Genomic DNA, 72,089 nt, shown 5'->3' with positions numbered 1-72,089 from the left:
TCTATCTCATGTCTGTCTATCTATCTCATGTCTATCTATCTCATGTCTATCTATCTCATGTTTGTCTGTCTGTCTATCTATCATGTCTATCTATCTATCAATCAAATTAGGTGGGTATAAGTGCATATCTATATATATATATATATATATTTATTTAATATATATATACACATACACACGCAAGCACACATGTACGTGCATATATATATATATATATATATATGTGTGTGTATACATACAGTACATATACACACACATACTGTATATACAGTATACATATATATATATACATACACAAATGTACGTGTGTATATATATATATATATATACAAACAGACACACACGTACATTTGTATATACAGTATATATATATATACTGTATAAACAGTATGCGTATGTGTATATGTACTGTATGTATACATACACGTAAATATATATATGCACGTACATGTGTGCTTGTGTGTGTGTATGTATATATATATATATAATGTACATGCATATATATATATATATATACACACACACGTGTGTATGTATAGATACACACACACAAGTATATATATATATATATATATATATATATGCACGTACTTGCATGTATGTGTGTGTATATATTTATATTTATGCACGTACGTGTGTTTATATATATATATATATATATATATATATATATATATGTGTGTGTGTACTATGTATGTACATATACATACACACACGTTGGTAAATAGTGATGGTACAGGAGCTTCAGGCACATTTAAGGGGACTGAAGCAGGTGTGGAATGATGTGTAAACATTCATCATGTTGATAGAATGTCAACATGGTCATAATGTTGAAGTTGTCCGTGTCGATATTCATGTGGACAGTGATGGAATGTTGACATATCATCCCTGCTGGCCCAGTCCTCACTGACCTGCTCTTGATGGCTGCAGTGACTCCAGCACGGCTTCCGGGTCCCAGCGGTCCTGACTTCTGCCCTGTCTTCCAGTGAGTATCCCCTCTAACCCTAATGCCTACCCCTAACTTATAGTGCCTTTCCCTAACCTCCTCCTCCCGCAGTCTAACTGTAACCTCCCCCTAGTGCCTAACCCTATCCTCCTCCCCCCGTAGCCTAACCCTAACCTTCCCCTAGTGCCTAACCCCCCCATGTAGCCTAACCCTAATGTTGACATTTTTATCACTGTCAACATATCACACCACACCTGCTTCGGTCCACTTAGATGTATGTATGTACACCCCCACATAAACATATATATAACAGTCAAATGGGCGGCACTCTGGACGGCTTGTATAAAACACACTAAAACTCAGTTTAAGTGATCAATGCTTCAGAACTTGTATTCATTCTTTCGTGGGGTTACTGAAAGGACGAATACAAGTTCTGAAATGTTGATAACTTAAATGGATTTTAATTGTTTTATACAAGCCGTCCAGAGTGCCGCCCATTCGACTGCTACATGGTTCCCTCCCTTCACAGGCAGAGGTAATTAGGAGGGCACCAGACGCCATAGCACTATCCTTTGCACAGGAGTGCTGGCCTACACATGCACAGTCAGCGGCATAGCAGGGCTAACTCCTGAGCGGCACCGTGACGTTAAGTGTGTGACGTCATAACGCACTGGTCATGACCCCACATTACCAGTCACACTGTTACGGCACTTGTCACACCCCCTGCAGCGGCATACAATAGGCCATCAAAAATTTCAGCTCCAGGCCCATGTGGACATTAATCTGGCACAGTAGTCGACTACTATTAGCGGTCAGCGCTGCCACTCATAAGTCTATTCTGCAGGTGTGGATACACCCAGAGCCTCCCACTATATCCCTCTTCAAAACAAAATAATTTTATTTTTATTCGTATGGCCTGGGTGGAGGTGGTGCAGGAAAAAGAGACTAAAACTGACATTTTTTTCGAGATGTGGGAAAGTTTTATTGCAACTCTTTCCACGAGTATTCAAAACCAAATTTGAGCCTCCTTGTGCCATACTTCCTGGTATCTTTTGCCAGAGATTGAAGGTGTCCCGCCGATCTCTGACCTGAGATGAGCGTGGGGGGGAAGGGGGGGGCGGGGAGGAGGAGGAACAATCAAGTTTCCTTTTCTTTTCATTTTCTTAAATCTCTATTACTATTTGTTATAGTTTATTTTGTTCAGTTGGGAAACTGATAATTTACTATGTATGTATTTTACTATTTCAGTAAACCTATTCTAATATTAAGCCTTATGTGATATCTGTTTGTAGATATGTATCCTGCTAAGACCCAGCAGGATGAGACTTTCTATGGGGCTATGCATGCTGGGAGGGAGTTCCTGTTTGTGCTCAGTTCAGTTACTGATGTTATTGTAAGTAAATGGTTATGCTGCACTCCTGAGTCCATGAGTCTTATCTGAAATACAACACATCTACATGGTGACAGAAGCGGGATACCATGGCTCAAGGACTCTGCCGCATCGACCCCCTCGTGTTTGATGAAACTATCGCTGACAAATTGGTTCAGGTGAGAATGGGCTGTGTACCGCATGGCTGGACTGTCCGAAAAATCAAAGCAGGTACAAGCATACACATTGCTTAGGGGTCTATTTACTGTCATTATTCAAACAAAGCCTGTGAGATGACAGTTGGGAGCTGATTGGCTAGCACCTTATCACTTTCTTATCACTTTTCACTCTGTCTCCTAACACTGCTTAGTAAATAGGCCCCTTAATCTGGCTGGTGCAGAGGCAGTCACTAAAGTAGACACATTCATATATGCAGAAGGGGAAAACAAAGAAGACCCAGATGTATTAATTGCAAAGTTTGATGAGATTTGTATGCCTGTAAAAAATTTCATAATGGACAGACACACATTCAACTCCACAAACCAGAACACTGGGGAAAATATACAGTCATACGTGTCCACCCTGAAACTATTGGCAAACAAATGTACCTTTGGAGCAATAACTGATGAGCTGATCAGAGACCATATCGTAAGTGTTACCTGTAGTGACGCAGTATGTGCACACTTACTATGAGAAAAGGATCTATCCTTAAACTCCGCCATTCATATCTGTATGCTCCACGAGAAATCAGAACAGGGCACAAAAGAGTTACGGAGGGAGGCTGAAATATGCAGTATACAGCACACACAAACGCAATACAGGCCAACTGTGGGGGACGCCATGCATTTGCGCGGGAGTTGTGTCCTGCCTTTAACAAACACTGCAACCGCTGCAATAAACTTAACCACTTTGCAAAGTGTTGCAGATCCAGACAAACCATGACACACAGTGAACCACAAGTAACACAGGTAGACAGACAGATGCATAAAGTCAACCACGTGGGCACGGAGTCAACAGCGCATACCGATGAGACAGTATATTGCGAAAGTGTTGATCTAATTGCAAACCAAAGAGAGATTTTCACTAACTTATGTGATAAAAAGAATGGCAATACATTGAAGATTAAAGGGTCTAGTTACTAAGCAGTGTTATGAGACAGAGTGAAAAGTGATAAGTCTGTGATAAGGTGCCAGCCAATCAGCTCCCAACAGTCATCTCACAGGCTGTGTTTGAAAAATGACAGTTGGGAGCTGATTGGCTGGCACCTTATCACAGACATCACTTTTCACTCTGTCTCATAACACTGCTTAGTAACTAGAACCCTAAAATTTACACTGGTGCCAAATGCTACGTGATGTCCAAAACTCTGCTACACAAAACCAGCCCGCAAGCAACAATAGATCACACAGTTGCATATGGGGGTCATATTATGAAGACTGTGGGCACCACCACCAACGAATATACTGTACGTGTGCACCATTGCTATTCCACATAGTAGATAGTGACGTTAGGCCATTGCTTGGACTGCCTGACAGCGTGCACCTTGGGTTGATACATTTGGGGCCTGAAGTACACATGATGCAACAAAACACCCCAGAGTTCCGCGACTTCAAGGATTTATTCACATGCGACACCATCAGCAAACTACCCGACTTATACTACATGCGTTTAGATGAATCTGTTATCCCTACAGTGTGTGCACCCCAGAGGGTTCCAATCGCCATGAAGAATAAGGTCCTAGCTGAGTTAGAGCGCATGACTGCGCTTGGTGTCATAGCCCCTATTGAAGAAGCGACCCAGTTTGTATCTGCAATGGTTGCTGCTATAAAAAAAGATGGGACTGTCAGGATTTGCATAGACCCTGTACACCTAAATAAAGCACTGCTAAGACCCCGCCACCCGTTGAGAACAGTAGAACAAGTCATTGCTGACATGCCAGAAGCCAAGATCTTCAGCACATTAGATGCCAAATGTGGGTTTTGGCAAATCCCACTAGACAAAGAATCATCACTCCTCACTGCTTTTATGACACCAGCTGGGAGATATGTCTTTCTACGCATGCCATACGGATTGACTGCAGGCAGTGAAGTGTTTCTACGGTGTATGGAACAATTGTTTGCTGGATACCCCTGTGAGATTATAGTCGACGACATCCTCGTCTGGGGCCGTACTATGCAAGAGCATGACGAGCATCTACGCCAGGTATTGTACAGAATACGTGCTATAAACTTAAAGCTCAACCCAGATAAGTGCAGATTCAGAGTGGCTGAAGTCCCATACGTGGGTCACCTCCTCACTAACCATGGTGTTAAACCCGACACTGACAAAACGACAGTCATCCAGCACATGCCTGTGCTGTGGACAAACTTAGCCTCCAGCGCTTCTTAGAGATGACTAACTACCTGTCAAAATTCATCCCCACTTACTGTGAGATCACTGCACCTCTGCGGCATCTTCTGCACCAAGATATGGAGTGGTGTTGGTTGGAACAGCACCAGGCCGCGGTGTCAAACCTTAAATGTACACTTACCAGCCCTCCTATTCTGCAATACTTCAATGTACACTTACTGGTGGTGATCTCAGCTGACGCCTCACAGCACGGGTTGGGTGCAGTTTGCCTCCAGAACAATGGACCAATTGCTTTTCATTACAGGTCTCTGACGGACACAGAATTGTGTTACGCGCAGATCGAAAAAGAGCTGTTGGTGTTTGCTTGCCACATGATTTCATCTACGGGCGGCCGGTCACCGTCGAAACTGACCACCAACCGCTCATTACCATCCTGCGAAAGCCCCTCCACAATGCATCTACCCGTATTCAAAGGATGATGCTCAAATTACAGAGGTACCACCTAGACGTCATCTACAACCGTGGCAAAGAAATGTTCGTAGCTGATGCCCTCTCTAGAGCGTTCCTACCCCATCCAGCTCTGCTGCAGGTTGATGATTACTATGATGTAATGACTGTGCAATTCCTGTCCTCTGCCCGAATGGAGGAGCTGCGTACAGAATCTTTGGCGGATGAGTTATGTCAATGCCTCTCTCAGGTTATCCTGCGAGGCTGGCCACAGTCTTCCAGAGAGCTACTGCAAGTCTTATGCCCATTCTTTGCCATGCGAGATGAGTTATCACTATCAGATGAGATTGTTTTGCGAGGTCAGAGATTTGTTATACCCTACACACTGCAAAAGTACTACACCAAGCAACTGCACCAAGGCCACCCTGGTCTGGAGGCCACGAAGCACAGGGCAAGGGAACTGCTCTATTGGTCTACCATGTTTCATGATCTAGAGAAGGAGGTCTCTGTTTGCGGCCCTTGTGCGGCCCTTCATGTACACCAACCTAAAGAGCCTCTGCATCCGGATGACATACCAGACCTTTCCTGGTCTGTCACTGCTGCTGATGTTTTTGTATGGAGGGGTAAGGAGTACCTAGTTCGCGTAGACTCTTACTCAGGATGGTTTGAAATCGATCACTTAACCACTGTTACCAGCACCACCATAATTACCAATCTCAAACAGCACTTTGCCAAACATGGAATACCTCAGAACTTATTACAGACAATGCCACACAGTTCACAAGCAATCAGTTCAAGCTGTTTGTTTGTACTTGGGATTTCACACACATCACCAGCAGTCCACTATATCCCCAATCCAAAGGACTTGCAGAAAGAGCTGTTCGTTCCGCCAAGCATCTGTTAGAGAAATGCGCACGAGATCAGACCGACGTTTGTCTGGCACTCCTTAACTTACGTAACATACCGCGAGATGGATTACCATCCCCTGCCCAACGGTTGTTATCACGTCGCACCAGAACCCAAATCCCAATTACCAAACAGCAATTACAGCCTCAATTACAGACACAAGTGCAGGCAGCACTGGCTGCTAAGCGTATGTCTAATAAAAAGAATTTTGACCGTATAGCACACGCTCTCCCTCAGTTAGTCCCAGTACAAGCTAGTCGACTACAGACTGCTCGAGGATATAACAAACTTGCTACTGTTCTAAAGGAAGCCGTCCGGCCCAACAGCTATGTTGTTCAAGCAGATGGAGCTGTGTATGAGCGTAATCGTCGCCACCTCCTGAGTGTACCTGAAGAGACTATTACTGCGCCCAATGTAACAGTGGACGGTACAAACCCCTCTCACATCACACCAAGCCCGGGTTGTCAGAACCTGTGGCTTCCTCAATTGATAATGAACCGCCATCTGACTCAACGGCACCAACAGATATCCCTTGCAATGACCAGGCTCCCATTCCGAACATGTATACCACCAAGTCAGGACGCGTATGCAGGCCCAATTCCCGATTCTGGGATTATGTCACATAACCTTCCACACCCATTCTCTCTCCTTTCGTTATTCTCTTTTTATTGTGTTACCTCTTCTCTATCATCTTTATGAAGGGAGGGATGTAGCTATGTATCCTGCTAGGACCCAGCAGGATGAGACTTTCCATGGGGCTATGCATGCTGGGAGGGAGTTCCTGTGTGTGCTCAGTTCAGTTACTGATGTTATTGTAAGTAAATGGTTATGCTGCACTCCTGAGTCCACGAGTCTTATCTGAAATACAACACATCTACACTGTTTTACTGGGTCTAACTGCTTCTGATCTCATACATGTAACTTTGCATTGTAATTTATGTTCAAGATTTTTGTGCATTGCTTCAATAAAAAAAAAAAATATTTATATATATTTATATATATATATATATATATATATATATATATATATAAAAAGAAGAAATGCAAGAAAATGAACAAAGTAATGGAAAGTTTTATAAGGCAACTAAGTGGATTTGTCGTGCACTATAGACAGATTGGCTCATTTAAATCGAGTAGTAAATGTATAGTTACTCTCCGTAAGTATGTGATTTGCAGGATGTAATTAGGTTATTTTGTATTTCTGTTAAGTTGCAAACTTATCTGTAATTTCTAATTGGTTCAGACTGTGGGGTCTATTTACTAAGCAGTGTTAGGAGACAGAGTGAAAAGTGATAAGAAGGTGATAAGGTGCCAGCCAATCAGCTCCCAACTGTCATTTTTCAAACACAGCCTGTGACATGACAGTTGGGAGCTGATTGGCTGGTACCTTATCACTTTCTTAACACTCTGTCTCCTAACACTGCTTAGTAAATAGACCCCTGTATCTTGTAGTTGTCTTTATACTGCATGTTCTCTAGCCTTATGTATTCCACTATGGATCCCTTCTGATGTCATATAATAATTATAATAATACAGGCTATGCTCCTCTATTGTTTATGTGCAGCAACATGTTAGTTTGTTTAGAAGGAAAACTAAAAAAGAGGTTTTCTGAAGCACAGTGGCCCTGATTCAGAGCCGGACGCTCTGACAGAGCGCTCGCTCTGAATCAGGCCCGTCCCTCCTCCTTTTTGGAGTGGCCTCATGGCCGCTCGCATAGCTGTGGGTGACCACCCACAGCTATAGCGAGTGGCCAAAATGACCATCGGGCTTGCGACGAGACCCTTGTGGTAGGGTCTCGCTGCCACAAGCCCTGGAGTGCTTTTGGCTCTATCAGAGCCAAAAGCACTCCCACTGACATCACTAGTGATGTCAGTGGGGCCGGCCCCAGACGGTAGGCGTTTCCATGGGAACGCATCCGTCTGGGCAGCCACGCCCCCGGCACGCCCACCAAAGGGGGCGTGCTGTCACTCACCATCGACAGCACGCCCCCTTTGGTGCGAGACCCATAACGATGGCTTGGCCGTCGTTATTCGGGTCTCGCCATGCGCACGACGCAGGCGTCTCCATCATGCGCACTTGGGCAACATCGACCCACTTGCGAGCGCTCAGCGCTCGGGAGCGGGTCTGAATCAGGCCCAGTGTTCTAGTTTCAGTGTGATTGATCTTCTATTATAATGTTCTTGATTTATATACTTGATTCCCATATGGTGTTTTTCTTTTTTCATTCTAGAATTGGTGTCATGCCTGCACATGTATTTTTTGTCCTTTGTAGTGTTTTGTTACAACCATTGTTTGCTGACACATATTATGATGTACTTCCTTATTTCCTGTACCTTTTACTGTATGCTATTGTTTTCTGTATGGTTGACATCTACTTCGGATTCAATAAAAAAGGGATTTAAAAATAATAATAATAATAATACAGACTTTGCTACAGGTGTCCTCTGTAGCTGTACAATAATACAGTGCGCTCTGTTCCACTAATGATATTATCGAAAAAGATTAAACAGCGTTTAGCTTTTGGATAAATCATGTGCTGGGTACATGATGTGAACTTTGATATAGTGACCAAGGTAACTGGTTACTGCCTTGCACGGACTAAAATAAGACGGTGACAAGTGCTGATCATCTGTGTCTCAGTTTATTTTACACCTACTGTACATAACTACAGATATTTCACAATGCAGCTACAGTATGTGACAAGTGAATAGAAGATTTTATTCAATTTGAATGTACAATAATTATTATTATGTGTTCCTAATGCACTTTTTACATTGCTTTGTAGAACGGGATGTACAGTTATGTCAATATTGTTGAAATGGCTCGGCATCTGCAGAGTGTCGACATGTTCGCAATGTCAATATGTTAAAAAGTTAACCTACTGTATGCAGGGCCGCAATCAGGGGGAGACTGCTGGGACTGGAGTCCCGGGCTCGGACACTCGGCAGAAAGGGAGGAACCCGTTCGCCCCTACCACCCATGCTACCACCTTCAATGAAAGGAGGAGGGCCTGCTCCAACCGGCACGCCTCTCTAACTACTAGAGGCTGATTGAATGACAGGGCCGCTCCCGTCTTCCCTCACCTCACCCGCCCCCTAGTTCAATAAAGTTTTTTTTTGTGTTGATGCGCGTGATGTCATGACATCATGCTGTGTCACTGGAAGGGAGTGGTCAGAGGAGCCGTAGCGTGTGAGGAGCAGTGCCAGCCAGCCCAGGAGAAGATGCCAGAAGGAGCTTTCTTCAAGGACATAAGGTAAGAGGGGCCCGGCCTATTTTGTCAGTCCCGGGCCCCACAATTTCTGATGGCAGCCCTAACTGTATGAATGTATGAAAGGTCAACGTTCTGCATGGTCCGGCAGCAAAGGGTTAGGGTTGGGCACTAGGGAGAGGGTTAGAGGTTAGTGATAATCACCACCAGAAGTGCCGCAGGGTCTGCCGGAAGTCATCATGATGTCACTGACAGATATGAAAGACACCACTGGAACTGCCAGACCCATTGTACCAGGTACTGTAAGTCACCACTAGACCACCAGGAACCTTTTGTCAACATTCTAATCATGTCAACATTACGATCATGTCGACATGATGAATGTCAATAAACTATATCACACCCTGTAGAACATATAGGGCTCTCTTTTAGTAGTATAATAGAATAAATATATATTTATGTTATTTGGATTATTGATTTTGGGTAAATAAATATGAATAGTGAAAAGTGCCCTAATACTTTTGTATGTATTCTGCTTCTTTTATTCTTAGACAGATGGTGCAGCTCCACATATAGGCCCTCATTCAGACCCACTCGCAAGCGGGCGCACGTACGTTAGGCGTACGTACAAAATTATTTAAATTCAATGGCTCGCTCGTATTTTCGTTCGCATCTAAAATTCCTCCCTAAACTCAGGCGACCCCTCCTCTAACTAACGAGCATGCGAAATAGCGAGCGTACATCCCCGAAATGGCTTGAAGGGAACGCAAGCACAAGTGAAACCGGAAGTGGCCTTGTCAGATGTCGATTACCTGCTCCTTTATTCTGCCTACCTCCCTCAATCGTATCATGCCAATCAATGTATCAATTAGCTTAATTTTTATTTTTTTTTCAACACAATGCAAGAAACTTTACTCTTGTCCGTGTTTGTGTTTACCCGCAGAATACGTACGGTTGGAACATTCGCTTTTATTGTTCAAAAAACATGTGAACCACAATTAAACAATTGTTCGATTGCTGTGTATCCCCGCATATTTTCCGGGGTTCATTTCTTTATTTAAATTTGCAAACGCATGTCACTGCATCAAGCCTATCATAACTCTCCAGAGATTTCTGGCCCTGTTGAACACATGACTCATACACTAACCAATAAAATTGCTCCTGTTAATTTCCAAAATACATTAGCCAATCAGAAATTTTTGGCACACTTTATCAAAAATGTTTTGTATGAAAAACTCCATTGCCATCATGAGAGCCTCCGCATTCACCAGGCGCGAGCTGCTGGTGCTTACGGAGGTGATGGATAGGCGGATCACCAGCCAGCCTCCACCCATCACCAACCGGCAGAAGCGCTCCGCGTATGCGGAGGCACGGTCCCGCCTGCGGTCGTTGGGTTCACGCCGCAACATCGGGCAGCTGGAGCGCAGGTGGTCAGACCTGCAACGGCGAACGCCCCGCTTGCTGGCATGCTTTCGCATGCAGATCCTTGAAAGTAAGTGTTATGTATTGTGGTTTTCATGTTTGTGTTTGTGGGGCAAACTGCGTGTGCATGTTTTCCTGTCTGTCCTATTAATTATTTGTCCTCATATCTGCGTGTGCATGTTTTCCTGTCTGTCCTATTAATTATTTGTCCTCATATCTGCGTGTGCATGTTTTCCTGTCTGTCCTATTAATTATTTGTCCTCATATCTGCGTGTGCATGTTTTCCTGTCTGTCCTATTAATTATTTGTCCTCATATCTGCGTGTGCATGTTTTCCTGTCTGTCCTATTAATTATTTGTCCTCATATCAGCGTGTGCTTGTTTTCCCTCTATTTCTGTTTTTTTCATTCTACTCCTTTTTGCATGTTTTTTGTTGCTGGTTTTTTTTTTTTAATTTGGGCCCCGGATTTGCCCAGAAACTAACCTCAATTTGTTTGACATATTTTAGGAGGACAGCCAAGACTACGCCGTCACCGTCCGGCCAGACGGCGTTCCCGGCCACTATCCCCAACCCCCAGCCAACACTCCACCCCAAATATTTCCCCTATACCCCACTCCTCCCCAGCCTTCCCAGACCCTCTCCCGGAACTGTCGGGCCTCCTTCCCCTCCGTCCCACTTCCCCCTCTCCTCCACCCACCCCTCTTCCAATTACCCCCTCCCCGGAGTCCATCATTACCCCTCCCCGTTCTTTGGGGAATGAAGGCTCCTCCGAGGAGGAACATGGAGGGACTTCCGGAGCTCCCGTTTTGGCTCCCGGTATGTTTTTCTTTCTCATTTTTTTTAACCACAAACTGTTTGTATGTAATCATGTGTCGTGCCTTTATTCGTGCTTGTTTGGTTTACTTTTGGTGATTTAGCAGTTTGCCTTTACCTCTTCCTGCTGATTTCAACATACACATATCACACCTGTGTGAATTTGTACATAGGCCTTGTATTTTTGGCAGCACCCCCTTTTTGTTTTGGTTTTTCTTTTTTCGGTTTAGGAGTGATTTCGTTGTGTTTTTGTTTTTTTAATGTGGATTCCCTATTGTTTTATTAATCCACACACTTTTCTCACCCACAGAGGAACAGAGGCGTCGACAAGAGGTGGACGATTGTGTTGGCCAGATGCGCCAACATGTCATTGGCATTCTTGTGGCCCTTGACCGGCTGTCTGGCATCCTTCGCCAGTAGTTTTTTTTGTTTATTTTCATTTTGTAAATAAATTTAGTAGTTCTAATATACGTTCTGGCTCATTCTTTTTTTCAAAAACAAAAATAGTTTTCCCTGACATAAGTAGACTGTTCCTGCAAGGATTTCCCTTTTTTAAAAGTTAGATTGTATTTTGTATTTGTATGTTAAACAGCCACAAGAAACACATAACAATAACAATGTCATTTCCCTTTTTGGGTGTAGTGTCAATTAGATATGTCGCCATTTTACAGGTTCCTAGTTGGTGTGCAAGCTGCTTAGGCCAATCTTCAAAATCCAAAGGTTTGGACAGGCTTCCTTTTGGTGTGGGTTGGGAACCTGCAAACATATTTCAGTTTACATCAACTGGTGTCAGTACTGGATTACCCCTTAGTCAAATGTAAGGTGTGTTAACCTGGTTACACTTGCTGTTAACGTCCAAAAAAAGGAAGACCATTTCACTCTCCAAACATTTATTCACAACATAAATGAGAAATCAAAGTGGTCAGTCCCAAAAAAAAAAAACAGTGATAATCTCAAATACAACACATACAAATGAAATATTTAATTAAAAAAAACAATCAAGAACTGGTTGACGAAGGACCATGCCAACATGATTCCACAAACATGGCGTTGCGATATGGGTTCCAGAATATATGGACAAAATCATCAGATCCAGGTTTGGTAAGGGTAGCAGGAAGTAGTGAGCGTTGGAGTGGCATTATGTGAACAAACAGAAGATGGTGAAAAAAAAAAAAATAAATTAGATGTTCGCAAACAAACACAAACACATTAGGTATAAACACTGTAGTTTGGGTCAAACTTACCTAAAAAATCTGGCCACCACATCATCGCGTATGGCCCCCCCACATACTGACCTCCGACCAACCTCGGGGGGGCCATCCTCAGGTAAGGCATCCTCTGGCTGCATTGGGACACCACTCCTTATGGCGATGTTGTGAAATATCCCACACAGGACCACAATTTTCGACACCATATCCGGCAAATACATGAGCTCGCCACCAGAGCGGTGGAGGCATCTGAATCGGCCTTTTAAAAGGCCGATACAGCGCTCCACCACTTGCCTGGTGGCTGTAAGTGCGGAATTATACTCACTTTGTGGGCCTGGTGTGGGAGCCAAATAAGGAGTGAGCAGCCAGGACATGCAAGGGTATCCACTGTCTCCTGTGAAAAATAAGAGACAACATCAGGAACACTGTGTATCAAGCTTAACATTGTTATGTACTAAAGGTCTCCACTTACCCAGAAGCCACGCATCACCAGCTTGTAGGTTGGTTAATTTCTGCCATATCCCTGATTGCCGGATGACGAAGGAGTCATGTGCACTTCCTGGTAACTTAGCATTCAGGGACAGGATCTGGAGGGAGGCATCACATACCACCATTACATTCAGGGAGTGATAGTGTTTCCTGTTTCTAAATATTGCCTCCAGCCGTGCTGGAGGCTGAAGTGGTATGTGAGTACCATCCACAACCCCTATGATGTGTGGGAAGCCAGCTATTTGGTAAAAATTGGCCTTGGCCACACTAAGGGCACCCATATCCAAAGGCATTTGAATAAAATGATGGAGGTGCTTGAAAAGTGCCTCCATCACTGCCCTCAGGATCCGGGAAAAGGAGGATTGGGAGATGCCCGCCACTATTCCCACCGTTGTTTGAAACGATCCTGAGGCACAGAAATGTAACACCGCCATAAATTGCGTCAGTGGTGGTATTGCTGTTGGACTGTCAATTTGCCGCTCAAGATCACTTTCTATTAATGAGAGAGTGTCTATGATGATTTTGGGAGGTAGACGGTAGCGTCTTAAAACCTCATCATCGGGCATTCCAAAAAGGATGACACGTGTTCGAAATATCTGGGGCCTTGCATGCCTACGATGCCTACGCCTGGGATGAGATTGAGGTTGGTCGGCTTCCGGGAGCATGGCCAGAACAATCCGCCCCAGATCAACCTGAAATTCAAAAATTTCAAAGTAAGGCTTTTGACCCACCCCAAAACTATATTAAAACAACTTAGCTTGATGATACCATCCATTGCTGCTTACATGCCGGGGTATTGTCATGATACGTCCAAACTGAAAATAAACAACAAAATTACTTGACACATTTCACTCTGTGCATTTTTGTTGATACATTTTGTGCTAGACCAAAGTTCAAATATGCCAAACACCCATTTAGCAAAACCGCAAAGTGACATTTAACACAGTACATCAAAACGGGTCGAAATGTTGGCTCAAAAAGCGAAAGCTAAACCATCCAAAAGTTAGAATGATTATTAAGCTGTTTAAAATGCGCTAATTAGTTCGCTAATACAAGTCACAAGAGTAACTACTAAAAATGCGCTAATTAGTTCGCTAATACAAGTCACAAGAGTAACTACTAAAAATGTGCTAATTAGTTCGCTAATACAAGTCACAAGAGTAACTACTAAAAATGTGCTAATTAGTTCGCTAATACAAGTCACAAGAGTAACTACTAAAAATGTGCTAATTAGTTCGCTAATACAAGTCACAAGAGTAACTACTAAAAATGCGCTAATTAGTTCGCTAATACAAGTCACAAGAGTAACTACTAAAAATGTGCTAATTAGTTCGCTAATACAAGTCACAAGAGTAACTACTAAAAATGCGCTAATTAGTTCGCTAATACAAGATAAAAAATGGACTTACCAAGAGCAAATATCTAAGATGCAAAATCAAAAGGTCTTTGGGGTCGAAAATAAACAAAATCTAAAATAGAATAAATTAGGTATCCAAAAATTACAAAATATACGAAACACAATGAAACAACAATTGAACAAAAGTTAGACTTCACAAAACTTACCAAATCAACAAACGAGGTCCCAAAAATATAAACCAACAAAGATAACGGACAAAAAAACGCAAATCTAACCAACAAACTAATCTCCAACCTCCAACTCCTTTCTATGCAATCAATAAACTCCAGCCAAGATAACCTCCAACAATCCAAAAACGCCACCTCGACTTGAGACACACCAAGCCATAAATAGTGTTTCGTTTCCCGCACAAATTAAGGAGGGATCATAGGGCCGCACAATCAATGATGCGGCCGCAAAATAAGGACGCATGTATAAATACGTCACGAAAACACATTCAAATTCTGGTGTATTTCTTGTTTGGACCTCAGACATGGCGACAGACCAGGGAAAAAATGCACAAGAGTCAGGCGGTAAGTCTTTCATGCATTTTCTATCAACGATTAATTTGAAACATAAGATTAGGCAAGTTGTGATTTTGTGAATTCTGTAAATTTACACAAATAGGTGAGGAGGATGACATGGAAGAGGCTGCTGGGCCCAGTATTCCGGCCAAAGCGGGCAAAAAAAAAAGGCAGCCACATTTCACAAGAAAGGAGATGGAGGTTTTGATCCAGAAGTGTGTGGACATCCTGCCACAGGCAGACAGGAATATGAGTCTAAGCCAGAAGTGGAGAATGTGGGAAGAGGTAGCCGTTGCTGTCAATAGAGTGGGTGATTATGTCCGTCTAGCCCGGGATGTCAAACGGCGGTAAGTAAACCCTTGCCCCCCCTAAAAACAAACCTCATTTTAAACCAAAGGATAATGGCTTCCATTTTTCCCCACAGATGGGGCGACTTCAAATATCGCCTAAAGCAAAAACTCGCGGACAGGGCTAGGCATGCAAGGGGGACAGGTGGGGGTCCCACCCCTGTGTCATTGGAGTTGACGGATTTAGAAGAGCTGGCACAGGGGTGTGTGCAGCCTGTGGAGGTGTTTGGCGTGTCCAACATGGATACGGACATGCCAGACTTTGCGGCTCCTCATGTTGGCCCAGGTAAGTATTGTGATGTCACCAACTCTGAAATGCTATTGTGCCAATATGTAGATTCTAATGTGACTCTTTTCTCATTTTTCCAACAGAGACACAGGCGGATGAGTCTGCTCCAGAGGGAAGCCTTGGCCGCAGAACTTCTGCTGGCTCTGCAGGGGAGGAACCAGTACATCCGGCTGAGGACCCTGCAGAAGCCAGTCCAGGGCGTGCCCCCTCGCAGGCAGTGGGCCTCATCACAGAACTCAATTTCAAATCGGATTTCCATACGGAGATTCTGCAGAGGATGGACGCCAGTCTGATACGGGTGGCTGAGGCCCTGGAGCAAAATGCTGCGGCCAACGTGACCATTGGTCAGGCCCTGGCGGAAAATACCAGGGCCAACATCCGCATCGCCGATGCCCTGGAGCAGCTCGTTCGCCAGCACATGGTGGAGCCGACCTCCCTTCCTGCCGGAACATCAGGATCCTCCACCTCTGGCACAACATCAGCCAATCCTCCAAATGTGCCTAGCCCTGTGCCTAGTCCAGAGGCCACAACATCTGCCTCTGGACAGGCCAGCCCGATGGCATCCCGGACCCGGTCTGGCGCCCACCCTCCCCCATCCAAACGGGCGAAAAAACGGTGACAGCAATGGCGACTTTTCCCACACTCCTTCTGTGCTTGGCTCATATTCCTTTCTGGTCAAAACTTCCCTCTCCTTTCTTGTGAAATGTTTTTAAGTTATTTTTGTACGTTTATGTTATCAGTTATTGATTATTTTTGATCAAAAGTATCTTTGGCAGAAAAAAAAATAAATAAATATTATGCCAATTGGTTTGTGTTTAAACAATAAATTTATGAAAAAAATCTGACATTGTATTGTGACATTATTGTACAAATGGGTTACATTTAATCCTGGCCCTAAAGGCAAAAAAGGACACAAAAAAACATTTCATTTGTATACAAAAAAGGCCTCTTGAAGGAACGTTTAAAAAAACACATAACGATGCAAATTCCACATTAAAAAAAAAAAGGGGAGCTAATTAAAACATGATGACATTATTGTCACAATAGGCCATAAACAACAAATTGAGGCCAAAAAAACCCCCCAAAAATGTACGCCAATTGATTGTGTAATCCTGACATTAGCAGGTATGATTTCCACCTGCGTACGGTTTTGTGCTATCCCAATAAACTGCTTTCCAAACACATACCAAGCCGGTTTTCAATACAACACTAATTGCTTTTGTGACCACCCGCGATTAATCGCTGCAACATCATGGAGTCCCGGGACGGAGGAGAAGGCCATCGCCAATGTGGTCGAGTAATCCAGACCCTAAACTGTGCGAGCATTTTGAAGGGAAAGAGGATGTTCCAGTGACGTATGTGACGGTCCGAACACATTTGACGTTCGCATCTGCTAATGTATGTACGCCCCAAAAACGCCTCGCCACGCCTGCGTTTTTCCATCTCCACCCCCGTCAACACCCAAAAACGCCCTGTTCTGTCAATCACATTTGACATGTCACTTCCTGTACGCTATTTTAGGAACGAGAGAAAAAAAGCTCGCAATCTGCCGTACGCACATGCGCAGTGTAACACCGACGCATGCGCGGTTAGTCAACATCGGAACGCAACGAGCGTACTGCTGTTTGCGAGTGGCTCTGAATGAGGGCCATAGTTATTAATATATATTGTGCAGCTTCTGAGGTTTATAGAAAAAACAATATTTGTGTTTTATTATAGATTTTGTGTGAGTATAAATGTATTTTGCTGATTGTTTTTAGTGTCCTTATTGTATGAAGTTTTTTTTTTAAATCTATCTGTATCTATCTAGAGTGGAGAGTCCAGTAATTACTCTCCAATGGGTTTAGAATAGATGCAGGAGACTACAGACAGCACAGGAAACAGCCTTATCTTTCCACCTTTTTCATTAGTACCAGTGGCTGTCAGTGACAGGCTGGTTCCAGTTTGGAAAGCAGGGAGGTAAAATGCCCCAGGTGTAGGAGTCACATCCTACTGCGCAGTCTAAACAAGACACAGCTTCTTCATTGTGGAGTGGGAATGAAGTAGTTTAGGAATCAAGGTGACCAGATGTGACATCAGTTTATTTTGTGGTCATATTACTTATTTAAGGGCTCAGTAGCTGTCATTTGTCTTCAATTTAACATGTACATGGCTGGTAGAGCTAGCAACACCTACTTTATCATGCTGTATTATACAATACACCTTATATTTATTTAAAATGATAGTACTATTTAAAATATACATACGTTTGTCATAATTGTATCACATGACATGAACTTGCCTCTAAGAGACCTCCCCCCGCCAGATCGTGGACTAACCCCCTCCGCCCCCAGCACCTCCAGGACATACACTATTCACTGCCCTGGTCACACAAGTGAGTAGTCTTTGTCTCGGAGGTGGGGAGAGTAGTCCATTACCCGGCGGGGGGAGGAGTGGGGGGGGGGTCCTGTTGCAGCACACCCTGTGCTGTCTCCTGCGGATGCCAGTGCTTATTACATGCTTTACTCAATGTTGAGGGGTGCAATGCAGACTAAAGTCGGGTACACACAGTTATATTCTGTTCATCTGGTAAATATTCTGACTCCACAGAGCGATTTTTGGATCAGTGTGCAGTGCACCCATACAATCTGAACAATTTCTAGCTCAGTGTGTGCTATCTTCAGATGTCTTTAACGGGCTCGGGAGGTGTGGAACGAGAAAGTGCGTGCATCATGTCAGATTTCGTCCTTCCGATCTGACCATTGCAGGAGTCATTTATTGGTTAACAATCCTGCATACACACTATACAATTATCAGGCTGATCAGCAAATTATCGGCTCAAGAGTAGTAGAACGACTTGAGTGTTTCAAAAGTTGTATGAGCTGATCTATAGGTGTGGGTCCGAGTCACTTCGTAATCCTGTTTGGGTTCAGACAGGGATACATAGTAGAGTACAGGTGACTTGACAGATTTTGAGATGGAGATCCTGTAGAGATAAAAGCAGTATGAGGTCCAACCAGGATGGTATTAGCCTGGTTTCTTTGAGTCACCAGGTACATTGTGGGTTGATAACCACTACACCAACCCTGCTGCCCAGATACTTTTACCTGTTTATTAGCTGTAGTTGAGGTTGACGAGAAAGAGTAGCGTGAGTTGGAACTTACTTAAGGGCAGTGCAGTTGTGTGAGTACTACACCCAGTATTTGTGTAGACCAAACCTCTACAAGCAGATGAGACAACACAGGACCGGCTCCAGGTCTACTAGCACCCTGTGCAAGAGATGTTGGAGCGCCCCCCCAAGGATCCCTTTCAGTAGATGTACCCTCACGTCAACGTCATCAGTTACTGTCCAACATCATTAGTTACTATCCACATGGACATAGAGAAGGAATATAAACCTGTGATGAGCGTAGCCAGCCACCGTGCCCAAAGCATGGCAAGCAAACAAATTTCTTCTTTTGGTGGCCTTTATGGGCATAGAACCACACTTCCACCCTTACTCCACATCACTTCCAGATACATCTACTGAAGGGGATGTATACACTACTGCCCCCCCCCTCCTTATTACACACATAGATTTACTAAAACAGAAAAGTGGTGATGTTGCCTATAGCAACCAATCAGATTCTAGCTATCATTTCTCTATGGCATTCATTCACTAAATGTCTGTTTTGGAAGCTTTAGTAAATATACCCCACAGTCTCAGAGTCAGACTGTCTCTATTAAGACTTCATTCAGTGCCAGTTTTCTGACAGACTCCTCCTGGCTGGTCCCTCTCCAGCCTCCAGCAGCAGCTTAGGTCTAAGTTAGCTATCTGTCAGGCAGGACTAGTAGTAGTAGAGGTCAGGCGCTAGTGACTTATGTCAGGCTGTGAGCTGCAGTACTCACCAAGTCACCGGTGGTCCATCCAGTCTGACTGTCTCTGTTCTCAACTCGGTCCTGGGGTCCTCCACCACATTCCTCCGCTCCGCTGGTCCCGCTGCCGCAGACCACTACTGCCACTAGCAGACCACAGCAGGCAGCCTGTAATGTCTGTTACCGCTGGAGTCAGAGACTGCACGGACAGGGATGGCTTGTAATGTCATGCCCGGCCATCCCAGTGCTGCCCAATACTAGCTGGCTTATAGTATGGGGTGGCCACGGGTGGATGTGCCCTCAAGGAAGTGGGGCAGGCAGCGGGGGCAGGAGCAGCAGGCCAGCAGGGATTTTTCAGACAGAGACAGGCAGTGACAGTTAGTTAAGGGCCAGTCAGAGAGGGAAAATGGCGGCAGAAAATCAGCGCACCCACTGTGGGTGGTGCCCATGTGTGGCCACTCAGTGCCTAGAGTCGACCCTGAGTCACCTAAGATATACATGTATAATATACATGTTAGCAATACAGCAACACCACATACAGCATAATCTATATAATAAGCAAGGAAGTGTATGTCCTTTATGCACAGCCAGAGTTTAGTACCTAGCTCTACCAAATTTGGCATGGTGGTGTAATTTTACCAGGATTAGGTTTTTGCCTAGGTTTGAACTTTGTTAGGGCCACACACTGTCACACAATCCCATAAAACTGGGACACTCTTAAGTAACGCAGGCTCTGGGGCTGAGCGGATGGCTTCATACACACACTGTCACACTCTGGCATGCTTATGAGCAGCTCAGCACTTGATACATTCCACTCTGTACATGCAGACTATGACAGACAGCATAATCAATCCACAATATTTTATCTTGACAAAGCGCGAAGTCCCAGCATTTTCCCCCTGATGGCAGCACTGCTAGACTTGGGGACATATTCAATTCGGGGTGAGAATAGCAAAAATCCCGCACCCGCTGGGTTTTCCTGCAGGTGCGGGATTTTTGCTATTTAATTAGGAGCGGGGTTTCAGATATTTTGAGCGGCACCCCCAGAGCATGACCAGTTTTTCCTAAAATCCACAATTTTAGGAAAAATGGTCGGGAAATTCTCTGGGACCCCTCCTAATGACTAATGAAGCAATTGGAAGTTTCCAATTAGCTTAATTAGTCAGTAATACTCACCTTCCGATGTGCTGTCCTCTGCATCCAGCGGCGGGACCCGGTCTCCTGCAGCAGCGGTGAGTATGTAGTGTGTGTATGAGTGAGTGTGTGTGAATGAGTGTGTGTGTCCAGTGTGAATATGCCCCCCCGTACTGGGTGCTGGGAGAACTACATCTCCCAGCAGCCCTTGTATCCTCCCCAGTGAGAAGATGGAGGGGAGGCCATTGGGAGACGCAGAGACCACTGGGCAGGTAAGTGTAATTTTTTTTCTTTTTTTTTACGTGGCACAGGGTTTTCAGAACTCTATATTAATTGGATACCACGGGTAACGGGAGCACGCATACCTGAGGCAATCCAAAATTGGGCACAAAGTTTTTCCCTCACTAAACCTCGTGCCCAATTGAATATGCCCCTAGGTCTTCAATGTTGGTCTGCAGGGTGATTTCAGGGGGTGATTTAGCTGCGGATGCAGAGCAGGGATTACGGAGATTCACGATTATCGTGAATCTGCGCATGCGCCTAACCCGCACTGCGCATACACAGTACGGGTCTGCGATCCCGCACGCAGTCTGGCAGCAGACTGCCAGTATTTGACAGTCTGCTGCCATTTCTGAGCAGGGAGGGGCAGCGACGGCCTCCATTTAGGAGGGGGAGTGCAAAGACCAGGATCTCTGTCGATCTCTTTTACTCATCTGGGACGGGCAGCTTGCGTGACCCCATGGTTACTAAGCTGGCCGAAGGGATCACTGATGATCCGATTCTGCTTCTTTGGATGCAGCTCGGATCAGTAATGCATGCAGAAGGTGTAACACCTCCTGCTGCATTAGGATATTACAGCTATCACAGCTGCTAACATATTAGCAGCTGCGATAGCAGCTGAATCACCCTCTCTGGTCTGTGATTTTTGAAACTCAATTTTGGAAGCTATACTGATTCTATTCTGTAAGTCAGTCTGCTCCTGATATACCCCATTCCAAACGGTATGAGAATACGCCTGCCTGCACTGTCATTTACTCCTAATGTGCATACTGTAGTTATCGAGGTTATAGGCGAGGACAATGTAAAAAAATGAATGCTGCAGATACACTTCAGTATTCAACCCGGGCAACGCCGGATATCCCAGCCAGTGGAAATTATTACTATAGGAGTGTGCACAGCAATACAACATAGCAGCACAATGGTTGGTCAGATTCCAGGGACACAAGGTGAAACAAGCAGTGGAGTCACTTGGATTTTTGCCACCCAGTGCACTACTGTGGACCCCAAAGGAGTGCACACAAAAGGGGGCATGGCATCATGTCTGCTTTGCCGCACCCCCTGGTATGTGATGTTTTGGGGGCATGACTGTGTGTCACGCTCTGCTCTCGTCTCTCTGGAGGCTTGCCCAGCGCTCCCTGAGCTGCCGGGCAGCCCAACAGCTTCTCCCAACTCTTGGCACAGTGTGAATGACGCTCACATGTCCACGTCATCCATCACCGCTGCCCGGTGACAAGCAGACAGTGCCAAGGAGAAGCAGAGGGTGGCAGGAAGAGCGTGACAAGCAGATGCTTACTGGGACAAGCAGTGGGTTACAGGGAGAGGGTGACGGAGAGGCAGAGGGTGATTGGGAGAGGCAGTGGGTGACGGAGAAGCAATGGATGAGAGGGAAAGGGTGACATGGGGAGGGTAACAGGGAGAGGCGGTGGGTGACAGAAAGAAGCAGAGTGTGACAGAGAGAAGCAGTGGGTGATGGAGAGCAGGTGAAAGGGAGAGTGTGAAAGATAGAGGGTAACATGGAGAGGGTGAGGGTGATTGGGAGAGGCAGTGGGTGATGGGCAGATGGTGACAGGGAGAAGCAGTGTGTGGCAGGGAGAGGCGGAAGGTGATGGAGAGTGGGTGAAAGAGATGGTAATAGGGAGAGAGAGGCTGAGGGTGACGTGGAGAGGGAATGGCTAAAAATGAGAGGGTGATGGGGAAAGGCAGTGGGTGAAGGGTAGGGGCAGAGGGTATGTAAGGTCTCTGTAGGAGGGAGTAAAGGGGGTAATTTGGTTGAAAGGGTTCACTGAGACATGAAGGGAAAGTATCAGTGGGGGAGACAGGAAGAAGAAAAAACAAGGAGAGAGAGAGAAATCAGGGGTATACTGTTAGTTTGGAACTGACACAGCAGGGGCAAAGCTAGAGCCCAATGAGTAATGGAGGAGACCCCGACCCGAATTCCTGACTGTAGCTGATCTCGGAGCACAGACCAAACTCTTCTCTTTAGGTTTTCGCATCAGGGCCGGTGACTAGGTAGTGATGTTGGATCCCCAGGAACAGTAGTGTCAGAGAGGAAGGGGAGGGGGGGCAGACCGCCTCCTTCTTTGTTTTGGCCCGTGGCCGGCCACAGTGTACTGTAATGAGTCAGTCATTATTAGTACTGCTGTCAGTGCTGCTGCTGCACCACCAGAAGTTCCGCCACTGAGCCTGCCTTTGTGATGGACCATGCAGTGATCTTGCGGTGACTGGGCCCATACATGCCTGCACCCTGCTGATCACTGCAGCAGCAGAGCAGGCAGCGTTACAGCTAGGTATTGTCTGTGGGACCCCCAGAGGTCTACTAGAACCTCAGGGCCTGGTTCAGCTGTGCCCCTAGTCCCCCCCTGTCGCTGAGACTGAGGACCTCATTCAGAGTCGGTCGAAGCGGCCGCACGGTCGTATGGGAAAAGGGGCCGGATATTCAAATGATTCCCTCGCAAGTTGCGCCCCTAAGTTCGGATCGGTAGTTGGCCGACCAAGGGGAGGAAGTGGTCGGAAGACTAAAAAATACTCCCCCTTCTCGTACGCATTGCATGTCATCTCCGGGCATATAAGGATTAATCGAGACCATCGGGAACCATCGGAACTGGTCGTAGAGCTTAAGGTTGACCATACCCTCTCTTAAGCTGTACGATCATGTCAGTGTAAAAACCTCCCATGTCACATGTGCCATGACGCTACTTTGTTAATTATGCACTCCCATAATCCGTATGCACTCCCATAACATGCCGTTCGCATAATGAGGCACGCCTGCGTTCGGATCTCCACTCCCCCGTTTTCAAGCACCTTCCCCTGTTACCCCCCACAAATGCCTCCATCTGTCACTCAAACTACCGACCTGGCTGTGTTCAAGGAGAGAGAAATTTCTGATGGTAGCGGCTAGTTTGCGCACGCGCATTACGAACTTTACGCATGCGCAGTATAGCGAACATCGGTGGCGTACAACCGTGCAGCCACTTCGACCGACTCTGAATGAGGTCCAGACTGTGTAGGAGTATACAATGAGGTTATCGGTGACATGCAATGTTAGGGCCACACCGTTTGAGAAGATGAGAGTGTTTGTACTGCAAAGAAAGTTTATGCAACATGATTTGTGCTGTCTGGCGTTACTATAGAGACTGTACATAAATACATCTGTCATTTAATCATCCACTTAATTTGACTTGGCACCTAATGGCAGCCAATACTAAGTGTGCACTGATCCGCCTGATGATACCTCCAACTGCACAGACACCTGTTTGTAACATTTCGCCTACAGGACCCAGATGTGGGAAAAATTTAGCTCAGCCAGGTTATTATTATTATTATTAATAATATTATTATGTTTTCAATATGATCATATAATTTTGGAGAGTGTAATTGTTCTATGTACTAGGGGGCATCCAAATGTCGTGTCCTGACCATGAATAACAGAGAAATTTAAGTTCAAATGACATTTATTTTTCGACATAGTCCCCATTTACTTCAATACACTTCTCCCATCGATGCTCCAAACGCTTGCTTCCATTCAGGAAAAAGTTCTCTGTAGCAGTCATGACATCGTCATCAGATGCAAAAGTCTTCCCACAAATGTGTTCCTTCAGCGTGAGTGTGAATATCAGTAGCGTCATCTTCATTTGCAGATATTTATTGACGGCTCAAATTTCAGTTTTCTCTATTTTTCAGTATTCTCCATTTTTCACCTTTTAGTGATGTTGTTCCCAACTTTTAGTTATATTGTTCTGTTTATTATTCATTATCTGCAAAAATAAAAGAATTGTGCTGTAATTTTCCACAATGTTCTACTAAGACCTCTAGTACATACATTCAGAAAATCAATATGGGGTGACATCTTCAGTACTACGTCAGGACAGGGACTTTTGAATCCACCCTCGTATATCTAAAATGCATAGCTTTTAATGTATATATGTAACAGTGACACTAGAAAGTGTGTTTACAGATTGAATTCACATTCATTTATTTCTTGTGAAAATGACTTTAGCACACACTAGAGGGCAGGCTTACACCACTCCAAGTATTTGCAGTGAACAATTTGCTTTATATATGCCATAGCTGTTTGCTCTCTAATCCCAAGGCAATCATGATAAATGGTGGGGCCCCTAGCATACTGGGCCTGGCCAGTAGAAATCTTTCCTCAATTCTTCTCTTCTACAAACATAAAAACAAACAGCATATAGATATGTCCTCATACATTGTGACTCAAGTCGCTCCAAACAGGCCTCCTTGCCGCAGCATGTAGAATTTGCAAATAAGCCAGTGGGTAGGTGCACTAAAATGTGAGTGGGTCCATGCCATGCAGTAGCGCAGTGGTTCTCAAACTCGGTCCTCAGGACCCCACACAGGTCACGTTTTCCAGATTACCCAGCAGGTGCACAGGTGTGTTCATAAGTCGATAACACATTTTCTACTTCAGGGTTCATAGGGTATCCACAGGATACCTTGGGGTATAGGTGTGACGTCAGTCGCTGGGCACCATAGAGTTAAGCTTTTCAGCCTCCCAGGATGCACTAGGGTCCCCCTCCTATACCCCGCCCCCGAGCCAAGGCACCTCAGTTTAGTTTGGTGCCCGGCCGGCGTCGGGTGCACCTGTCGGAGTGGGGGCTAGAAGAGCCCCTGAAGCTTTCTTCAGTGCAGCTTTGGCTGCACATCTGGATGTACAGCATAGACAGTCAGTCCTGACGTCCATGCTGTCTTCCCTACACCCCCGCCGGTACCAGAACGCCGGTACCGATCCGGGGATGCTGGTGAGCATCTGGGGTCACAGCTAGCGGTGACCCCAGATGTTCCGGACCATGGCCGGATCCAAGGGGGACAAAGGTAAGCAGCGGGGTCCCGCGGTGGGTCCCCGCTGGTCACATGGTCCTAAGTCCCCAGGCAGGGGGCTCCCTGGGGACTGGCTGCAGCATGGCGCCAGGCGACCAACCTGCGCTTTCCACTACCCCCTGGGACAGCGGACCGCAGCAGAGCGGTAGCGCTGCGACGTCCCAGGGGTTAAATGCATGCCAGGGGAGCGCGCCTTCCCTGTCTCACAGCCGGCACCTCCCCCGCTGCACACAGCCCTCTCTGCACGCTGCCGACTGGTCCTGTGGCAGCGCTCCTCCCCCAGGCCAGCCTCCTCTCTGCTCCTCGGCGGCCATCTTCTCCAGAACGCATGGTGAACGCTGCTGGAAGCACTGGACGGAAGCATCGTGGTCTGGGTACCCCCGCATACCTCTCCTCCGCTGTGGTCAGGTCTGTGTATGCAGCGCTTTGTCCTACCAGGCCCTGTGTCTGCGTAGTTGAGTGATCAGCGCTGTTAGTGCAGGAATTGATTTTCTTTGCATTGTATGTGACTGTGCTAGCGCTGCTGCCTGTAACTTTTCTCTAAACTGTCAGCTTTATTACTGTCCCTGTTCTTTCTGCTAAGCCCTTGCGGTGCGGTGCTGCAGGGTGGTCTCTCGCCTATTTAAGTTATAATTGGTGAGAGAGGTCACATACGTGGTGCCATCATGTCCGAAAGTGATTTTCCCCTCCGGCTACAGTGTACTACGTGTAAAGTACCGTTAGCGGAGGGGGAGGGTAGCGCGGAGGGCCTTTGCCGGCAGTGTTTGTCCATGGCGCGGCCTCTTACGGTTACAGCACCGGTACAGGAGCCGCCCTGGGCTTGTTTCGCTCAGGCGCTTACAGCCTTAGTGGGCCAGTTAGCTCCGCAGCCCGCGTTTACACCGATGGGTTTATCCCAGCAGTCAGTGGTGTCGTCACCCATGCAGGGTTTCCCACGACAATTGGTGGTACCCCACAGTCTCCCTATTTCCCCGCTCCCGGTTTCTCAGGAGCCAGCGTGGGTTAACTCCCTGACGAGTTCTGTACAGCACTTGTCGGATGTGTTGCAAGGGGAGTCTGTGATGCGGCCGCATAAACGGCCGGTGGCGTCTCTGTCGGCTCCTTATGAGGATGACGAGGGGACGTCTGATGATGGGGAGATTCTGGATCCTTACGATCAGGAACCTCTCCATACTAAGGACGCTGATGCTAAGTCCAAAGTATATATTCCTGGACTTATTCGGGCGGTCCGCACAGCCTTGGTGATTGAGGACGAAGTTTCCCCAGCGGCAAAATCTAAGTATGCCTTTTTCAAGGATGTGAAGGGCGATGCCACAGTCTTTCCTCTTTCGGGTCAGTTGGTGGACCATTTAGAGGAGGCATGGAAACAGCCTGGCAAAAGATACCAGCCGCAGAGACGCCTGGTGGTGGCTTATCCGTTCGCGGATAATTATTTTGCAAAGTGGGAATCCCCTCCACAGGTGGATTCTCACGTGACCCGTCTTGTCCATAGTGCCACATTGCCGATGCCATCCATGTCCTCCCTTAAGGATGCTACGGACCGCAAGGTGGAGATCTGCCTGAAGTCCGCTTATTCCCTTGCGGGGGGGGGCAGCACAGCCGGCTATGGCCATTTGCTGGGTTGCCAGAGCGATGGAGCGCTGGGCGGATTCATTAGAGGCTTCTTTTGATTCCGACTGTCCGGCCGAACAGGCAGAGTTGATTGGCAATCTCCGTGATTCGGCCACCTACATCAACGAGGCAGCCCTAGACATTAGTACTCTGGTGTCTAGGATTTCTTCAGCAGCGGTAGCTGTTCGTCGCACCTTGTGGCTACGATCATGGAAGGCGGACGCAGATTCCAAAAGGGGTCTGGAGGCGTTGCCGTTTACCGGAGAAGTTCTCTTCGGTCCGGATCTGGATAAGATTGTGGCCACGCTGGCGGCAGCCAAATCGGCTTGTCTCCCGTCGGCCGCTGCTCCTTCTGGTTCTGGACCATCATCCTTTCGGTCATCTAGGGCCCAGGGCAGGCCCAAACCACATTCGTTTCCTCGACAGGCTGGCCCTAAGAAATCGGCCAAGCCCCGGAAGCAGGCATGGAGTACCAGATGTCCGGCCCCCAAGCCAGGTGACAAGCCCGCGGCCTGACGGTCCGGGCCTCCCTTTGGGGGATCCCAGGGTGGGAGGCCGCCTGCTGCAGTTCGCCCAGTGTTGGTCGACCACTACGACAGACACTTGGGTTCTGGAGGTGGTTTCCCACGGATACACCCTCTCCTTCCGGCACAGACCCCCGGCTCGATTCTTCACCACGGGTCTACCATCAGACCGGAACAACGCTACGGAGCTGCGGAAGGTATTGCACACTATGCTCCAGGCTGGAGTTATAGTGCCTGTTCCATTCTCCCAGAGGGGCCAGGGTTTCTATTCAAATCTATTTTTGGTACAGAAACCCAATGGGTCATATCGTCCGATTCTCAACCTCAAAGCACTCAACAAGTCTTTGCGGGTCCCGAAGTTTCGGATGGAGACCCTACGGTCCATCATTCTGGTGCTGGAACCTGGGGACTACATGGTGTCATTGGACATACAGGATGCTTACCTGCATGTCCCTATTCTTTTGCGCCATCAACAGTTCCTCAGGTTTGCAATCCGCAGCGACCACTTCCAGTTTCGGGCGTTACCTTTTGGCCTGGCGACAGCACCACGTGTTTTCACCAAGGTGATGGCGGTCATGGCGGCTTCTCTGCGGCTGTAGGGAGTCCGCATGTTGCCGTACTTGGACGACCTGTTATTGGTGGCAGGATCTCCAAAGCTCCTGTTACGCCACTTGGACCTGACCATTGCACTGCTGCAATGGCACGGCTGGCTAATCAACTGGCAGAAGTCCATTCTAATCCCGTCTCGGAGGATTCTGCATCTTGGAGCCTTATTGGACTCGGGACAGCAAAGGATCTTCGTGACGGAGGACAAGATCTCTGCTTTACAGTCAAGGGTGCGCAGTTGTCTGCACAGCCGCCGGGTGTCCCTACACTCGGCGATGAGGTTACTGGGCTCCATGGTGTCGGTGTTCGACATGGTGGAATACGCCCAGTTTCACTCCAGACCTCTGCAGCACCTGATCCTGTCCAAGTGGAACGGGCTGCCTCAGTCTCTGAAGTCCCAGACGATTGTGATCACCCCGGAGGTTCGCCTGTCCCTTGCGTGGTGGTTACAGACGACCCACCTCAACAAGGGACATCTGTTCTGGGTTCCAAATTGGGTCCTGTTGACAACGGACGCCAGTCTTCGGGGCTGGGGAGCAGTTTCCGGTCCACACTTGTTCCAGGGCAGGTGGACGCAGACAGAAGCGGAGCTTCCAATAAATATCTTGGAACTCCGTGCGGTCTTCAATGCTCTCCAGCAGGCACAGCGGTTTCTCCAGGGTCACCCGGTGCAGGTCCAGTCGGACAACGCTACCACCGTGGCCTACATAAACAGGCAAGGAGGAACTCGCAGTCGGGCGGCTCTCGTAGAGGTCTCTCGGATCCTGGTTTGGGCGGAGCGCAATCTTCCGGGCATATCAGCGGTCTTCATCCCGGGAGTGCTAAATTGGGGGCGGACTTTCTAAGTCGCCAGGACGTTCATCCGGGGGAATGGTCCCTGCACCCGGACGTTTTTCAACTGCTGGTGGACAGGTGGGGTCTTCCAGAGATCGACCTCATGGCGTCCCGGCACAACAACAAGTTGCCGATGTACGGGTCTCGCACAAGAGACGAAGGGGCGTCTCTGGTGGATGCTCTGTCCGTCCGGTGGACGTTCCGGTTCGCATACCTGTTCCTTCCGGTCTCCCTTCTTCCACGGGCAATCCAGAAATTCAAACAGGAAGGAGGGACGCTCCTGTTGATAGCTCCCGCGTGGCCCAGACGGCACTGGTTCTCAGACCTTCAGGGTCTGTCCGTGGACAGTCCTCTGCGGTTGCCGCTACGACCGGACCTTCTGTCTCAGGGTCCTTGCCTTCACCCGGACCTGACTCGGCTGTCTTTGACGGCGTGGCTGTTGAGACGGCCATGCTGAGATCCCGGGGGTTTTCCAGCTCTGTGGTGCGTACCATGTTACGAGCTCGGAAACCGTCTTCCGCGAGGATATACCATCGCGTGTGGCATACGTTCTTCCAGTGGTGTCGACCGAGAGGTTATGCACCGCGGGAGTTTCGTCTGTCTCGGATTCTCGCCTTCCTGCAAGCGGGACTAGATCATGGGCTTCGCCTTGCTTCTTAGAAGGTACAGGTTTCGGCCCTATCTGTCTGGTTTCACCGTAGGATTGCTACAATCCCAGATGTGCGCACCTTTATGCAAGGTGTTCTCCGCATTCAGCCGCCCTTTGTTCCACCTGTGGCGCCTTGGGATTTGGCTGTGGTCCTGAGGGCTCTCCAAGGACCGCCGTTTGAACCACTGGGCTCAGTGGATCTTAAATGACTAACAGCTAAGACTGTTTTCCTTCTGGCCATTGCTTCGGCCAGACGTGTTTCTGAGTTAGGGGCTCTTTCTTGTAGACCCCCTTTCTTGGTTTTTCATGGGAACAGGGCAGTGCTCCGCACTCGGCCCGAGTTTCTTCCCAAAATTGTTTCCCAGTTTCATGTTAACGAGGAAATCGTTGTTCCGGCCTTTAACTCACCGGGTCTTTCCGTGGGTGAGGCCTCTTTGGATGTTGTGCGGGCCTTAAGGACTTATGTTGACCGCACTTCTTCGTTTAGGAAGTCGGACGCTTTGTTTGTCCTCTATGGCTTCCGTAAAAAGGGTTGGCCTGCTTCAAAGCAAACTTTGGCAGCCTGGATCCGTATGGCTATTTCTGAAGCTTATCTTCATGAAGGCCTACCGGTCCCTCCTTCTCTGAAGGCTCATTCCACTAGGCCTGTGGGTCCTTCGTGGGCAGCTCGACGTGGTGCCTCGGCAGTTCAGATCTGCAAGGCTGCTGCGTGGTCCTCTGTCCATACCTTCATGAGGTATTACAGGTTTGACACCTTCGCCTCTCAGGATGCTTCCTTCGGGCGGCGGATTCTCCTTTCTACACAGGAGCGTCCCCACCCTTAAAGGATACTGCTTTGGGACATCCCCAAGGTATCCTGTGGATACCCTATGGACCCTGAAGTAGAAAATATGAGATATGGTAAGAACTTACCCTTGATATCTCTATTTCTACGAAGTCCATAGGGTTCCACAGGACTCCCGCCCTGTCGCACCTGTGCTGCAGATGGGCTTTGCTCTGGTCACCGGTTTTCCGTCTCCCTCTGGTGAGAATGTGATTCTTGTATGTGTCCAGATCTTTTTTCTCTCTCTTCCTTCTCCTCCTCCGGCCTATGGCTTGATAACTAACTGAGGTGCCTTGGCTCGGGGGCGGGGTATAGGAGGGGGACCCTAGTGCATCCTGGGAGGCTGAAAAGCTTAACTCTATGGTGCCCAGCGACTGACGTCACACCTATACCCCAAGGTATCCTGTGGAACCCTATGGACTTCGTAGAAATAGAGATAACAAGGGTAAGTTCTTACCATATCTCATATTTTAAAAGATCCACAGGTGGAGATAATTATTTCACTTGTGATTCTGTGAGGAGACTTGGAAAACATGCACTGTTTGGGGTCCTGAGGACCGAGTTTGAGAACCTGTGCAGTAGCGTATTAGGCTATTTGACGCAGACACTGTGTAGTTTAGGAAAGGCAACATCTGGTGGACACAAAGTTGTATTACACTTTCACGCGACTGTACATTAAACTGCCACTGAATACGCCATGATGCATCCAGGCATGGCGTATTACATGCAGCAAGTTAGCCACACTTCTTCTTCTTTTCTTCCTACTTTCTTCTTATATTCCTTCTTTCTGTACTTGCTTCTAGCAGAACCGCAGCATAAATGACACCTCAAAGGTCTTTCTGCAAGTAACCAATCGGAGTGGCTTTGCTATGACTGGCAGGAGCATGAGAAAGCTGCTATACAGTAGTTGGCTACTTCCATACAGTATGAATGGATTCAGTTCAGTTAGGTCGTGCATTGTCTTATTGTTTTTTTATTACTATTATTATTAACCACAGGACTAACAGAAAAAAAAGAATAAGAAAAACAAGGAGGAAGAAGATTTATAAAGAATTAGGTGCAGGGCTGCCATCAGAAATTGTGGGGCCCAGGACTGACAATATCGGCAGGCCCCCCCCCCTCTTCCCCCGCTACATTATTGCTACCAAAAAAATTTGGGCAAAAAAATATTAAGCCTGTCCTGTGTCCAGCCAGCCCCCCTTATGTGCGTACGGTCAGCCTCTCTTATGTGCGTCCGGCCAGCCCCCCTTATGTGTCTAGCCTGCCCCCCTTATGTGTCCAGCCAGACCCCCTTCTGTGTGTCAAGCCAGGCCCCTTATGTGTCCACCTACCTTCCCTCCCCTCCCTCATACATGTGCAGTCGTTGCCGGACGGACCTGGTCTGTTAGAGCCACGGTGGGTCCTAGCAGAGGTGTAGCTAGGTGCAATGGTGCCTGGAGCAAGGGTATGTTTCGGCGTCCCCCATTCCCTGTACTGAATTGGAAGTGTGGCCAACATATAGGGGCATGTTACATTTGCAGTGTCAAATTCCCCCACAAGAGTCTTTCACAAATGTGAAAGATTCTTCCAATGTTGCCAGGATCTAACTTGCAAGAATAGTAGTTATTGCTATTGCTGTCTCTTCGAGTTTTCTTTAGCACGTAGAGGGGGTATTTAAATGAAAATAATCAACACGATATGGACAGGTAACAAAACACGGCATGGCTCCCCCCAAATTAGATACATATTGCACCACCCATGCAGCGTGGATGGTGTAATGGTTAGCATTACTGCCTCACTACACTGAAGTCTTGAATTCGATTACCACCACGACACTAACTGTGTGGAGTTTGCATGTTCTCCCAGTGCTTGTTCTCTGGGTACTCCAGTTTCCTCCCACAAATAAAAAATATACTAGTAGGTTAATTAGATCTTGACAAAAAATAAATGTATGTGCGTAAATATGGTAAGGAATATAAGCTCCACAGGAACAGGGACCGATGTGCATGGTCAAATATGTAAGGCACTGTGGAATATGTGTGCTCTAAATAAATAACTGATATATAGTAGCAGACAATGAATCTGGCACTCCACTGGACCCTGCAGGAAAACAGCATCCCCATTATAAAGAAGGCGTAAAGGCGGCACTAACAGACTGTAACAGGGTGAAGCTGTGTTTTATTAGTCAACGTTTCCTCAAGATTTGAGGAAGGGGAGCCCGTGCCCGCAACATTGACTTCACTCACACACACATTTTTTATGACTGATATTTGTGGAAGCACCCCCCAAACACCCCCGCCAACCCATTCACTTATTGTAGCAGATCCACATCCCTTACATTTATTATTAATCCCATCAGTCAGTGACCTGTTGATTATATATTAGTGGCACACTGATATATAATCAACAGGACACTAGCTGATGGGTGTAATAATAAATATAAGGGATGTGGACCTGCTACAATCAGTGAGGGGGTGACAGGCACTGACAATGACTTTCCTCATCCCTCACTGATTGAAACAGGTCCCCATCCTTTATATTTATTATAGCACCCAACAGTGACCACCCCCATAAATTATAAAGCCATATAAGCACTGTGTGCAAACATACTTTTTTTTTTTTTCTATGTTGGTGCGGTTGTCCCGGCGGCTCCTCTCTACAGAATCCTCCAGTCTCCGCCTATCTGACATCATCCGCACGTACGTGTGACGTCACGAAGTCACATGCACGACTCTGGTCGGGACTGGAGCGCACAGGGAGGAAGCTTCGGCTCAGGCTGCCACTGACAGCTGCGAGCCACAGGTGGCCAGGTGATCAGGTGGTAGGTGCCGCCGGCTCAGTCTTATCTACTGGAGCCAGCAGCAGCAGTGCTGCTGCGCTCTATAAATTTTTTTTAGAAACTACAGGGATAGGAGCGGGCCCCCCCCCTTTCACCTAAGTGTCCGGGCCCGACAGTCCCTCCCTGATGGCGGCCTTGATTAGGTGAGTAATAAAGGGAATGAGGGATTGGGTCTTGATTTCAAATAAAGAACATTTAATAAAGTGCTCGTATTTCATACTTTACTATGGGGAACCACATGTCCCATGCTAGCATTTGTAGTTTGACATGTACCAGTTAGGTGTGGAAGCCATGGATGTGTGGGCATTTTGCACCAACATACCCCAAGAAGTTAATGGCTGGCAGGGTATCCACATACTGTTTTTTTCCTAGTGATGTTCAGTGCTTCCATTCTTGTGAACCCACTTTTCTGACCAGGCTGGAGCCCCCAACCTGTGACTTTCTCTAATAAAGTGGGACTAGGGTAACCAGTCATACTCTGATGTTTGTTGTGGCTATTTGTGGCGGGTAAGGGGGGGGGGGCTTGGACTGCACACACTAATTTTAAACATAGTAGGAGGTGCTGCTATGCTGAGACTTGTAGTACAATACAGAGGACATAGAATGCAGGCACACACCTAGGTACTAAGAACAATGATAGACAAAAAGATCCTGATTAACATGGAGTATAAGTGAGTGTGCGCCTGCATTCTATGCCCCCTGTATTTGTGGGGGTGCCTGCATTAACTACTACCTGTACAAGCTAGGAACACTGATGCTTGTTTCACATAGGCAGTGCTATCAATCGCCCTGCACACATGACGTCAAGATGATGCCAAAGGGGACGGGGCCACCTTCACCGGGAAGTACAGCAGTGTCCTAAGCGCCATCAGGTTGCTCCGAGTTTCTGTAGTTACAGGTGGCAGGGTGCATGGCATGCTCGGAGCAGCGAAAGGACGATCTGGTGGGCACTGCCACAGTGTTACTGCCTGTAGGGTACCGTTTACGGTACCCTGCTAGCCAGAAGCAAGGGCCATGGGGCAGCGATGACGCCACCTACTGAGCCCTGCGCTCTCTGCAGTTGCACACCCCTAGTTACGGCACTGCATATAGGGGCTTTAATTTTACACATTTAAAACAGTTATCTTTATGAAGTTGGCATACTGTACCTATATTAGTTTGCATTCACATCAAGGTCTTTAAGCGCGTATTTATGCCACCACATTTTAGTACACCATTTTCAGTTGAATGTCTCTTAAGTGAGTACCATAGTAGGCCATACACTAGTACAACCAGCATAAGATGAGATTTCCCTTGAACTCTTCGGCAGCTCCCTGGCAGTCCCGGCCGCACGATTGACACATGATCAAATAGGATGCAAGACCAAGAAAGATGGATTCCTGCACTAGGAGGGACACAAATCTGTGCATCCTGTTGGGGACAATTGATTCGTGTAGATAGTATTCAAATATTATTCATGAAACAAATCCAATGGAAATTTCCTTTAAGTTCTTATGTCACCTAACTTTGAAATTGCTATCCTTTCCTCCCATATCAGATGATGTAATAGACATGTTATAATTTTCTTATAATGATTTGATTACTCTATTGTTATTCTTATCTGACTTACTGGAGATGGTAGACAGAATCGGCCGGCGGTTCGATTCCCGTCAGCGGCAGCCCGACATGAGCAGAGTTCCGAGCAGCGGAAGGCCGACAGCGCTGGAAATCCCGATCGTGGATAGGTGAGTATTTACTAACCTAACCTAACCCCCCTAACCCTCCTTAGGGGTGCCTAACCCTAACCTCCCCCCCAAGTGCCTAACCCTAATTCCCCCTCTAAGTGCCTAACCGTAACCACCCCCTTCCCCGCTGCCTAAACCTAAGTCCCCCCCGGGGGTGCCTAACCCTCCCTCCCCCTAGCCTAACCCTAACCCTCCCGGGGGGGTGCCTGACCCTAAGCCCTAAACCTATCCCTCCCCCCCCGCGGCTGTCCGCTCGTGGCGCCGGGGAAATGCGGGCGTCTACATCTAGTCGGGAAGCCGGCTGCCGGTATTTAGGCAGTCGGCTTCCCGATTGCATACCTGGTAGACTTTTATCCTTTTCCACTGTTTGTTGAAAAGTGATCAAAGAATTATTGGACGCGATCGCGTAACCATGGCCTCGCCCCTGCTACAAAATGCCGAGATCACTGAGCCATGATGATGCCATTCAGCATGAATTGCGTCATCAACCCTCACTGCGGAGGCCTGGGGGGGGGGTCCGGGTGTAGGAGGCCGGCTGGTAGACTTGCCTGCTTTTACGGACGATCTGGAGTGCCACCCAATTTTCAGGAGATATATGTATAAGATAGTTGTTTGTGCAAATTATAAAACTTTTTGTAAGAATATTACATCATTGCCCTTATAGTATTTATGTGGAGTTTCTGTGTTTTCATTTTTGATTCCATTTCTCACCTTGTTTATTGGCTGTGCTGCTTCTTTCTTCAGGTGTTTTTTTTTCCACATCTTCTCTTTCTTGCTAAGACCTATGTGATGTTCTTAGAGATTGGTCATTGAGAGGTTGTGATTTGGGAGAATGATTTGTATTTGATTTGTATCCCTGTTGCTTATGTGTCTTTGATACTTGGTGGCTTTGATGATGTTTTCTTGTGTACTTGTGGCACATATTTCTCTGGAGTTTATAAACTTTTTCTGATTGAATTTGGAGTATTCACTATAAAAATAATGATGATATACTGTACTGTAGGTCACAGATGTCTTCAGGTGAAACTAATGAAACAAGGCAGTTATCTAATAGGGGTCTTATTTTAAATTCTTAGTGAACATTGGGCCTGATTCAGCAGCGATCGCAATTGCGATTATGCACACAATTGGCTGATTGTTGCGTTCTTCGCATGTGTATGCATCGTAGTGCACGTGCGCGAACACTCCACTGCGATCGGGACTGCGATCGCAATGACTGCGCAGACCAATCGCAGTGTGATTGACAGGAATTGAACGTTTGGGGGTGGTGTAAGTGTGCATGAGGGTGCGATTGTACTCAGTGTTACCAATGGTTTCGCAGTCTTGCTGAGTATTACGGATGTGTGTAAGGTTAGATGGATATCCTTATGTTAGGCTGCGTATAGCATAACGATCACAGTCATTAGCATATCTTCGCAGTGAGACTGCGTGCATAATCGCAGTTGCTATCTATACTGAATCAGGCACCTTGTCATTTTGATGTCTGGATTGCCTATAATAGTTAGTGACTATTAGTCATATCTATTATATATTCTGCTGTTGTGTCCGTCTAGCGCAAGCACGGTGAAAGCTGGAGGTATGCCCCAACCCCCTCTCCTCACAGCTCTCACTGTCTGCCTGACGTCCGGATACAGCATCTCTTCCATCTCACAAGGGGATCAGGGTCACCCCTGAGTACAGCCCGGTTCTGCGCTTTACATCAGACAAGGAGCACGAGAGCAGACTCCCAGAGCCCCTTGAGAGGGTCAATAGGTACAGGAACTCAATAGGGCGCACAGATTTATGTCCCTCCTAGTGCAGGAATCCATCTTCCTATTTGATTGTGTGTCTATCACCAGGTGTTTTTGTCTGTACATATGATGTCTATAATAAGTCTGTTCTGTCCTCCTTATTGCATAGTATGATTGATTCATGTTTTAAAATTGAGAGCCTGTGAGATATATACTTTGCAAGACACTTCTCTGTGGGCTTGACCTCAAAATTTAAAGTGGCACTAATATTAAGGGCAAGTCTGGTGTGTTTTAAATTTATTATTAGTGCTGCTTTAAATTTTGAGGTCAAACCTGCTGCTTCATAAATATAATCCTCTGTGTAAAATGGGAAATGTGAGAAGCCTTTAAACACTAGTAAGGCTGTGACTTTTTTAATAAAAAAAAAGGACAGAGTGACCTCCCAAAATGCGTTGCTACCACCAACAGTGACTTCAACACTGGCAACACAGAAGTCAACAATGGCAAAACTTTCCAGACACTGCAGTGACTGAGGAAATACGTGTTGCACACATCAAAAGGGCAAATGGCATCCAAGTTCTATACCCCCCTACAGGTCGTGTAGTACCTTCCGGACATGAGTACTTTAAGTGACACCAATGGCAACATTTATTTTACAGCATGATCACTTTTTATTAGGAATAGGATTCATTGATTACTTCCTAATTATGGCATGACCTAAGTTGGAAATAGTATTATATTCATATAATTAGGAAGATCTCTATTTAATCTTGACTCATCCTAAATACAATCATGACTGTTATACTGTTGAAGCGGGATGGTGTGCTTTCTATAGGATTTCAATATTGCTTTTGGTGTCCTTGCTATGACATGATTATTTGAAGGAATCTTGGTTCCATTGTAACTTGTTTGGATCATAATAATATTGACTTGGTATTTTTATATTTTGGGTATTTTCACTTTAATTACTGTAGATTGGTTGTGTGTAAGCGGTTACCAACATGCCAAGCTGCTTTAATACACATAATTGGTAATTTAGGCACTGCAAATCATCCAGATCTGCACAGCTTTAATTTGCACATGTGCAATGAGCTTAAGAGTATTCCCTAGTGCAGTGTTGGCTAACCTTGACACTCCAGCTGTTGTGGAACTATATATCCCAGCATGCCCTGCCACAGTTTTAGCATGCCATAATAGCAAAACTGTAACAGTGCATGCTGGGTTATGTAGTTCCATAACAGCTGGAGTGTCAAGGTTAGCCAACACTGTCCTAGTGCATGCCCGCCTCCCAGGATCTGCCCCGGAAAATCAATTGCACCTAGCTGTGTGGATTTGCAGATATACTGTACCTGAATACGCACTCAGTAGAAATTTGGTGGTATTATGAGATCTATCATTGTGTCTATTTCGGCAAATAAAGCCCTGGTCTACTCAGTTTCTCTCATCAGTTGCCATCATTTCCATACACTGATCAATATGCTACCAGAGAAATATAATTGTACAAAAATAATCTCTACATGTAACCAAAGCAAGAGGAATGACATATGCAGGCTATTCCATACATTAAAGAAGGCCACTTTGGCACAATGACACATTCACTCTTGGTGTTCCCATAATAATGGTACACTGACACAAAGAAAGAAGAATAACTTTGAAACATTGAAGTAAAAATGGTAATTTTTATTCCTTTTGCCCCAGCTCCTTGCTTCCTTACATTAGGGGACCAAACCAATGACACACTGACACTTCCGATAATATCATAAGTTAATTATCATTAACTTAAAGAACCTTTCATAATCAGACAGCGATCATTCTCGCACATTATTGTAAAGTGCCAATATGATTGTCCTAGCATTATAGTCAGGGGCGCCGAGAGGGGGGGTGGAGGAGCGGGTACTGTTTACCCGGGCCTGGGCTTCCTGAGGGGCCCGGATCCGGCGCCGCCCCCCTCCCTTCTCTCTCCCACACAGCAGCCCAGCACACAGCTTGTGCTGAGCTGCAGTGGGAGACTGCTCGTAGCTGCTGAGCAGCTGCCACAGCAGTCTCCTATGCCTGTGGGGGGGAGCGTTCCCACTGGTCGCGCCCCCCCTGGCTTTGCGGTGCCGGGCTGAGGGGCTCACAGCGTCCCCCTCCCCGGCGCGCGGCCCTGCAAAAGTGTTTATTTTTTGGTTCAAGGGGGTGTGGTTACGCCTCCCCCAATTAGGCCATGCCCCCTCTGTAGCTGGGCCCGGGAGAACTCTCTACGCCCCTGATTATAGGCAGTGGTGTAATCAGGATGTTGGTCTACTAAATGATGAGCTTGGGCCTCTAATATCAACCCATATGTCAGAAGTAGCACATTAAGTAGTTCTTCTCAGATTTGTTCTGCACCAAGAGAGGTTACATGAGTGAGGCAAATAAAAATTTTAAATGTGCGCGGGCCCCGTGTTTTGGTTTTGGCAAAACCACCCTCAAGTGTTTTGGTTCGGATTAGGTTTTGGTTTTGGATTTCTTTAAAATTACTACAAATTTCAAAAAATCATGTTATTTGGACCTGTTTACATGAATCCAAAATCCAAGTTTTGGTTTTTAAATTCGAATTCCAAACTTGCGGCAAACCCCCAAAAGTGACCCAAGCCAGGACTCTGGCCCTGATTCAGAGCTGGACGCTCTGAAAGAGCGCTCGCTCTGAATCGGGGCGTTTTTTTTTTTTTTTGAGCGGCCACCTGGCCGCTCGCATAGCTTTGGGTGACCAGCCCCAGCTATTGCGAGCGACCATCGTGGTTGTGACAAGACCCTTGTGGTAGGGTCTCGTGGCTGCAAGCCCCAGAGAGCTTCTGGCCCTAATAGAGCCGGAAGCTCTCCCACTTACATCACTGGTGATGTCAGTGGGGCCGCCCACAAACGGGCGGCGTTCACATAGGAGGCCTCCGTTTGTGAAGCCACCCCCACGCCACGCCTCCAAAACGGTGCGAGCTGTCGATCAAAATCAACAGCCGCCCCCTTTTGGTGCGAGACCTGGAGCGACGGAGCGTCTGTCGCTAGCCGAGTCTCGCGCATGCGCACTTCGGAGCCGGCTCCGGCGTGAGCATGCACAGTGGCCTAACATCGACCCGCTCACGAGCGCATAGCGCTTGCGAGCGGGTCTGAATCAGGCCCTCTGTTCGACTCAGTACCCCAAGGTTTGGGCGCGTTCGGGTTTCAGAAAAACCGAACCTTGCATCTCTAATAAAAATGCAACAAAAATAAAACAAAATAAAACAGAATGCAATAAAAACAATAATCACATCAGGAAAGTAAATCTGAAATGTACTAATACTTTTATTGTCTGAAATGAAAGACCAGCAGGCAAAATTTGAAAATGAGCAACCATACAACAAGATAAACATCAAATTGTAATTTGCAAAATAATGAACAAAAGAAAAGGATAATTAGAATAAAGCATCCTGCCATACAGTATATAGAACAAATTTCCCCTTTAAGAAAATGGAGTTCAGATTAATAGTCTCATTCAGACCCGCTCGCAAGCGGGTCGATGTTAAGGCCCTGCTTACGCGCAGCAGCCGCACTGCGCTTGCGCAAGCCCCAGAGCGAGAGAGAAATTCTCTCGCTACAGGACTCACTACAAAAGGGGCGGCTGTCGATGGTGATCGAGAGCTCGCCCCCGTTTTGTAGGCGGGGTGGGGCGGGGGGATGGCTACACAAACGGAGGCATTCCCGACGGAACGCCTGCTGTTTGGGGGCGGCCCCATGGACATCACTCGTGATGTCAGTGGTGACCTTCCGGCTCTAATAGAGCCGAAAGCTCACTGGAGCTTGCGGTAGACGAGACCCTACCACAAGGGTCTCGTCGCAAGCCCCGATGGTTGCGATGGTCTTGACCATCGCGACCATCAACCTGGCCGCTCGCTAAAGCTGTGGGTGGTCAGAAGGCCGGCTCTGAACTTAGAAGCGGCCGCCCTCATTCAGAGCGAGCGAGCGCTCGCACTTTGCAAGCGGCTCTGAATGAGGTCCTAGGTGTATCTCTTAAGCGCATGTATGCGGGACATCATAAAAATTACCAAATGCTATAAAACAAAACTAATGACCAAGTAATTGGTTTAATATCACAATCTGGAATTCTTTGCTGGAAAACGTAACAAGAAATAGAACTGTATCTCATTCATTATGTTTCAGCTAATCCAGTGTTTTATCAGTTGCACTGATGTCCTGCTCGCACAATTTGCTGGTTCTCCAAACAGTCCAATACCTGCAAGTTCTGCTGACATGATTCCGTCAGGGACTTGTTATTGATGTCCCTCAACACTTCTTGTTTGATAAAGAAAACAAGTCTTGGGGCCTGCAGGAGGCTATTTGGATGTCTATGTATTTAAGCCACGAACTAATCACATTTCAACCTTGCAGCATGTTTTTTCCATATGTATACAGATTAAAAATGTCTGACTACCCTATGCAGAAATGTGTGATGACTATGTATAGAGTTTGCCAAAGTCCTCTTGCATAGTAGGAATTACTTGTGACCAAATTTTGTGGTTCTGTATGATTATATGTGAACTGTTCTGATCATTCAAGGTAAACATATTGGAGAAAACACATGTTAGAAATGTTGGGTTACCTTGATCATTTTCAAATGAAAGCACTGACTTTGGGCACGCTGACAGCAGGTAAATTGCCTCTTAATCAAGTCAGCAGGTAAATTGCCACTTAATCTGCAGCCTTATTTCTGTCACTAGATACCAGATGATGATGTTCACTGAAAAGACTGTTGCAAAATATGAGTGTAACTGTTTCTAACTCTTGCTTGCATGGGCGTAACTACCATTGGTATAAGGGGTGCAGTTGCTATGGGGCCCAGAGCTGGGGGGGGGGCATCTTCCATGCCAAAGTTACATGTGTTATATACATTTTTCACCATTGGGTAGTATTTAGGGGCCCTTATAATCTTTTGCAATGGGGCCTTCAAATACCTAGTTACACCCCTGCTTGCTTGTGTTGCTAACTTTATGTAACGTAGAGCAGCAGATTATATAAATACATGTTCTGTGTATGTGCTTATTAAAAATGATTAATTAGAACTAGAGTAGTGTGCTGACCCCCGTGTTTTGGTTTTTGCAAATCCACCCTCAAATGTTTTGGTTTGGATTCAGTTTTGGTTTGGATTGCTTTAAAATTTATAAAAAAAAACTGCTAATATTATGCAGTTTGGACCTGTTTACATGCAAACCAAAATCCGAGATTCGGTTTTTAAATCTGAGTTCCAAATTTACAGCAGACCCGAACCAGGACTCGGTTCTACTCAGAACCTCAAAAGTGATCTGACTCAATTAGACTCAGAAACCCTAAGTTCGAGTGTGTTCGTTTTTCAGGAGTACTGAACCGCACATCTCTAATTATAACAAGAAAGAAGCACTGTCAACCCCCTGAGAGGGAACATTTTTAGCCCCATCCCATCTATACATGTGAGGCTCCTTTAACGATAAAAAAAAAAAAAAAATCTTGAAGCTTTCTTTGTTATTGTGCTTTAATTTTATTCCATTTCTCTGTAAGGCAATATTGTAGAATATATTATTATTAACATTATTATAGATATATGTTCTTATTACAGGAACTGGAGTTGATGCTATTACAGTGAACTTAGGAACCAGACACAGTACAGAAGCAAATAATGCTACCTACATGTTGGTCCTTCCCTAAGAGTAGCATTTGGGAATGATACTGTACCTGATGTATGTATAAAGGACACACAGTAGCTGCTCAGTGTGTTACAGTATATCAGAATAGAACAGCTCAATCATTCAGTTCATGTTTATGTACATTGATTATCTATCTTTCTAGCTTTTAAATATAACAACTACGGTGTAATTATAGTTTTATTTATTACTTAATATGGTGCATCCTGAATATAAAAAAACAAACACATAAGCAATCAGATTGCTATCTAACAATATATCCAATATTTCCTATATACAAAAGCATTTTTTTTCATGGTATACTTGAGACTCCACAAAAGACATACAGTAAATACAGTTCATGTTACATGTCTTCTATGTATTTGGTAGACATGGATTTATAGAAGCGTAGGGGATATGCGAGGTACACATCCATTGGATCTTTATTTACAAGCAAAGTCCTATTTCAAAATGTAAAACTCCCCGATGCATGGAATTCCTCCACCTGTAAGACAAAATGTGACATGAAAATGATTCAACATCCTTAATAAGTCATAGTGTAAACTACCAACATGAATGTCCTGGCATTATGAGTGGTGTATTCATGCCAGGCTGTTTCCTGACTGACTTCCACTAACCTCTCTGCTGATGTGAGTCCTCTACTACAATCCCCAAACGCATGAGAATATATTTTCTATTTACATACTACCCTGTTTCGCTCCTAATTCTACACTCTTATAATTCTGTGGTGTACTACAATATATGATTGTTGTACCCATGTGTACCATTGATGCATTAATGGGCTACTACTTTGACACTATGGACACCTGTGAGCTTCCATATACCTAAGTCCTTGGATAACCACCTGCTTATGTGGGCTTTCACCAAGATCTTTTACATGTATCCAATTAAATGTACAAGGTATAATCAGTAGCAGCTCCAGGCATGGGCAAGCCGATCCATCGCCCGGAGCGCTACTGTTTCCGGAGGGCGCAGGAAATGCCCACCTCCCTCCCAGCGCTATAGTCCATATTTAAGCTCAGGGGGAGGGAGCGGAGGAGGGAAGGGGCGGCAACGCAGTCTAGCGCCGGCCCTGCATATAATGTATCCTACATACTGCACCGTAAGTGTACTTCCATTTTACCTTATTTATAAATTGATTATTAATACAGCACCAACATTTTCTGTAGTGCTGTACAGTGCAAATACATACTGTTTAGAGCATTAAGAGAATTACATCATTTTAACATTTATTCAACATCAGACAGTATAAATGATGACCCTGCTCAGAGAGCTTTCAATCTACAGGAAAAAATTATTGAAATGTGAAGTGAGGGAGAGTGTAAGCTGACAGAGCATATTGCAATTCATATTGTGGATTGAGAAATTCTGATAGATTAGGTGAGTGGAGGGAGTTGTTTGGAGTCAGTATATATGTTGGTCTGAAGAGATACGTTTTGTGGGAGTGTTACCCTTTTTGTGATAGGAAGACATTGCCAGCTCCACAGATAGCAATCTTGGGCCCTGATGCTGCCTTTGCCCCTCCCAGGCTATGCATGCAGCCTCAGTTTGTGTATACGTGTGGACCCCAGGCTGACTAAGCAGAATTGGCCAAAGGTAGTGCTACAAATGCAGCCTAGGAGGAATGTGAATATGCAAGTAATAACTGTGCCCAGGCTTTAATGTGACTTAGCCATCCCCTACAAATACTGAATTACTGATTTATCCCTGAAGAAGTCTACACCTAATGTATGAAACGCATTGTATATTCACAACCGATCACTGTAGAACAAAGATTCTACCACCCACAGTGAAGTAACAAAATTCTACCTTCATTTATTTTATATGGTTTTCTATTAGTCATCATCATTAATGAAGAAGTGAACCTTCCATTTGCTAGTTGTAAATGATACACCTCAGAGCAGACATATTCTCACTTACATCCAGACTGCATAGTTTGCAGTTGTATCAACACACCCTCACTGAACTATGCCTATGTAAGAACACCCCATCACACTTCAGTTCCACCTCTTCACTTGTAAGTGTACATGTGATCTAAAAGCCTCTCCATCTCTGGTCATCTCACCCTCTCCATCTCCATCTCTGGTCACCTCACCCTCTATCATCTGGTTGTCAATCCACCGGCCTCCTCATTATCATGTCAGCTCCATTAATCCTTCTCTGTCCATCTGAAACTGTACCCATTGTTGCCTACGACAGTCTATTAGTGCATTTGGTCTACAGTCTTTTTTCATTTCACAGAGTGTAAACTTTGTTATTCCTCAACAGTACTATGTTATTCTACTGTATTATTACAATCCTCTACCTGCGCTACACTGACGGCTTTCCATGTCTTCCCTACCTCTCTTACCCTGTTCCCTTTCTTCCCCATGCTCCTTGCCCGATATCCTTATACATTTCAACTATCCTTCAACCCTCCATCTTGCCACTTTGACTGTTTAGCCGCTGCTTCCTACGTTCCCCTGTAGGCCAATAAACGTAATGTTCCTTTAGCTGCAAATTCTCTTGTTACAAACTCCAGCTAAAATGTAAGCTCTCAACAGCAGGGTCCTCTCCCTTGTGTCTCATGTCCACTCTCTGTCATCCTTGTTTGTCCCCGTCATGTCTTATTGTGAATTGTTTCTGGATGCTATGTGATTATTATCTGTTATTTACATGCATACATTTAGAATTCTGCACAGCAGGCCTAGATTAATAATGGAGCAGGCAGACCTACAGCTCTATGCTAGCCCTCAGAAATATTCCTACAGTATGAGCAGCATTTGTCATTTATTAATGAAATTGAATGAAGCTGGGCTTGTACACCCTGGAGAACTTGCCCGTTCTACCATGTCCATAGTAATGTCAGTGGATTGTGCTTATTTTGATTACTGTCCTGATGAGGCAGGAGCTTGCCCTGATACTAATTAAAGTTTGGACTAATTTCTCACCATTTGTTTTCCTTACATTCCACAAAAACCATAGGGAATATAGGATGGAGATGTAGGGGGTAGAGGGAGATGCTATCTTTGCCCTCTCTGGCACTGGACATGCCCATATGGTACTGGTCACAACCCATCCACTTCTCACAATAAGCAGGTCCTTGATAATGTTCAGCCCCAGGCTCATGTGGTCCTTGCTCTCGCCCTGCGTTTGCCTGTTATTATTTTGACTGTTTTCATGTATGTCCCATTTGTATGAGTGTGTCAGGAACTATGGAATCTGCGGCTTCATTCAAATAAATGATGATGTGGATGCTGTATGGCCCACGGACCTATTTAAAATGGATTTAAATATTGTTTCTGCTTGGAAAATTATTCATTATTTGCATAATGTTCTTTGCCAACATCAGCCAGGTTTACAGTTGTTGATAATATATCAGATACTTGGCTCATGTACAAAGTGTGAAAAATGTATTTATCCTGAGTTTGTTACATTTCAATAATATAGCATTGTGTTCTATGGTTCCAGGGATATTATGAGATAAATTGCAGATGTTAAGTTAATGTAGGAGATACGTGTGATATAGCCTACATTTCAGCATTAATACATGAAGCGGTACTTAAATATTCCAAAGTAAAAGTGGAATATGGCTTTTCCTCATTTTTGAGGGGCAAAAAATCCCATTGATACATCAGCTCTTCTGACAGTTTACAAAGAATATTTTTGAAATAAAAGCAGCACTGTGTGTGTAAGGACAGCCACTGTACTGGGGGAGCATGTTCTTCTCCGAATCTTTGGTTGGATTTGTGGAAGGTTCACTAACAGTGGGTAAAGGCCTTAAACTCTTACATGCTAGATACTCTTTAAATCACCCCATCATGGACTGTTCTTAGCACACTTAAGAAGTGTCTATCTGGGCTCAAGTGGTGGACATCTTGCAATTTTTTCATCCAGGGTAACAGGGAATACAGTTTATAATCTAAGACAGCTGTATTCAACATGCGGCCCTCCAGCTGCTGTGGAACTACACATCTCAGCATGCCCTGCTACAGTTTTAGCATGCCCTAATAGCAAAACTGTCCTTAGGCCTTTAGTTCTTATGAGACTGAATTACCTCCTTGTCACGGGTTGGGTCTAAAATCCCAGCTGTCGGGATGCCACTGGTCAGAATACCGATAGCGGCATCACGACAGCCAGATTGCCGACACCCATAGGAAGTGACAGTAAGTATTTTTCTAACCCCTACCCTAACCCACCTTCCCTGGTGCCTAATCCTAACCTCCCCCCTAATGCCTAAACCTAACATCCCCCTCCCTGCACCCAAAACCCTCTCCCTGGTGCCTAAACCTAACCTCCCCCTAGTGCCTAAACCTAACCTCCCCCGCACCCTAATCCTAACCTCCCCCGCACCCTAATCCTAACACCCTCTCCCTGGTGCCTAAATCTAACCTCCCACCTAGTGCCTAAACCTAATATCCCCCTTCCCGCACCCTAATCCTAACACCCTCTCCCTGGTGCCTAAACCTAACCTCCCCCCAGTGCCTAAACCTAACCTCCCCCTCCCCACACTCTAATCCTAACCATGCTACCTAACCTCCCCCTAACACCCCAATACTTACCTTCGGGATGCCGGCAGTCGGGTTACTGGTGCTGGGATCCCGACATGTCGTGATTTCTGTGCCGGTATTCAGACCGTCAGCATCCCGCACACCGGGATGCCGACTACATCCCTTTGTCACACATCATCCCTTAACCTTAAGTCCACAGGTCTTTATAGAATTCATACGCCGACACCGATCAAAGCTGTTGATGTGACAGGGACTTGAACATGTTAAAAATCCCTGACTTGCCGATTTCAACTATTTTCAGTTCGGAATCAGGAAATTGAGAACATGTTGGATTTCTACGATCTCCCGGCAGAAGTGGAGCAGGGAATTGCCCTGATAGCAGCTAAATGTATGAGCCCCTTAAGGTGCTGCTTCTTTAATTGGTCATTTAAACTAATCTTAAAAATGATAAGGCTTCAGCTAATTTGTCAGATAGAGACTGCACACAATCGAACACATAACAGCTATAGGAAGGTGGATAGACTAAATTAATTGAAATCAAGTAACTCTGGGGCCTATTCATCATCGGGGGGGCGTATGGCCCCCAATGGATTAAGTAATCATCTTTTTACGAGGGATACTTAAGTATCCAGCTCACAGCAGGGGAAACTTTACACCGGAGCAATTCATTATTGCTCCAGTGCGGAGACAGCTGCTCCGGAAAGCAGCTGTCTCCGTGGTTGGTAGCACAGCTACAGAAGTAGCTGCGTTACTTACCTCTCCCCTGTCGGCATCGTTACGCATGCATGACTCGAGGTCACGCATGCACAAAGCCGCCGGGGAGGTAGTGAGAAGATGGTGGAGGTATCTACTCGAATCCCTTTTCGTATCCCCAGAACTGGGATCAGAGAACAAGTGGCATCTGAAGATGGCGCTTGTTCTTGCAAGCAAACTCTGAAAACTTTCAGTTTTCGGAATTGGCTGAATATCAGGTGGTCCATTTGGGACCCCTGATAAAGAATGGCCTGGTAACCTAAATATCCGGAATCTAGCGTTTCGCATAGTTACTGGGCCATTTATCGCATGATGAATAGGCCCTTCTATCTCTTCTACATTGCTCTTCCCAGAAAAAGCTTTAGAAGCACACTGAAGCCAAGTAAATATACCTCCCTGTACATCAGCCTATTTATCAATATAATGGTAAATGCCCCTGAAACCTAACTCTGCTATTTGTACAGATTTAGCAATGGGTTACAGAGCTATTTATCATTCCCCCTGTGCAGGACAGCTTCTCCAATAAGTAACTGTCATGGTCAATCCTAATACACAATCAGCGCTAATAGTAGCAGCAGAAGTTTATACTGCTGGGTGCCCACTGTGAGTGGTACAGGATCTGTCTTCCCATTCCGGGCACTCTTCCTATAGGTTCCCAAAGTTAAGCTCCAAAAACTTTTAATTTCTGGAGCTTGATAAATAGCAGAAGACATCTGTGTTATCTCCTACATTAGAGAACTGATAAGCCTTGTTACTAATTTAGTGATAATCTAGCAGAAGATGCTGTTTACGTATAATTACCAGGGCAAATAAATTGATAAATAGGACCCATATAAAGTATTGACATAATAAAGACGATGTTAAGGTCTAAAATGTTTACCAACATTTGTATCTACTCATCTATATTCCATAGTTCATGCACATGTAACAGATATACTTTGTACTGTACCTTGTATGGTGGCAGGGGACAACTCACACAACCAATGGTATCTTAAATGAATAAATGTCACTGCATTAAATAAATAAAAGGCCCCATATAACAACCTGGGGACTAAGGTAAGAGTATATAGCATTTTATGTTACAAATCTGACTTTCATAATGGTCATTTATCCCCCTTGTATAAATTGGTAGTGGATTATTGAGCAGTAGCCTAATGCCAAAATTACTCGGTCAAAGGCCTCACAATAGGAGACAGCACCACAAAATGGCCTTTTTTGCAAGATGACTGGCTGCTTTTTTATTGTCACCTTGTAATTCTCTTCAATGATTTGTTAAGGAATTTGATAGATGTTTGGACCTTAAGCAACATTAGTGACTCATGGTAAATCTGAATTTTTAAACGTTTCCTTGCTAGAGGGATAGATCTGTCACCTTGAAGATCGCTTCCCACTCCACTGGCAAAGCAGGGTAATAAAAACCTTCTGGTGCTGATCTTCTTAGGACAGAACAACTTTATTTAAACCCCATGTTTAGTCATTTTTAAAATGGATATCTGGTCCAGCCAGCAATATGTCTTTTACATAGTTCCCATTGAAGTTCCTAAAACATTCCTTCAATTATTGTGATTTACAGGCCTCAAATGATATAGAAAAACAATCCTAAATGGTGATGTACAGATGTGCCCACATACACCTATCCTCAAATCGTGCCAAATAGGGCAATTGGCATACCATGGACTTTGTGATTTAGCCTCGCCAAGCAGCCCCCCACAGCCTTTCACATAATATGCGCCTTATTGGCATCACTAATATGACAAAAGTACAATACACAGGTAGCCTGGATACTGGCACTGGCATTTCATGTACTTCTGAGTGCAACTCAATCGCCAATCTGGGGACAAAGGCAAAAGACTGAGTTATGATCCGGATGACTGCGCCACGCCTCACGCCATATATCGCTACGCTTAATCTTCAACCTTATACTAATTCCTTTGCGACAAAACTACCAATCTATTGTGCCTAGCACACTATAAGATACTATGTATGCGGCTATGATCCGAATGTCTGCGCCATGTCTCACGCCACATATCGTTATGCTTAATCTTCAACCTTATACTAATTCCTTTGCGACAAAACTACCAATCTATTGTGCCTAGCACACTATAAGATACTATGTATGTGGTTGTGATCCGAATGGTACGCAAAATTCAGGAAAAAAGTATGAAAGGACAGGAATCGCAACCCATGGCGGAGCATCTTAGTTGTGCCAAGCATCTTGCACCATATGGCACAAAATGTTAGGTGGATGAGGATATACCTGTGTGCAATTATTGAGACACATGCGTCTCCCAAACTTTATTATTTGATTGGATTGTAATATTATTAGACTATATTAGATTATTATTAGATAATATTAGGAAATTAGTTTAGTGAACTTTGTTTCATCTAAACCGCCCCAGCCCCCCCCAACCACCCCCCTTGCAGAAAGAATAAATAAATGAAAAAAATGTAAGGATATATTTGAGAGATAGACCTTTCACCCCATAGCAGATGCACCCCTTGCAACTATGGTAGTTACGCCCATGCTTATCATGATTTAAGCCATCAATGAGACCCAAATAGGAGCAATTACCTTTCCTAGCCTACTGTAGCCTCTACTATTAATAAAAATGAATTACATACAGTACATTTCACTCTCCATTCACAAACTCCCACCAACCCTAGTGCCAGATACTGTAATTCTGGACAGGGCTGCAGACACTGAGGGTTAAGAAGTGGTCAAACACTAGTGTGCCGCAAGTGGTTGTCAATTATTCCCGTGGAGGCCAATGTGTGTGTATTTTTTAATGTGGGATCCAATGTGTATGGTGTGCCTTGGCAATTTTAAAATTGTGTGTATTGTGCCTTGAGTTGAAAAAGGTTGAAAATCACTGTCCTAGAGTATTGAGATTATAATTGGATCAATTGCAGCTGCAGGCCCACTAGGTTCCGTATAGGCAACTTCTGTATTTTTACTAGAGATTTGCACAGACCCCGTGTTTTGGTTCTAATTCATCAATGTGTTTTGGTTTTGGCAAACCACCCGTAAGTGTTTTGGTTCAGATTCAATTTTGGATTCTCTTAAAATCGAATAAAAAAACTAATTGGTAAAAATAGCTTTAATTGTGTAATTTGGACCTGTTTTCATGCATCCAGGACTCAGTTCTACTCGCAACCCCAAAGTGATTCCGAACTGGGACTCAATTCGACTCGGAACCCCTAAGTTGTGTGTGTTGTTTTTTCAGGAAAGCCACACATCTCTAATTTTTACAGATGATTAAAATTTGCATTGGTCCTCTACAAACCTTTAACATCACTGTATGAAAAGCCCCTGCAATCTCCTTGTTATATGGCATACTCCTACAACAAGGTTACTTCCAGCAGTGTGAGAAGGAAAAGATATTCTGTTGGCGGACTGACAGAAGTTATTTCTATCACAGACTTTGGACACTATTTAAAGCACAGGAAAAAGGTTTCACAATACTTTATAGATGGAATACAGGCCCTTTGATTCCACTGAAATGGTTCTGATATATGCTGGTGATGTAACAAAGATAGTTGCCCTACTGTATGTTGCACATTTGGTGGAGTTGCCCAGTGATTTGGAAGCAGTGTATGTAAGAAAGAGCGATCAGGTGGTCTTCACGACATTGGGAACAGATTTGTTTGAAGAAATAGGAGACTGAAGAAAGAGACAACATACTGTACAAATAGAATGTGATTATTGTATTGCAACAGCTGCTACAATGGGCACTCGTTAGTAGTTAAACTAAGCTGCACCTTAAAAATGCAAATCAATAAATATTAATTAGCATTTTACCTAATTAGCTATGCTAAATTAAGCTTATTTGTCAGCTGAAAGAAGAGAAAGGCAAAAAAAGTGCCAAAATGTTTTGGGCTATATAAAACACACAATAACAAAATGTATTATGTTACAAAATATTTATCTATGCTTAAACTACCTGCCAGGTATAAGTGCATCTTAAAACTAACATACAGTCCCATCACCGCGTAGGTTAGTGCGATCCTCATACTGTTACTAGGATCGAAATACCACACAGTTCCCACTATCACAGGCACCATTACAGGTGTACATGCCAACATTAACAGCGAGTCACCTGTATAACACTTTTATCAGAACTACACAGCAATTTTGCAACAAAACATGCTTCTTATTAATGCTTCTGGTTAATGATGAAAAAGTCTTCAAAAATAATAGCTCAGTGGTTAAGTGAAATGAATAAGTTGTAATGAGTGTGATGGGCTTAGGACAGCCCATCACACATACTAGACATTAAGTAGGATGAATAAGAATCAATCCTACAGGATAAAGAAATAATTAGATATTCTATGTTATAGGCTTGAAGTGACAGTGAACATTGATTTCTTTTGTTAAATAGCACTAATATTAGTTAACCAGGGTTTAGTGATATGAATTCTACACTGCGAATAAGGTGGACCAAACCCTTCATTTTAGATTTAAAAAATTCTAACATTTTAATGGGCCAAGATAAATCTTGGACAAGCAGTAATTAACTGAGCTGATAAGTGAAACATATAAGGCAATCAGCGATATTAGTCATACAGCTGCACTATCATCCTGTGATAAATCCATTCTACCAGAGGAGAGCTAGGCAGTCTGTGGCTCTCCAACTTTTGTGGATCCACAAGGCATCCTGAAACTTGTAGTTCCACAGCTACTGCCAATCACCGGTTGCCTACCAGAGTCTCTGTACAGCAGACTCTTTATCTCTCCAACGCATCCACTTTAAGAACAAATTCAAAATAATACTTAATGTATTTCAAGAAAATTATGTTATCTACGCCACATAAATTATATAGGAAAGCAAGATACAGTTTTTAATTTGGTTTTACCTGTAGATTATAAGAAAATCTCTATGATATAGGAGCAGAATGTCTGGAAGAACCATGAACAGTGGTCTTTTGCAATCTTCATGGCTTTGGGGTTTTCTTGATCCGGTTGTTTGGGTTTTGATGGATCCGGCTTTTTGGTAGTGGCAGGTTTTTTGGTGGTTGGTTTCTTTGTTGGTGGAGGTTTCTTCTCTGGTTTGGATGTGTCATCCTGTTGGTTTCCACTAGGACTTACTTGCCTAAACTGGGAAGGAGCAGGAGCCTTTGGGCACATGCTGTGTCTAAACATCTGAGGGTCGCATGGGTTGCCAACTTTTCTGAGGTCCTGGCTGAGCTGGTTCCAGAAACCCTTTATATCTCTGTTGTACGCCCGGCAGTAGGACGGTTTCGATGCAAACTCACATAAATACGTTTTGCCTTGATTTTTACATTCGATTCTTACTCGGATCTCGTTTTGGCCACTGACGGTCATGACACAAGCATCTCTGTTTTTCGTTTGAAAGGGGATCTTCTCTTCAGTGCCAGGTTTCTGTGCCAAGGTTCCCACCAGGAAAGCCACCATTGTGACAATGACTGCTCCACACTTCATGGCCAAAAAAATCGGGTCGAAAACTCCTGTCTTGTCAAGTCGATGGAGCGGTGCTGGAGTTGAGCAGGTGTGCTGGGAGCGAGTGATAAATGTGCACTGATGTTGGAGCCTAAAAGTGTAATGTTTTCAGGGAAAAAAATGAAGCTTGTCCACAGCAAGAATGTGCCTGTAATGTATCGCTTAAAGCAGTATTTAATGACCCAATGTGATCTCACAGAGTGGTAACAAGACACATCTTGCTAAATTCTGTACATTGTCAAGTGGCTGAAAGTGTAATTAACAAATTATGTATTCTACTTTCTCCTATATTTACGAGGAATTCTAAGTAATCTGAAGTCTGGTTTTGCGTTTGTGTGCAGGTCATTTTGAATGCAAAAATAAATAAACAGTACTACCTTTTTTCTTGTCTGGCAGTATCCAAATATCTTTTATTATTAATGTTGCTATCTAGGGATTAGTTGTACTGTACAGCATATGTAGTGAAAATGTCAGTTTTTAATAATGCAGGAGACACTGGAAATTTATAATTGCATGCTTTCTGATTCTATAATAAATACAGAAGTTTGCAAAGCAGTTAAGGCAGCACATTTCCATAAGGTGCCATGAGTGCAGGGAGATTGCTATGTTTTTAAAAGTACTAAGGGGTATATTTACTAAAGCGCGGGTTTTTACAATTGGAGATGTTGCCAATAGCAACCAATCAGATTCTAGCTATTATCTTTTAGAAGGTTCTAGATAAGTGTTAAGTAGATGCTGAATGGCTGCTATGGGCAACATCTCCACTTCTAGAAACCTGCAATTTAATAAATAGACCCCTTAGTCTCCTGTTATATTGACATTAAATTCCAGGAGAAGTTGCTCAGGTCAGTGTGAGGGTGTCATAGGCATCTGCCACTGTTATACGTTGCAGTGGGTATTTTTAGAGGTGAATGGGCAAACGTTTGTCTAGTCACAGTGCTTTAGTAGCGCTAGGCATGCCAACTGGGAAACAAGTTGCAAATAAAGTGGTTGCAAATGATAGAACTCTAATCAGGGTTGCCTACCCTCCCGATTCGGGTGGGAGCCTCCCGATAAACGGGTGCAGCTCCCGCCCCCCCGGAAAGGCAGGCAAACCTTCCGCCGATCCCCCGTCTCCCCCCGTCACCAGTACCTGCTAAACCCCCGTTTTGCGTCATTTTGGCCACGCCCCCTGCTTCCTAATGCCTGTTTTTCTGCATTGTGTAGCGGGGCGGGGCCAAAATGACGCACTCACGTGGCCCCACCCCCTGTCACACAAGCAAACTGCCCTCAGCCCGCCTGGCCACGCCCCATTTTCCCGGTCACGCCCCCTGTTCTGCAAATCTGGCTGCTCCCTCCCGGAAGGAGCAGCCAGATAGTCGGCAAGTATGACTCTAATGGACCTTTCTGCTTACTGCAGCCTTTCTCATGTTGGAATCATACAAGTTTTAATTATTTTAAATGATTTTGGTGCCAAGAAATATTGCCAATCACCCACAGTGACTTTTATGACCATCAGTTCTTACATTTAAATTGAATACTTGTTTTACAGTGTAGTTTGCAGACTATTCTAGTACAGGATTTGTATATACTTTATTTGTGAGAAATCATGCCCCCTGGCGGCATACCTAGCACTACCCTAGCACTTCTGATGTGCTTAGCTGCTGCCAGCCGTACATCTCTCAAAACCGCCTGTGACAACCACTCCTTGTGAGGCACACACACCTTACAGCAGTATGAGAAATTTGGATAAATGTCCTCCCGGTTGGGGTGGGACAGCAGGACAGTTGCATTAATGACCCATTATGTTCTTTGTTAGTTAGAGGGTGCAACCATGTCAGAGGTGTATGAGTTGTGCTGCCGCAAACAGCGCATTCGAGATCTAACAAGAGCGTGGTGATGGCCCCTCCAAAAAATAAATAATAATACTGTGCGAGGCTCCACGTGCTGCAAAGAAGCACATTTGTCCCCCTCAGCAGCTGACCCGGGCCACTCTAACAAGCCTGGGTAATTTGTAATAGTACCCGGAACCCCCCTCTGTTCGCCTCATTTTACAGCAGGGGACAGGGCCATGACTAAGCAATACAATGCACATAGAGGGAGGCAGGCCTACCCTGCAAAATGGGTCACTCTGCTGGAAATTTCGGGGGATTCAATTGTTTTTGCCACTGGCTGTTAATAATGGGCACCCGATGAAGCATTTCAATTGTTGCTATGTTCGGGAGGCGCGAGAGCCTCCTAAGGTGGTGAGCACAAATGTGTGAAAAAGTCCATGGTAAGGGCATCCAAACAGTAGCTTGGGCGCCCTAACCAGGACTTTAGATGGGTTTATCCACTTTATGTGTCTAAACTCGGTGCTATTGGGAGTGACATGCATAAAAGGGCATGGGCGCCCAGAAATTTTAAATACTGCACTCCAATCTTTCGTCACTTTCACCCCTTCCGAGAGAGTTGCTTAGTATGGACTTTGTCGTATCTGTTCCCTAGTTGTAAAATCCCATTTATTTCTCAAAAGTTGTCATGAGGATCCCTGGCAGCATGAGCTGCATTGTGACATGTAGAAATCCATTTTAGCAGAAAATATTACATTTTAAAAATAAATAAGATAACCAGACTATTTCTATTATTAAAACATTGTATTTCCCCTCAGCATGTATATAACAGTGCCTGTGCTACCTGCTTTGTGGCTGGCAGCCGTTAGATAGCAAAGACCGAGATTGCAGAACTGAATTATATGTCATTGTAAAACAACAATTGGGAAGTTGTCAGAAGCTTGTGTAATAATGACATATTACTTTTAAAGGGAAATGCTGTTTCTTTGTCACAGGAGTTTGATCAGCTGTAAAAACACTGAATAATAGTGGTCTTGTGTAACGGGAAAATTGCAGTTACCTTTGAATTTGATGTCTTGTTATAACATTGTCTGACAGTTTCCTTCATCATCTTTGTGGCTGGAAAGACAGGAATTCAGAACTGCCTGTCTGACACCAATCAATATTTAAGGTTTTGCTTCAGAGAAAGCTACAGAATAATGTGATGTATATTAACATATTCCAATTTGTACTATTAGCTATTCAGCATATTAGCAGCATTTTATAGTGGATCTGTAATCCCTACATAAAACTACATTTACTTATTTAAAACACCAACTAAGAATATATCCTGTTTGTTATGTCGAATTTATCACTTTAATAATTTGATGTTAAAACAAAGGGCTTGATTCAGATTTGTACACACTACACTAACGTTCCCGCAGCTGCGATTTCTTTTTTCAGCTGTGGATGTGCGAAAATATGGTAATGCCACAGCAATTGGGGCTTGTGCTGGGACGCCCACCTGAGCCATCGCAGCTGTCTTGCAACTGCATACACATAATCAACATCGGATGCAGATCAGTCAAACATCTACTCCTTGAGTGAGAATGGCTGCCGTAACTTAGACACCGGAGCCATGTTTCCTGCGTACAGGATCGTAGATGCAGGGTGTGACACCCCCCCAAAACCTGCAAGACACTTCTGCGTTTTTAGTAGACACTCCCCATTGCCTCCCCCAAATTCTGCCTGCCTATCACACTGCGAATAAAGACCCGCAGCGTGTGACTACAGTAATGTACTTTGACGCATGCGCAGTGTGACTCAGACACATACATTGTGTGCAAAGATATTGGCATTGTGTAGAATCAGGCTTACCAACCCCCCCAGAAAGGCAGGAAAGACTGGACTCCCTTTGCACAATGCCATTACCACATGCTTCTGCCTTGTCCTATTCATGCGAGCGGCCGTATGACAACTGATGTACAGTACTCTAGAATGCTTGCATTATTAAGAAAGTTATAATGAATGAAGCTTAGATTTAAATATCTAGGAATCATTAACAAGTAACATATATGCATTTTGTTTAATATAGATCTATACTTTCAAAACCATTTTCTGACATTAGTTTAACAGGAGCTTTGCATAACTATTCTGTGCTATTGGGGACCTGTATTATGTATAGAGATGAGAGGGTTCGGTTCCCAGAGAACCGAACCCACCCGAATTTAGCATATCCGAGTCGGATCCAAGCAGGCTCGGTGGTTCCCGCCTTACTCGGTTCTCGAAACTGAGGCAAAACCATAGAGACGGAAATCTCGTGGTTCGCGAGCTTTCGTCTCTATGATCAATGTAGTATATAGGGACCACGTGACAGACGCCATTTCACTCCGGCTGTGGAGACTGAACAGGGAGGGTGGGTAGTGTAGGGCTGGGAGAGGTGCTGGTGCTATCTGCTGTGTCCTGGGCTGGTGCTGATCCATTCTGGTCACGGTGCTGTCACTGTCACTATCACTGTGCTCTCTGCTGATCCATTCTGGTCACGGTGCTGTGCTGTCTGCTGATACATCAGGGCTGTCTGCTGTGTCCTGGGCTTGTGCTGTATTCATCTCTGGGCCCAAGTTCTGGACTCCAAAAAAAAAATCAAAAATCAAATTGTCTTTATTATATTTTTCTGTGTGTGCTCGTGGATGTTAGGCTTAACCACAGTACCACACGCTACCAGATCCCTTCTAGATTCCACTTCAGTAGAAGAGCAATTCCAAATCTGTACAAGGACATTAAAAAAAAACCTTATTAATGTCCTCAGAAATGCCGTTGTACCCACTGTCCACTTGACCACTGATATGTGGACAAGTGGGACAGGGCAAACTAAGGATCACATGACTGTGACAGCCCACTGGATAGGTGTATTGCCTACAACAGCAACAGCAGCAGGAACATCTACCAAAAGACAGCTGATACAGAGGCAGGCTACTCTTTGTATATGTGGTTTCACTAAGAGGTATACCGCTGAGAACCACTTAGAAAAACTCAGGGAAATCATTGCTAAATGGCTTACCCCACTTGAACTCTCCTCGGGATTTGTGATTTCGGACAATGCCACCAATATTGTGAGAGCATTACGTCTGGGCGAATTTCAACACGTCCCATGTTTCGCTCACACAATTAATTTGGTGGTGCAATGTTTTTTAAAAACTGACACGGTTGTGTAGGAGATGCTCTCGGTGGCCTGCAAAATATCCGGACATTTTGTCGACCGCTTGTCGAAGATTGCATGACCAGCAGGTACAGTTAAATTTGCCCTTCCATCAGCTGAAGCAAGAGGTAGTAACTCGGTGGAATTCTACCCTCTATATGCTTCAGCAGATGGAGGAACAGCAAAAGGCCATCCAGGCCTATACAATGGACTGTGACATAGGCTATGGAGGGGAAATGCACCTTACTCAAGTGCAGTGGAGAATAATTTCCGTGTTGTGCAAGGTTCTCAAACCCTTTGAACTTGCCACACGTGAAGTTAGTTCAGACACTGCCAGCTTGAGTCAGGTAATTCCACTCATCAGACTTTTGCAAAAATAGCTGGAGAAACTGAAGGAGGAGCTGAAATGGAGCGATTGTGCAAAGTATGTTGGACTGGTGGATCAAGCCCTTGATTCACTTCACCAGGATCCAAGAGTCGTCAATCTATTGAAATCTGAAAAATATATTTTGGCCACCATTCTGGATCCTAGGTTTAAGTCCTACCTTGTGAGTTTTTTTCCAACAGACCAAAATCTAATACTATGCAAAGAGCTGTTGGTCAAAAAATTGTCAGCCGCATGTGAAACGCCTTCATCTCCTCCTTCAGTTTCAACAGTTGCCAGGAAAAAAACTACATTTTCCTTACAGAATGCCTGCTGGTCATGCAGATCAGTCACTAAAAAATGACATCTGGTCGGGCCTGAGAGAACTGCCTACTAGTGACATGTCTTCTACCGTGACTATGTGTGATACGGTCTCCATTCACAGAATGGTGGAGGACTATTTCAGAGATAACATCCTAATAGACATGCAAGCAAAAAATATGGTAGTTGCTCAATCAGCTTAATATACTACAGGTGCTTGTAAAGGGCGGGGTTTACACTGAACACAGAAAAAAGAAATGAATTGTTTTTTAATTAATTTATGATCAATTTTACACCTGGCTGTCACTGTCATCGGCGTAGCTGCGCAGGGTGCTGTGCTCTTATCTGTCGAGGGGCTGCTGCTCAAAATAATAAACAAACATTTTTTTTTGTGTGCGTGTCAGCCACACCTGTCATCGGCATAGCTGTGCATGGGTGCTGTGCTGCTCTCTGTCAAGGGGTTGCACGACTATTGCAATGAAAACTTTTTTGTTACAAAATATTTTTTTTTAATTAATAACATAGCAAAAATGTTATCCTAACAGCTTATAAAGTTATATCCTCTAAAAAACTAAAGCCTATATTTGTAAAAAACTGAAGCCTAATTCTGCCAAAATAGAGACTGACACCACGGCTAAACATAAGAGTCACCCTTCTCGATGTGAATTGTCTAATTTGCATGGGGAAAACTCAACCCTCAGATGAGATGGATCTCAGCCAGTGGACAACATTGAAATCACCATTAAAAAGTCACAATGGAAGACTACAGTATGGAGAATCTTTCTTCACAGTCAGGAGAGGCCTCAGAGAACATGAAAAAAAAGATGCTCTAGGTGCTGAACTTCAAGGGATTTCTCCACCATGTTCTGCAGTGTGGAAAGGTTTCATTCACATGTTTTCTATAAAGCAGTTCAAAGTTACAGCCTTCAAAGTGTCTGGCTATAACACCCACCTTTGCCAGGAATTACCAAAGATTATTACAAGCAAAGGATTCATCTGTCCGGAATCTGTCTGGGAATTCATGGATCATATTTGGCCTGAATGCACTAAGACATCCAGTGATTCTGTCATTGCGATTTAGGTAGGAATAAAGTGGGCTACAAAACACAAACTGAAATATGGAATAGACAACATGGAGACCTTTGTTATTCCACTGCCTGCATGCCAACCAATACCCCCCAGACTACACCCACTGGGGGGAACAGGTCTTGATAATGACCATCCCCATCTGTTGCTAGGCCTTCTTCTTTCAAACCATCCATGCTGGACTTCCTGTCCAAAAAGGGTAAGCAGGGTAAAGAGGAGATAGATGTCCCCAATGACATTTTTGTTCTTCTATCATAGATGATGTGGAGAGATAAGAGCTTCAGATGTTGGAAGTACAGGGGCTCCCACCTATTTGGCTTCCCTCTGTTCCTCAGGAAGTGTCTATGCCTGAGCTGATAGGTATGTAGTTGCTGTCTGTTGGTAAACACCCTTCAGGAGATGGCAACCCAGAATAACAACTATAATATAAATAATCTGTCCACTGATAAGTAACCAGCCTGATCCCTTAACAGCATAAGGATACTGCCTTTGAACCTAATGAATACCCCTGCCTATACCTTCTAATATCCTTCCTATAAACCTCTAAGGATGACGCTATTTTGCGTACGCAGTCATACAGTAAATAAAGACTCCAGACCTAGAACCTGTGGTTCCAAAGCACAAAGTATTATTCAAGTAAAAGTACAGCAGTTACACGCTATGATCCTCATATAATCTTAGCGCAAAGAAATTATACAGACCCAAGTACAGTTATACATAAGCAGCACTCTCTGGTCCAGATGTAGGCATCAGCAAGAAACCCCTCGTCAATCAGCATTCAGCAAGAAGACTAGGAACCCAGGGTCAGAGCACACATATTTATACCCCCCAGGAATAAACAACACAATAGAGAAGTTTATTGCTAATGCCTGTATTTACCTCGGTATTCATACTGACCACCATCATAATTTCGTTCTTTCGTTTTACTCTATTTTTACATTTTCCACACTTCAACACAATAGGAACACACCGGACACATATACCAATTATTATGATGACAATCAGTATAAGGATTAAGAATTTGCCTATGCTGGCGATCACTTCCTGGACCCATTCCCCTAGACCTGAGAACCATTTCACTGGGTTCAGTCATGAAACCATCCTTCTATCTTCTCCCCTACTTCAGCCACTGAAGCATTATGGTTCTTACGAAATTCCCATTTTAGCTGCAGAATTTCATCCATCTTTCGGTCTATCACCTCCTTGGGGTCGCTGGTATCATTGGTGACATAGGTGCAACATTTTACTCCAAATTGGGTGGCCAACGTTACGCAATACCCTCCAGTAACAGCAGTTAAATAATTTAACACTAGCCTGTGTTGCACCAGTTCTTTCTTGTACACTTGCAATTCTCTCCCTTTATACCTGAATGTGTCATCGTACATCTCGGTGATATTATCTATCAATTTAGCAAGTTCCTGAATATATCTAAAGTTTAATGTACCCCAAGCGATCCTGGTGGGATCCAATGCAACTAAAACTTGAAAGCCAGTTGTCTCACTAATTAACTGAGTGGCTTTGTGCATGTCACCAGGTATCATATTTCGTTTGCCTCTGTGTACATATTGTGTGTGAAGATATGGTGATGGTGTGTTTTTATGTATACCAAGCATTTCAACATGTGTGAGGGTCATAACTTCTGGGACTACTCTTCCCAGGTAACACAAACCTTCGGAACTCAGGGAGAGCGACTTATACGCTTTTCTTCCACATATAAAATATACATTATCAGGGAGAACATAAGGAATGGTATGCATCATTATCATTAAGCACATTTCCCTTGCAAACAATCCTATTTCTGGGTCTTCCATCTGGTACATGCAAGTTTCTGGCTGTATTATTTTAGCACAATAACCATCTGGCACCTTACCAACAGCTCTCTTAACAATAACAGTACTAAGATTGGTCAGACACTCCCCTGATTGGCATTGCACTCCTTCTGACTCCACTCCATCAGCACTGCCATCAACTCCCCTCTCCACAATCGGTCCCCCTTCACAGAAACTGGACATTCCCGAACCGACCAGGATGGTGAACACAGCAGGCCCGTCCATTGCCACAACAAGACCTGCAGATTTCCTTTAGTTCAGGTATCTCACTACGACCTTGTCAATCCTCCCGGAACAAGCTCACGAGCGATAGGTTCACGCTATGAGCCTTGTCTCCGACTCATTTCTCCACCGGTTGATTGACCTTTTTGCAGTGAGTGGAATGGACCCAGGTATCTCTCACAGCCACCTTCAAAGATGTAGTACTTGTCAGCAGCACCTGGTATGGACCTTCCCACCGATCAAACAACCTGAACGCAAGAAATTTCTGATCATAACATATTCTCCTCGTTCAACATCATGACAGTTAGTTTCAGGCATATCATTGGACAACAATTTCAGTTTCTGCTGCTGTTGTTTTAACTGCTTACTCATTGATATAAGATACTTTACAGTTACCTCGTTGTTACCTTTCAAGTCTTCCCGTGGACTTATAATCAAATGAGGTTGTCTACCGAACAGTATTTCAAAGGGAGACAGATTTAGAGGGGGTCTGGGAGTGATCCTTATACTATGCAGGACCAACGGTAATGCTTCTGAACAACCTAGTCCAGTCTCTGCCATGATTTTACTTAACTTATTTTTAATAGTCCCGTCCATCCTCTCTACCTTGGCACTGGCTTCGGTCGGTAGGGGGTGTGAAGTCAGCTATTAATACCCATCAGCTTACACATATTTTGAAAAACATCACCTGTGAATTGAGCACCCCTGTCACTCTCAATGATTTTAGGGATACCGTATCTGCATACAAATTCCTGAACTATTTTCTTGTCAGTAAACGCAGCAGTATTAGTGGCCACTGGGTAGGCCTCAACCCAATTAGAAAATACATCAGTGCACACTAATATATACTTAAGATTCCTGCAGGGTGGTAATTGGATGAAATCAATTTGTATCACCTGGAAAGGTCCATCAGTCAGTGGAATGTGGGATGGTTCGGTAGGGATCGCTTTCCCTATGTTCTTCCTCAAGCAGGTCAGGCAGGACATTGCTATCTTTTCTGCTTGTGAAGAAAAACCTGGTGCGCACCAGTATGCTCTCACCAACTTGCACATACCTTGCTTTCCCAGATGAGTCAGACCGTGTGCTGCCTTAGCCAGGCTGGGGTAATATGCCTTGGGGGCTACTGGCTTACCTTGTCCATCCCTCCAGAGCCCGGAGGACTCTTGCCCACATCCCTTGGACTTCCAAATGGACTTTTCCTGAATTGAACACAAATTTTGCATCTCAATTAATTTCAGCATATCAATTGTTTGGAAAGACATCATTTTTTCAGTGGGAGAAAACATTTTTAACCCTGCTGCCCATTTTGCAGCTTCATCGGCTCTGTTGTTGCCCAGTGACACCGGGTCATCCTCACATGTATGGGTTTTACACTTGATTACTGCCACAGCTTTGGGCAGTTGGATTGCTTCTAAAAGATGTTTTATGTGTCGGGAATGTGCAACTGTGTGCCTGCTGCTGTCATAAAATTTCTCAGACGCCATAGAGTCCCGAAATCGTGCACCACCCTGAACGCGTACCTCGAGTCAGTGTAAATGTTAGCAGATTTGCATGCTGCCAGTTCACACGCTCTAGTTAGTGCTACTAACTCTGCCACCTGGGCTGAGTGAGGAGGACCAAGAGGTTTGGCTTCTATGATGTCTGTGTCATTTACAACAGCATAACCAGTACATAATTCACCTGCGTCTGTTTGTCTATGACAACTCCCATCCGTGTAAAAAGTCACATCTACATTCTCTAAAGGTGTGTCGTGTATGTCAGGTCTAGCAGTAAAGGTCTGATTCAGATATTCCATACAATCGTGTGTATCATTATGTCCGCTGAACTCACCCTCCGCCAGCAACTCGTCTCCTTCCACCCTTTGTACATCATGTTGTACATATGGTAAATACGTTGCTGGGTTCAGCGTGCTGCAACGTTTAACAGTGATGTTTGCAGGTGCGATTAGAGCTAGTTCCCATTTGGTAAACCTAGCCGAAGAGACATGTCTGGTTTGAACAGAGTTCAGCAGAGCCGATACAGCATGGGGAGTGTATACAATCATATCATGACCCAATACTACGTCCTCACATTTACTCACCAATAGAGAGGTAGCTGCTACACTTCTCAAACAGGTGGGAAGTGATCTTGCCACAGTGTCCAATTGGGCACTGTAGTAGGCTACGGGCCTACTGGCATCACCATGTTTTTGTGTAAAGACACCTGCAGCACAACCATCGGCTTCCGTACAATACAAATCAAAAGGTTTTTCATAATCAGGTATTCCCAATGCAGGTGCTTTGGTCAGACTATCCTTAAGATTAAGGAAAGCCTGCTCTGATTCTTCTGTGTCTGTGACACGATCGGGCTTTGAGGAAGAGATTAAGGTACGAATTCGCTGTTGATTCTGCGGCAGTGTCATGTTCTGTATGGCCTGGATTCTATCATTTGTGAGATGTCTTAACCCCTGGGTTAGACAGTGTCCCAAATATTTTACTCTGGATTGGCACAGCTGTAGTATGTCCTGTATGCGAGAGATGAAGCAACAAAAGTTTAGTATCATTCAAACATGACATAAATGAATCAGAACACAGCAATAAATCGTCCACATATTGAATTAGAACAGATCCATTTGCAGGTTGAAAAGATAGTAAACAGTCGTGCAATGCCTGGGAAAAGATACTGGGGCTGTCTATGAAACCTTGGGGCAACCGTGTCCATGTATATTGCGCACCTCTGTATGTACTGACAGTCAGGGTGGAGAGGCACAGAGAAGAAAGCAGAACAGAGGTCAATGACAGTGAAATTGGTTGCGTTTGGAGGTATCTGCATAAGAATGACAGCTGGATTTGGCACTACGGGGATTTGGCTCTCTACTACCTTATTAACACCTCTAAGGTCCTGTACCAGCCTATAACCCCTCCCACCACTCTTCTTCACTGGAAAGATGGGACTGTTGGCTACACTAGCTGTACGAACTAAAATTCCCTGTTGCAAAAATCGCTCAATTATTGGAAAAACCCCTAATTCTACCTCCTGTTTTAGTGGGTACTGGGGAATTTTTGGAGCTTGTCTACTGTCTTTTAAATTTACCATTACGGGGCTTACGTTTGCCATTAATCCAGTGTCCTGTCCATCCTTAATTCAAAGGGAATCTGGAATTTGGGACAACATTTGATCTACCTGAGATGGGTTTTCATTTAAACAGGTAGAGTGATACATTATCCTTTGGGGAGTGTCCAACATATCCCGCACCTTGTGCGCAACTCTCTCTGGGATATCTAGAAATACACCATCAGGGGTGCAATATATGACACATCCCATCTTACATAACAAATCTCTACCCAGCAGGTTAGTAGGAGCCGCAGCAGCCAGAAGGAAAGAATGTCTGGTATGCAACGTCCCAATAGTAACCTCTGTGGACTTTGTTAAAGGATAATGTTGCACTTTACCTGTTACACCCATTGTTGGTACTGTCTCGTTGGTCACCTGTAAATTAACGGGAGATTTTATCACTGACCTGATCGCCCCTGTGTCTACAAGAAAAGGATATTCAGTACCAGCTACATCAACCATCATGACCGGTTCTTCCCTAGTACTTCCCATTAACCTGACTATCTGTAGACTACAGGTATGACCTGACCCCTAGCGTTGGCTACCATTCTCCAATAAAGCATTAACGGCAACAATTGGAGCTGGTGCTTGCTTTATATTTACTGGTCTCTGTGCATATCCCAGGTACTCTCTGGTTTGGGGGTCCTACCCTTTTACTCTGCAGGTTCTACTTAAATGTCCTGGCTGGTTACAATGAAAACATATTCGTGGATCGGATGAAGACACGGGTTGTTGTGAGGTTTGAGCAGGGGGAAAAGATGGTAGATATGGGTAGGGATATTGAGGATAAGGGTATTTTGGGGGATATAAAGTTTGTGAGTAGTGTGGGACCTGTGGTTGTGTAGGGTTAGTAGAATAGAGCTGTGTTTGCTGTTGTGTGGGATTAGTGAGTACATATAACTGTTCAGGTGTAGGTGTGTGTGTAGATGCAAGTGTGTCTGTTGGCTGTGATGTTACAGTCATTCCTTCCAGAGCCATTAGTTTTTCGCTCTGGGTCTCTCTCTTCTTTGAGATGTTCTTATCATGTTCTATGGCAGATTCTAGAAGTGTATCTATTGTGACTCCCCTACAGCCAGGTTGTGAGGTCTGAACCCAAGTCTTTAAGTTTTCCTTAAGACCGTCCATGAGTACCGTGACTATCATTCACCTGTGGTGAGTGCTATCTTTAATATCTTCTATCCCAGTGTACTGGGTGATAGCCTGCAGAGCCCGGTCGCAATATTCTTCTGCAGATTCACTCTCCTTTTGCTTTATGGTGAAAATTTTGTTCCAGTTAACTACTACCGGAAAATATATACTCAATTGAGTTACAATGCGGGAAATGTTACCTTAGTTTACTTGGTCCATTAAGGGAACGTCACCATCCAATACACAATCCGTGATAAATTTTGTCACGTCGGTATTGCGTGGTAGACAGACCCTTAACACCACATGCCAATCTTTATTAGTTGGCTCATGAGAACTACCCAAATTCCTCAAAAATCTCTGACATTTGGCTAATTCCTTTTTGGGATCGGGGAAATCATTTATGATGGAATTTAGTTCTGCTCTTGTCCAAGGACAATGCATTACCACTTCCCTCGTGGGCACTACACCGTTTGCATCCGCATTTCCATTCGGAACAGTTATTGTCCGAATGGGATGCAGACCGATAGCGCTGCTACCTTTGACCTTGTTACCTGGCTGGGGGTTTAGCCTGTTGTTGCTGCGTATGGTATTAACAATTTCCTCTCCGGGTGCAGAGGGTGTTAGCACTTCCCTTGCTGTTACCGATGGAGATGGCGGCACCACTCGTGATTCTCGTGGCGTAGCATCTATCATTTGTACAGCGTGGGAAATGGCAGACATTACAATAGGCTCATCAACCACATCATGAACATTTTCTTTATAGTTGCTTAAGAGAGGGTACAAATTGCTTGCTACATTTTTATGGGTATTTTTGATAACTGTACTTGCACCTCCATCCACATAAGGTGGGGATGGTGCGCATGAACTGCTGGCAATACCTTCCGCAATGCTACCTTGCTGCACGTGCAAGCCATTTTGCGGCTCACCCGCATTGCAATTCAGCGTCGCGGATGTATTCTCTGGCAATGCGCTCGCAACTCTAGTTTGCGTCGCTTGCGCATTTTTAAGCCACGCATCCCCTTCATGCTGCCACAACTTTAAACATTCAGAATATTTGACCTTTTTCTCTCGGGAGTGCATCAGACTGATGTGATCCCGGACATTATCTAATACATCTTTAACAAAACTACCAATTCTGGGAAACGGTCTAACACTCTTCATCGTCATTTTAAACCATACATCACAATACCTTATTGCATAAGTACCATACTTAGTATGCATAATACGACGGGCCGATCCAAACAGCGCTTCCATTAGCAGCACATCATTGTCTAACATCTCTAGTGTTTGCATGGCTCCCATTCTGAGACAACTCCTACGTTTTTCAATAAAGATTTAAACTGGTTTAAGACAGTCAAGATACTTTCACTTACCTGTGGACGATTTAAACGGCAGCGCCCACACACCTGTGAAGATTTGAAGAAGGCTACTCCACCCACCCGGATAAGAAATACTCACTGTTACACACTTTTTTCCTGCGCAGAAAAATACACGTTAACCCAGATATTGACAACAATTAAAATTAATGTAAACCTCAATGGCTTTGTTTAAACACGTGGCAGCACAACCGGAAGTACGTATACGCTATTGTGCGACCAGTCGCATACACAATAATGCGACTACCACACAACCATATGACAACCTTTAGCTGCGTACACAAAAGTGCGTCTTTACTGTGCACAAAACTGCAACTCAGCCACGTTTTCAATACTGCGGCACCCTTTAAATGTTAGGTTCTATCAACAAAGGAAAACAAACTTTTTCCTCTCCTGTCCCTGGATTCTAGTCAGCGTCCCTGCCTCACACGAAAACGGGTAGCGATGTCTCAGCACCGAGCAGTTGCAGGTAAACCTTGCATGTGGCCACTCCACCCTTTGGTGAGATATCGATAACCGTAAGTGCCGTGTGAGTGGGTAAGTGACTTAACTACGAGCCCCCAACTAACGATACTGCCTTTGAACCCTATGAATACCCCTGCCTATACCTTCTAATATCCTTTCTATAAACCTCTAAGGATGATGCTATTTTGCGTACGCAGTCATACAGTAAATAAAGACTCCAGACCTAGAACCTGTGGTTGCAAAGCACAAAGTATTATTCAAGTAAAAGTACAGCAGTTACACGCTATGATCCTCATATAATCTTAGCGCAAAGAAATTATACAGACCCAAGTACAGTTATACATACGCAGCGCTCTCTGGTCCAGATGTAGGCATCAGCAAGAAACCCCTTGTCAATCAGCATTCAGCACGAAGACTAGGAACCCAGGGTCAGAGCACACATATTTATACCCCCCAGGAATAAACAACACAATAGAGAAGTTTGTTGCTAATACCATTGGTCCTAAAGGAGAGGGCATATGTTACAAGGCATTTAACAGGTTGGTTCAAATAGACAGTCCAGCTTCTAACAACTGGTGATCTCTGGTTTCCCGCCTCATGCAAATCCTAACAGTTGTTCATATAATGTACATTTTGTTGCTTGAAGTCTCTGCGGTCCATAAGTTGAGAATGCATGTTGTGATCTCTCCATCGATATTACCGGAATACTGTTGAGAGAGTACGCATCAGTACAATACCAAACATGGCTTACTTATCACGTATTAAACCTTAGTTACCAAATAATCTTTATTTCCTAATAAATGTGCATACTTGAATCTATACCTTAAAGCTTATGGAACCTTGTATGTGAATATGTAATGTGTGAGTATGTGGAGTTTGATGTAAAGACGCTAGTTAACTTGGGGCAGATGCGTGTGCATGAAGCTAATATTCAGTGTTTTCATACAGGATCTTATGCCTTCGCTAATATGTGACTAGTTAACAGCGCAATTGTGCGTATTAATGTGTGTATGAGAAATAGTGAAAGGTGCAATCGCATGATGCTAATAGTAATATCGCCACATGTACTAAAGTGTGAGTTTATCTAAAATGGCGCTTAGGCGGCCATTCGCAAAATGGCGTCTTGCGATCTCATTTCTAAGATGGCGTCTTGCGGCCAGTCGCAAGATGGTGTCGCTGCGATCCAATTTTAAACTGATCTTGTCTCAGCCAATTATCCAGCTTCGACAAGCAACATACCCCATATGGCCAACTCATAACATGACACCCAGTTAAAAGTCTCCTCTTCCTTATGACACTAATTCAGTCGCCATGGTTGATCAATCAGCCATGTGTGGTCCACCCAATTTTTGGCCTTCCACATAACATTCACATATCTAAGAAGTGGACAGTGGGAACAATGGCTATTTGAAGGCCACTAACTAACTCTGTTTTTTTAATGTCCCTGTACAGATCGGAAAATTCCATTACAGAACAGAAGGTTTGCAAAGGATTATTTAAGTCAATTGTCTATTTAATTTTGGAAAGCATGCTTCCTGGTCCCATTCTGGGATGAAAAAAATAAACTCCCAGCAAGCAGGCATGTCGCTCAAGAAAGACACAACGTAATACTTAAACCTTAGGTCTGAAATGTTGCATTTGCTGCTCTGTTCTGCTTATTCACAATATATCTCATATGGTTAAGTGGACAGAGGGAACAACGGCAGTTTGAAGGCCACTAACTAACTATTTTTTTTATGTCCCTCTACATGATGGGAAATGCCTTTAGAAGATTTGCAAAGAATTATTTAAGTCAATTGTTTACTTATTTTTGGAAAGCACGCTTCCTGGTCCCCTTGTGAGCTGTGAGGTGGTCAAAATTGACTGGAAACATGTGGAAATAAATGTTATTGAGGTTATTAATACTGTAAGAACAAAAAAAGGGCAATTTTAAGTGATTTTAGCTGTTTTTTTGATTTTTTAAGAAAAAATCCAGATCCAAAACCAAAACACGAAAACAAAACACGGAGGTGAGGTGTTGGCAAAACCAATCCAGATCCAAAAACAAAACACGAGGGTCGGCGCACATCTCAAATTATCTGTGGTTTCCTGCTTTCTGCCTTCTTTTACTTACATCATGACACTGTCCCTCTGACAACCAGTCCTGTTCTTGAGACCAGCATGTACTGTATATCTCATGAAATACTCTGTGCTACTGTAACCATCTAATGACCCCATTGCCCTTACACTGTGCTATCCCTTCCAAAACAGGGACATAAAAATGAGAAGTAAAGTAGATGAACAGTGATAATATATACTGTATGTGCTGCAACTCTTGTCAAATACACCTTAAAAATATGAATTATTCAATAAACAATTACTGTCAGATGTACAAAGGTCTTGTCACTGTCCAAGTGATACATTCACTCAAAGCAATGGGATCATTGTTCAGTGTGACCATGCATGTGGGTGGCCAAATCGGAGAAGATATGAAGGCTTGTCTCCGTGGTTGAGTGGCAAGATCTGGATTCATTGCATTGTCATGATGCACCTGGAAGTTAGTCATACACTCACACAGGCCCATATCAGTCACTGTCTCTTCTGCTGTGACTGAAAATGATCCAAATGATCTCAGTATGATCACCAGACAGGATGGTCTACAAGTTAGTCCAATGTGGATTGCACTTATGATAGACTTTATAAAATACCTTTAAAGTAGTAGTGTACTTGGCTAATCTATATTATTTATTTGCTATTTAAAATGACATGTACATTTCAATCGTTATATGGGTTGGGTACAGGATGCTGGCGCTCGGGATCACAGCAGTCAGAATTCCGATGCCGGAATTCCGACAGGGTTAGGATACAGACAACTTCCCGCACCCTAAACCTAACCTCTCCCCTATGCCTAACCCTCCCTCTAACCCCACGACTTACCGTTGGTATGCCGGTGCCGGGATTCTGACGCCGGCATCCCGACAGCCAGGATTACAACTACTTCCCCGTTATATGTGGAGTGTTTATGGATTAGAATCTTTAACAGGATAAGTTACATTACAGATATGCTTTGCAAGTAAGAATGTGACTCATCTCCAGGCGCAGCTCCAGAGAGGGGGGGTGCAGCCTCCGTACAGGCTTCCCCTCTGTCACCAAAGCATGTCAGATTATCATGCCAGCATGTCATGTCAGATTATCTCCGGGAAAATGGCACTGGTGGTACTTTACCGGTGATTTTTGCAGTGTGCATGCTCATTTGGAAACATGATGCCATATTCCCCTTGATATCTGCAGCACAGACAAAGAGGTTAGTATAGTGAATGGGTGCGAGGTGCGCAGTGCGGACCACCCCCCTGGGGCCCATGCACACCCTGCACCAATTATAGATTGCCCATGCTCTTGTCATCAGATCACTGTAGTGCTCACAGAAAATTAAATAATGGGCTGAAAAGAAAAGTGTATTTATTAAATCACATGCAGGTTTGTATGTTTATTTGACTATTTGATAAAAGTATGCATTACAAATACAAAGTACTTTGATAGTGCATTCCTGCTGACAATTCAACTAGACACCTCTACATGTATGAAATGTATAATGGTCTTCTATAAATAGGCCATTTCATTAATTTAACTGCACTTTCCTAGACAAAACACATTCTGGTAACTGTGAGCTTTGTACATGGCTAAGAAAGGGCAGGCACCAGGACTGAATTGGTAGATAGGTCATACAGACCTAGGGCTTCAGAAGTGCA

At 44.8% G+C, this 72,089-nt stretch overlaps 1 protein-coding gene across 1 annotated transcript; it reads right to left on the bottom strand.

The window, feature by feature from the left end:
* Positions 1-40,400: 40,400 nt before the first annotated feature.
* Positions 40,401-53,616, bottom strand: FGFBP2 (fibroblast growth factor binding protein 2). Its single transcript, XM_088450660.1, has 2 exons — positions 52,885-53,616; positions 40,401-43,271 (listed from the first exon to the last, which is right to left on the bottom strand). The coding sequence occupies exon 1, from the start codon at positions 53,468-53,470 to the stop codon at positions 52,892-52,894; it is 579 nt and encodes a 192-aa protein (XP_088306786.1). The 5' UTR covers positions 53,471-53,616; the 3' UTR covers positions 40,401-43,271; positions 52,885-52,891.
* Positions 53,617-72,089: the final 18,473 nt, after the last annotated feature.

The sequence above is a fragment of the Taudactylus pleione genome, unplaced genomic scaffold (genome assembly GCF_031769625.1).
Source record: "Taudactylus pleione unplaced genomic scaffold, aTauple2 ptg000520l, whole genome shotgun sequence".
Classification (NCBI taxonomy): Eukaryota; Metazoa; Chordata; class Amphibia; order Anura; family Myobatrachidae; genus Taudactylus; species Taudactylus pleione.
Note: the sequence above shows the minus strand (reverse complement) of the source record. Positions and strands in the feature narration are given on the sequence as shown.

What these genes read in the sequence shown, in the direction of transcription:
- FGFBP2 (XM_088450660.1), bottom strand. Translation starts at nt 53,470, where the DNA reads ATGAAGTGTGGAGCAGTCATTGTCACAATGGTGGCTTTCCTGGTGGGA.